Below are 72,089 nucleotides of genomic sequence, written 5' to 3'. Positions count from 1 at the left end.
CCTCTTCTTCCACATCGTCCACTTGGTCAACTTCGTCCACTTGGTCCACTTCGTCAACTTCATCCACTTCGTCCACTTTGTCCACTTCGTCAACTTCGTCCACTTCGTCATCTTCGTCAACTTCCTCCAATTCGTCAACTTTGTCCACTTCGTCCACTTTGTCAATTTCATCCACTTCTTCTTCCTCGTCTTGTTCGTGTTCGTCCACTTCGTCGACTTCGTCAACTTCGACTCCTTCGTCAACTTCGTCTCCTTCGTCCACTTCATCCACTTCCTCTTCTTCTTGTTCATCCTCTTCTGCCTCTTCATCCACTTAGTCCACTTCGTCCACACCATCTACTTGGTCAACTTCGTCGACTTCGTCCACTTCGTCAACTTCGTCTTCTTTTTCATCTTCTTCTTCTTCTTCTTCTTCTTCTTCTTCATCGTCTTCTTCTTCTTCTTCCTCTTCTTCCTCTTCTTCCTCTTTGTCCACTTCGTCGACTTTGTCCCCTTCGTCCTCTTTGTCCACTTCGTCTTCTTCTTCTTCTTCCTCTTCTTCCATTTCGTCAACTTCCTCCACTTCGTCCACTTGTTCTTCTTCTTCGGATTCTTCGTCTTCGTCCACTTCATCTACTTCCTCCACTTCGTCAACTTCGTCAATTTCGTCAACTTCGTCCTCTTCGTCAACTTTATCCACTCCGTCAACTTTGTTCACTTTGTCAACTTCGTCCACTTTGTGCATTTCGTCCACTTCATCCATTTCGTCCACTTCGTCCCCTTCATCCACTTTGTCCACTTCGTCCCCTTTGTCCACTTCGTCCACTTCGTCTTCTTATTCTTCTTCCTCTTCTTCCTCTTCGTCCACATCGTCCCCTTGGTCAACTTCGTTTGCTTCGTCCACTTCATCCACTTCCTCCACTTCCTCCACTTCGTCAACTTCGTCCACTTCATCCACTTCGTCCACTTCGTCTAGTTTGTCCAGTTCCTCCACTTCGTCCACAACTTCATCCACTTTGTCCACTTCGTCCACTTCGTCAACTTCGTCCACTTCGTCTTCTTCTTCTTCTTCTTCCTCTTCTTCAACTTCTTCCACTTAGTCTACTTCGTTTACTTCGTCCACTTCGTCAATTTCGTCCACTTCATCTTCTTCTTCTTGTTGTTCTTCTTCTTCTTCTTCTTCTTCTTTTCCTCTTCTTCTTCTTCTTCTTCTTGTTCTTCGTCCACTTCATCCACTTCGTCCCATTCGTCAGCTTCTTCCACTTCTTCTTCTTCTTTGTATTTTTCGTCTTCATCCACTTCGTCCACTTCCACTTCTTCTTCTTCTTTTTCTTCCACCTCGTTCACTTCTTCTACCTCGTCCAATACGTCAACTTCGTCCACTTCTTCAACTTTGTCCACTTCGTCCACTTCGTCTTCTTCTTCCACTTCGTCCACTTCGTCCTCTTTGTCCACTTCGTCCACTTCGTCTTCTTCTTCTTCTTCCTCTTCTTCCTCTTCTTCCATATCCTACACTTCGTCAACTTCGTCCACCACTTCATCCCCTTTGTCAACTTCGTCCCCTACGTCCACTTCCACTACTTCGTCCAGTTCGTCTTCTTCTTCTTCTTCTTCTTCTTCTTCTTCTTCCTCTTCTTCAACTTCTTCCACTTCATCCACTTCGTCTACTTCCTCCACTTCTTCTTCTTCTTCTTCTTCTTCTTCTTCTTCTTCTTCTTCTTCTTTTCTTCTTCTTCATCTTCTTCTTCTTCTTCTTCTTCTTTCTCCACTTCGTCCACTTCAGCCAATTCGTGAAGTTCTTCCACTTCTTTTTCTTCTACGTATTGTTCGTCTTCGTCCACTTTGTCCACTTCCTCTTCTTCTTCTTCTTTTTCTTCCACTTCGTCCACTACTTCTACTTCATCCGCTTCGTCAAGTTTGTCCACTTCCTCCACTTCCTCTACTTCGTCCACTTTGTCTACTTCGTCCAGTTCGTCTTCTTCTTCCACTTCGTCCTCATTGTCCACTTCGTGCACTTCGTCCACTTCGTCTTCTTCTTCTTCTTCCTCTTTTTCCACTTCGTCCAGTTCGTCAACTTCGTCCACCTCTTCATCCACTTCGTCCACTTCCTCGACTGCCACTACTTCATCCACTTCGTCTTCTTGTTGTTCTTCCTCTTCTTCCTCTTCTTCCACTTCGTCCACTTCGTCCACTTTGTTCATGTCGTCCACTTCGTCCACTTCGTATACTTCGTCCACTTCGTATACTTCGTCCAATTCGTCCACTTCGTCAACTTCGTCCACTTCGTCCACTTCGTCAACTTCGTCCACTTCGTCCACTTGGTCCACTTTGTCAACTTCGTCCACTTTGTCCACTTCGTCCATTTCGTCAACTTCATCAACTTCCTCCACTTCATGCATTTTGTCCACTTCGTCCCCTTCGTCCACTTCCTCCACTTCGTCCACTTCGTTGAATTTATCCACTTCCTCTTCTTCTTATTCTTCCTCTTCTGCCTCTTCTTCCACTTGGTCTACTTCGTCCCCTTCGTCCACTTTGTCCACACCGTCCACTTGGTCAACTTCGTCCACTTCATTCACTTCGTCCACTTCGTCAAGTTCGTCAACTTCGTCCACTTCGTCTTCTTCTTCTTCTTCTTCCTCTTCTTCCTCTTCTTCCTCTTCTTCAACTTCTTCCTCTTCGTCCACTTCGTCCCCTTCGTCCACTTTGTCTTCTTCTTCTTCTTCTTCTTCTTCTTCTTTTCTTCTTCTTCTTCTTCTTCTTCTTCTTTTCTTCTTCTTCTTCTTCTTCTTCCTCTTCTTCCTCTTCTTCCACTTCGTCGATTTCGTCCACTTCCTCTTCTTCTTGTTCTTCCTCTTCTGCCTCTTCTTCCACTTCGTCCACTTCGTCCACATAGTCAACTTCGTGCACTTCGTCGAACTCATCCAGTTCGTCCACTTCGTCCACTTCGTCCACTTCGTCCACTTCGTCCACTTCGTCCACTTCGTCCACTTTGTCCACTTTGTCCACTTCGTCCACTTCATCCACTTCATCCACTTCGTCCACTTTGTCAAGTTCGTCCAGTTCGTCCAGTTCATCCACTTCGTCCACTTCGTCAACTTCGTCCACTTCGTCCTCTTTGTCCACTTGGTCCACTTGGTCCACTTCTTCTTCTTTTTCTTGTTCGTCCTATTCTTTTTCTTCCACTTCGTCCACTTTGTCCACTACCTCAACCACTTCTTCCACTTCGTCCCCATCGTCCACTTGGTCGACTTCGTCCACTTCTTGTTCTTCCTCTTCTGCCTCTTCTTCCACTTTGTCCACAAAGTCCACTTCGTCTACTTCATCCACTTTGTCCACTTTATCAACTTCGTCCACTTCGTCTTCTTCTTTTTCTTCTTCTTCCACTTCGTCCACTTCGTCCACTTCGTCCACTTCGTCCACTTCGTCCACTTCATGAATTTCGTCCACTTCGTCTTCTTCTTACACTTCTTCCACTTCGTCTATTTCGTCCATTTCGTCTACTGCGTCCACCTCGTCCACTTCGTCCTCTTTGTCCACTTCGTCCACTTTGTCTTCTTCTTGTTCTTCCTCTTTTTCCTCTTCCTCCACGTCGTCCACTTCGTCCACTTCGTCCATTTAGTCCACTTGGTCTAGTTCGTCGAGTTCATCCTCTTCGTCCACTTCGTCCTCTTTGTCCACTTCGTCCATTTCGCCCACTTCGTCATCTTCTTCTTCTTCTTCCTCTTCTTCCTCTTCTTCCTCTTCTTCCACCTTGTCCACTTCGTCCACTTCATCCACTTCGTCCCTTTCGTCCACTTCCTCCACTTCCTCCACTTCGTCCACTTGCTCCACTTCCTCCACTTCGTCTTCTTCTTGTTCTTCCTCTTCTTCGACTTCGTCCACTTTGTCAAGTTCATCAACTTCGTCGCTTTGTCCACTTCGTCCAATTCATCCACTTCGTCCACTTCGTCCTCTTTGTCAACTTGGTCCACTTCGTCTTCTTCTTCTTCTTCCTCTTCTTCCTCTTCATCCACTTTGTCCACTTCGTCCACTTCGTCCACCACCTCATCGACTTCGTCCCCTTCGTCCACTTTCTCAGCTTGGTCCACTTCGTCGACTTCTTGTTCATCCTCTTCAGCCTCTTCTTCCACTTCGTCCACTTCGTCCTCTTCTTGTTCTTCCTCTTCTTCCACTTCGTCCACTTTGACCACTTCCTCAACTTCGTCTTCTTCTTCATCTTCTTCCTCTTCTTCTTCTTCTTTTTCTTCTTCTTCTTCTTCCTCTTCTTCTACTTCCACTTCGTCCACTTCGTCAACTTCGTCCACTTCGTCTTCTTCTTCTTCTTCTTCCTCTATTTCTACTTCTTCTTTTCTTCTTCTTCTTCATCTTCTTCTTCTTCTTCCTCTTCTTCCACTTCGTCCACTTCGTCAACTTCGTCCACTTCGTCTTCTTCTTCTTCTTCCTCTATTTCTTCTTCTTATTTTCTTCTTCTTCTTCTTCTTCTTCTTCTTCCTCTTCTTCCTCTTCCTCCACTTCGTCGATTTCGTCCACTTCGTCCCCTTCGTCCCCTTCGTCCACTTCGTCCATTTCGTCCACTTCCTCTTCTTCTTGTTCTTCCTCTTCGGTCTCTTCATCCACTTCGTCCACTTCGTCCAACTCGTCCACTTCGTCCACTTTGTCCACTTCGTCCACTTCGTCCACTTCATCCACTTCATCCACTTCTTCCACTTCGTCCACTTTGTCAACTTCGTCCACTTCGTCCTCTTTGTCCACCTTGTCCACTTGGTCCACTTCGTCTTCTTTTTCTTGTTTTTCCTCTTCTTCCTCTTCTTCCACTTCCTCCACTTCGTCCACCACCTCATCCACTTCGACCCCTTCGTCCACTTCCTCCACTTCATCCTCCACTTCGTCCACTTCGTCTACTTCCTCCACTTTGTCCACTTCGTCAACTTCGTGAACTTCGTCAACTTCGTCCACTTCGTCCACTTCGTCCACTTCGTCTTCTTCTTTTTCTTCTTCTTCCACTTCTTCCACTTCGTCCACTTCATGAATTTCGTCCACTTCGTCTTCTTCTTACACTTCTTCCACTTCGTGTGTTTCGTGCATTTCGTCTACTGCGTCCACTTCGTCCTCTTTGTCTACTTCGTGCACTTCGTCTTCTTCTTGTTCTTCCTCTTCTTCCTCTTCCTCCACGTCGTCCACTTGTCCACTTGGTCCACTTGGTCCACTTCATCCACTTCGTCCATTTTGTCTAGTTCGTCGAGTTCATCCACTTCGTCCACTTCGTCCTCTTTGTCCACTTGGTCCATTTCGTCCACTTCGTCATATTCTTCTTCTTCTTCCTCTTCTTCCACTTCTTCCTCTTCTTCCACTTTGTCTACTTCGTCCACTTCATCCACTTTGTCCCTTTCGTCCACTTTCTCCACTTCCTCCACTTCGTCCACTTGCTCCACTTCGTCCACTTCGTCTTCTTCTTGTTCTTCCTCTTCATCGACTTCGTCCACTTTGTCAACTTCGTCAACTTCGTCGCTTTGTCCACTTCGTCCACTTCGTCTAGTTCGTCCAGTTTATCCACTTCGTCAACTTCGTCCACTTCGTCCTCTTTGTCCACTTGGTCCACTTCGTCTTCTTCTTCTTTTTCCTCTTCTTCCTCTTCATCCACTTTGTCCACTTCGTCCACCATCTCATCCACTTCGTCCCCTTCGTCGATTTCCTCCATTTCCTCAACTTGGTCCACTTCGTTGACTTCTTGTTCATCCTCTTCTGCCTCTTCTTCCACTTCGTCCACTTCGTCCTCTTCTTGTTCTTCCTTTTTTGCCTCTTCTTCCACTTCGTCCACTTTGACCACTTCCTCAACTTCGTCCACTTCGTCCACTTCGTCTTCTTCTTCATCTTCTTCCTCTTCTTCTTCTTCTTCTTCTTCTTCCTCTTCTTCTACTTCTTCCACTTCGTCCACTTCGTCTTCTTCTTCTTCTTCTTCATCTTCTTCTTCCTCTTCTTCCACTTCGTCGTTTTCGTCCACTTCGTCCCCTTCGTCCACTTCGTCCACTTCATCCACTTCGTCCACTACGTCCACTTCCTCTTCTTCTTGTTCTTCCTCTTCTGCCTCTTCATCCACTTCGTCCAACTCGTCCACTTCGTCAACTTCGTCCACTTCGTCCACTTCGTCCACTTCATCCACTTCGTCCACTTCGTCTAGTTCGTCCAGTTCGTCTAGTTCATCCACTTCGTCCACTTTGTCAACATCGTCCACTTTGTCCTCTTTGTCCACTTGGTCCACTTGGTCCACTTCATCTTCTTTTTCTTGTTCTTTCTCTTCTTCCTCTTCTTCCCCTTCGTCCACCACCTCATCCACTTCGTCCCCTTCGTCCACTTCCTCCACTTCCTCCACTTCGTCCTCCACTTCGTCCACTTCTATTTCTTCCTCTTCTGCCTCTTGTTCCACTTCGTCCACTTCGTCTACTTCGTCCACTTTGTCTACTTCGTCAACTTCGTCAACTTCGTCCACTTCGTCTTCTTCTTTTTCTTCTTCTTCCACTTCATCCACTTCGTCCACTTCGTCCACTTCATGAATTTCGTCCACTTCGTCTTCTTCTTACACTTCTTCCACTTCGTCTATTTCGTCCATTTCGTCTACTGCGTCCACTTCGTCCTCTTTGTCTACTTCGTGCACTTCGACTTCTTCTTGTTCATCCTTTTCTTCCTCTACCTCCACGTCGTCCACTTGGTCCACTTCGTCCACTTTGTCCATTTAGTCAATTTTGTCTAGTTCGTCGAGTTCATCCACTTCGTCCTCTTTGTCCGCTTGGTCCATTTCGTCCACTTCGTCATCTTCTTCTTCTTCTTCCTCTTCTTCCTCTTCTTCCACTTTGTCCACTTCGTCCACTTCATCTACTTCTTCCCTTTCGTCCACTTCCTCCACTTCCTCCACTTCGTCCACTTGCTCCACTTCATCCATTTCGTCCACTTCGTCTTCTTCTTGTTCTGCCTCTTCTTCGACTTCGTCCACTTTGGCAACTTCGTCGCTTTGTCCACTTCGTCCACTTCGTCCACTTCGTCTAGTTCGTCCAGTTCATCCACTTCGTCCACTTCGTCCTCCTTGTCCACTTTGTCCACTTCGTCCACTTCGTCCTCTTTCTCCACTTTGTCCACTTCGTCCACTTCGTCCACCACCTCATCCACTTCGTCCCCTTCGTCCACTTCCTCCACTTCCTCAACTTGGTCCACTTCGTCGACTTCTTGTTCATCCTCTTCTGCCTCTTCTTCCACTTCATCCACTTCGTCCTCTTCTTGTTCTTCCTCTTCTGCCTCTTCTTCCACTTCGTCCACTTTGACCACATCCTCAACTTCGTCCACTTCGTCCACTTCGTCTTCTTCTCCATCTTCTTCCTCTTCTTCTTCTTCTTCTTCTTCTTCTTCCTCTTCTTCTACTTCTTCCACTTCGTCCACTTCGTCAACTTCGTCCACTTCGTCTTCTTCTTCTTCTTCTTCTTCTTCTTTTCTTCTTCTTCTTCTTCTTCTTCTTCTTCTTCTTTTCTTCTTCTTCTTCTTCTTCTTCTTCTTCTTTTCTTCTTCTTCTTCTTCTTCTTCTTCCTCTTCTTCTACTTCTTCCACTTCGTCCACTTCGTCTTCTTCTTCGTCTTCTTCTTCTTCTTCTTCTTTTCTTCTTCTTCTTCTTCTTCTTCTTCTTCTTCTTCCTCTTCTTCTTCCTCTTCTTCTTCCTCTTCTTCCACTTCGTCGATTTCGTCCACTTCGTCCCCTTCGTCCACTACCTCTTCTTCTTGTTCTTTCTCTTCTGCCTCTTCATCCACTTCGTCCACTTCGTCCAACTCGTCCACTTCGTCCACTTTGTCCACTTCGTCCACTTCAACCACTTCGTCTCCTTCGTCTAGTTCGTCCAGTTCATGCACTTCCTCCACTTTGTCAACTTCGTCCACTTCGTCCTCTTTGTCCACTTGGTCCACTTCGTCTTCTTTTTCTTGCTCTTCCTCTTCTTCCTCTTCTTCCACTTCGTCCACTTCGTCCACCACCTCATCCACTTCGTCCACTTCGTCCCCTTGGTCCACTTCCTCCACTTCCTCCACTTCGTCCTCCACTTCGTCCTCCACTTCGTCCACTTCTTGTTCTTCCTCTTCTGCCTCTTCTTCCACTTCGTCCACTTCGTCCACTTTGTCCACTTCGTCCACTTCGTCTTCTTCTTTTTCTTCTTCTTCCACTTCGTCCACTCCGTCCACTTCATGAATTTCGTCCACTTCGTCTTCTTTTTATACTTCTTCCACTTCGTCCATTTCGTCTACTGCGTCCACTTCGTCCTCTTTGTCCACTTCGTCCATTTCGTCTTCTTCTTGTTCTTCGCCCTCTTCCTCTTCGTCCACTAGGTCCACTTGGTCCACTTGATCCACTTCGTCCACTTCCTCCACTTCGTCCACCACTTCATCCACTTCGTCCCCTTCGTCCACTTCCTCCACTTCCTCCACTTCCTCCACTTTGTCCACTTCGTCCACTTCTTGTTCTACCTCTTCTGCCTCTTTTTCCACTTCGTCTACTTCCTCCACTTCGTCAACTTCGTCCACATCGTCAACTTCATCCTCTTTGTCCACTTGGTTCGCTTCGTCCACTTGGTCTTCTTCTTCTACTTCTTCCTCTTCTTCCTCTTCTTCCACTTTGTCCACTTCGTCCACCACCTCATCCACTTCATTCACTTCGTCCCCTTCGTCACTTCCTTCACTTCGTCTACTTCCTCCACTTCGTCCACTTCCTCCACTTCCTCAACTTCATCCACTTCTTCCACTTCGTCGAGTTCGTCTACTTTGTCCACTTCGTCCACTTCGTCAACTTCTTCCACTTCTTCTTCTTCGTCTTGTTTGTCTTCGTCCACTTCCTCTTCTTCTTCTTCTTCTTCTTGCACTTCGTCCACTTCGTCCACTTCGTCTTCTTCTTACACATCTTCCACTTCGTTCACTTCTTCCATTTCGTCTACTGCGTCCACTTCGTCCTCTTTGTCCACTTCGTCTATTTCGTCTTCTTCTTTATCTTCGTCTTCTTCCTCTTCGTCCATATCGTCCACTTGGTCCACTTGGTCCACTTCGTCTACTTCATCCACTTCGTCTAGTTCGTCCAGTTCATGCACTTTGTCCACTTGGTTGATGACAAATTTATGCACACCGAAAACGGCGCCACAAACTTGTTTAACAATCGGCAAGTGTGACCGAATCGTATCAAGTAATAAAACTAGGTAAGACCAAGTATCATTTTCCCAAAGGACTCATGATGACAAATTTATGAACACCGAAAACGGCGCCACAAACTTGTTTAACAATCGGCAAGTGTGACTTTATCGTATCAAGTAATAAAACTAGGTAAGACCAAGTATCGTTTTCCCAAAGGACTCACGGCCTAGTTAGTTATCTGATTTGTTGATTATTTAAGACTTGTGAACGAATGATTGTAGGTTTTAATGCAAAAGACAATAATTAAACATGTATGCATGAGTTTGATCAATGGCAAAAAGAGTAAAACAAACACGTAATGAATTATATGGATGAGTATGTTGTTGGGGTTATCAATTTCATCTTGTCCACTCTCATATATTTTAGGAATTCATCAATCTTTTCATCAATGTTAATGCCACTCTCTAAATTACCTTGTCAAGAAGGCCTATCCTTAATTACGAGTTCATACAATTCCTAGCATTCCTAGTAATTAATTCTGAAGTGCAGGAGCTTAAAGGCAACCAATATGCTATTGGGAGAAATTCCCATCTCCCCATACATTCCCATATCGACAAAATCAATAATCATAGCAATGAATGAGTTAAACAAAGCAAGCATTAAGCAAAGAGGGAAAACCCTAACTAATGATGAAAGAAAGCATGTATCTTGAAGTAAGATGTTAAAACATTAATTCCATATATGAGAGTTTCACAAGACTACATTGATTCCCCAACAACAATACAAGGTTTAGTTCACCATATTCATGGTGAAACTAGATGAACAATAATGAAAGAATGGAAGATAGAACCCTGAAAGATGAAGAGGTAGCCTGAGCATCCAAGATCTTCCTTCAAGGGGTGGGAAAGAGAGTGTTTGCTTCGTCTCAACCACAGATACAAACCCTAGGAACACCTAAAGCTTATATATTGTTCGTAATAATATAGAAAATTAGGCCCAAGCCCAAAATAGTGCCGCTCAGCGGTAAACTACCGCTCAGCGGTAAGTGCGTGAGTTGTTTTCCTCCCCTCAGCGGCTTTTTCACCCCTCAACGGAGCCAACGTGGGTTCCTGAGTGCCGCTCAGCGGTAAACTGCCGCTGAGCCATAGTTGTGGCTTCTCCTTTTGCACTTTTTGATGTCTTTTCTGATTCCATTTCTATCCTTCTTCACTTCTTTCACCAAATTCACCTTAAAACCTGCATAAAAAACTGAAATCAAGCATAAACCTGTCCAGCTCTCTTATTTCCAAAAATATAACCAAAAGCATGATTTCAAGCTAGTTTCTAAGTGTTAAAAGTTGCTTTTAGTATCAAATTTAAGCATGAAAATAACAGTTTTTCAACTATTATCACAATCCCAAACTTAGAACTTTGCTTGTCCTCACGCAAATAAGATGTAACTCAATCTTCTACCAATCAATATAATGGTTCACTCCATTCAAAATCCTCTTTTCAAGATAAGTAAAAACTTCAATCAAACTCATGACAAAGATTTAAATCAAGATGTGCACATGCTTTGGTGTTCACAAAGTCACTTACTATTCAATCAAATGCTATTTTTCATGAATGATCAATCAACTAAGCATGGATGTTCATATGCTCATGGAATATTTCCTCACTAGGTAAAGTGTTTCATTCAAACACAAGTGTATAAGAGGTAATCACTCATTCGCTCTACTATCACAATGTCACATGAATTGACTTTGCCTTTCATTTAACCACAATCAAATAAATTCACAAGCATGCATCATCACAAGGACTTTTCAATGGCTTATAATGTGGCTGGGCTAACAAGAAAATTGGTTTTTTCTAGATCACAAAACCCTTGAGTTAAGAGAATCATATAGACACAATCATTCTTATTTATTCCCAACTTTCTTTTGCATTGAGCTTTGCTTTTTCTTTTCTTTCTCTTTTTCTTTTGCTTTTCACATATTTACTTCTTAATTTTTAGCTCAATGCTTTCAATTTCCCTTTCCAATTTCCAACAACCCCAAACTTGAACATTTATCAATACCACAAAATATTTTCTACTTAACTCAAGGTAAAGCTTTTCAACAAGGGTTTTCAAATCATGTTCAAGGCTAAGGGTTCAAAGGATAGAACACATAGTGTTCTCTTTTAGTGGCTCATTTCATGCACTTTGGCTAATATAAGGGTTACCAACAAACGACCTTGATCATATAATGCAAACAAGCAATTGATTCAATCATAGAAAACCTGGGCAAAGTTATTCATGCTTCCAAAGTAATAGCACTCAATCACAAAAACTCTGGAGCTCAAAACCTCACATATAAGCTCATTCACATTTGACATACACATCCTGCCTAATATGACAATCACAATCACAATAACTTGCATTTGTTCACAAAGCTTGTGAACCACCTGTATAAGCATGTAATGTGCACATCTCAACATCAATCTATATAAAAGCATCATCAAGCATTACTTATCAAACATTCACAATCATAAGCAAACCATCATAACAGATAAAGTTTCCAATTGAGTACATCAAACCCTATTCTAAAACATAAATAATTAAATAATAAAACAAATCCTACTTTAGTGCTTTGAAAAAAAACTCAGCCCCATGATGCTCTCTCCCAACCCCAAACGTAGATGGCAAACTAGTGAGAAAGTGAGTGAATGGAAGATTTTCTCAAGAGGGGTGAGGGAAAAGTTGTAGAGATCCTTTGAAAGAGTATGTAGGAGTGTTTGTGCAGAGAAGAGTATGAAAAGAGAAACTAAGGCGTAGCTTAGGGTGTAAAAATACCCTAATGGGATCGGGTTCCGCTAAGGGGCAACCTAAGCCCAGTCTGCGACACTACCGCTCAGCGGTAGTTTGCCGCTCAACGGCACTTACGGGAAGTACTCTCCTTCTCCTTAGCTTAACCTAAATGCGTCCTAAACATACCCCTCACTGGCTCCCTACAATAAAATTCTCAGATCACTCATGCACAACCCTATTATGCAACTAAAACAGGATCAAAACAAACAATACAGATAAAATCAATCAACTGGGTTGCCTCCCAGGTAGCGCTTGTTTAACGTCACGAGCCTGACCCAAAATCCACCAACACCCATCAGTAGGTGCAAATCTTTCTTACCAACACCCATTAGTAGGTGTATACAAACATAGTATCCTTCAGTAGATACTCTTTCGCCTAACATCCATCAGTAGATGCAAACCCTGTAACAAACTTATAACAAAAACAAAAATACCCAAAAGTTTAAAATTACATCACCAAAACAAAAATTAAAAGTTCTTAAATCATTGGGTTGCCTCCCAGTAAGTGCTCTTTTAACGTCATTAGCTTGACCCAATAAAGTTCAAGTTCCTTCTTCAAGGTTGATGTTCGTATCCCACCAACTCCTCAACTGCTTCTGGTGTACTGTTTTGACTCTTCTAGAATATGGAGACTCTATCTCTATCATCTCCTTTTCTTTATAGCCTTCACAACCCACAACTTGTTTTTGAATCTCACAAGGGTACCAAGTTGTAGTTGTTCTTTCATCCAGTCATCAGGAACTTTTCTTCCTTTGCCAATCTTTGCTTTTTCATGTACCTGAAACAACAAACAATGTTTACCTTTAACCTTGAGCTTTTCATCTTCAGGGCTAGTCATGAGTACATCTTGAAATGCAGCTTTATGACTAGCTTCTTCTTCCTGCATCTGTCTCTCTTCTTTGAAGACATCTACAACAACCCTTTCTTCGGTCTTGGAGCACCACTATACCTTTGTTCACATCAATGATGGCTTTGGCCGTTTTCATAAACGGTCTTCCGAGAATAATGGGTATCTTTTTGGTCTCCATCTCCATCACCACAAAGTCTGCCAAGAACTGTAGTTTGCTTACACAAACTATAATATCCTCTGCTATTCCATAGGGTTTCTTCGAGGATCCATCTGCCATTACTAAGTTAACCTTTATAGGCTTCACATCCACATCACCAATCTGTTCAAGTAAAGAATAAGGTATCATGTTAACACTTGATCCTAAAAAATCAAGTAAAGCTTTTCTTATCCTTTTCTTCCCTATTGTGCATGGAATGAAAAATCCTCCAGGATCTTTTGCTTTTGGAGGGAATGGCTCCTTTTTAACAGTTGTATACTTCTTTGTATATTCATCTTTACGTCTTTTCTTTGTAAAGACTTCTTCCTCAGGTTTAGTATAAACTGCAATATGCTGTAATATCTCCTTCCAAGGTGCATCATTGTCCACCATATTGAAAAATTTTGTAAAATCAAATTGTTTCTCATGATTTATTGGAAAAGGAAACATATCCCTACTCTTTATCTCTCTTCTTTCTCCATTCTCTTTTCTCTCTTCTTTTTCTTTTTCTCTCTTTTCTCTCTTTTCTTTTTCGTCCTCTCCTTTTTCTTTCTCTTTGTCTAACTCAACTATTTCATCATTTGTACTCTCCACCACTTTACATTCTTCCCTGGGGTTAACCTCAGTATTAGCCCCACAATTTCTATTAGGCCTTTCTTCCACTTGCTTGGTAATCTGACCCATTTGAATCTCCAAATTCTTAATAGCAGCATCAGTACTCTTTTAAGAAGATTCAGTTTTCTGTATAAATTGATGAAGAATTTCTTCCATCCTTGTGGACCTTTCATTAAGTACAGAAATCTGTTGCCATAAAGTTGGTTGTTGTTGTTGCTTGTTAAATTGCCCAGTTTGCCCACTTTGTCCCTGACTAATGCTTGGGTGTGGTTTCCACCCTTGATTGAAATTCCCCTAACGGTACGAAAATTGATTGGCCATGAAGTTAACATCCTCCAAAGCTTCTGCTGGAAAGGCGCATTGATCATTAACATGGTCACCTCCACACAATTCACACAACTATGATTGAACTTGTACAACAGTCTTTAACTCTTTTGGCAATTGTGTGATAACAGTTGAAAAACTGTTATTTTCATGCTTAAAATTGATACTAAAAGAAACCTTTAGACTTAGAAACTAGCTTGAAATCAATGCTTTTATCTATATTTTCAGAAATAAGAGAGCTGGACAGGTTTATGCTTGATTTGAGTGTTTTTGTGCAGGTTTTAAGGTGAATTTAGTGAAAAGAGTGAAGAAGGAGAGAAGTGACATTAGAAAAGACAAGAAAGAGTGCAAAAAGAGAAGTCGAAGGCACCGCTCAGCGGTAATTTACCGCTGAGCGGCACTCAAGGAGTCACGTTGGAACCGCTGAGGGGCAGAATGGCCGCTGAGGGGAAGAAAGAAGACGCGCAACCACCGCTGAGCGGTAAATACCGCTGAGCGGCACTTTTTGGGCTTGGGCTTTTGTAATCTTTTGTAACTCTAGATTAGTATATAAGGGCTTGCACGTCCTAGGGTTAGGGATCTTTGGCAGAAACGAGGCAAACACTCTCTCTCTTCCACCCCTTTGAAGGAGGATCTTGGATGCTCAGGCTACCTCTTCACCTTTCTAGGGTTTTATCTTTCATTCTTTCATTATTGTTCATCTAGGTTCACCATGAAGATGGTGAACTAAACCTTGTATGTTTGTTGGGGAATCAATGTAATCTCTTGAAGCTCTCATATATGGAATTTATGCTTGCATCTTAATCTAAGACTTATGCTTTCTTTCATCATTAGTTAGGGTTTTTCCTCTTTGCTCAATGCTTGCATTGTTTAACTCATTCTATTGCATGATTATTGGTTTTGTCGATACGGACACGTACGGGGAAGTCTAGATCCGGGGAATTTCTCCCAATATTATACTGACAATATTATATTGGTTGTCGTTAAGCTCCTGCACTCATGAACTAATCATTAGGAATGCTAGGAATTGTATGAACTATTTGATTAGGGAGAAGCCATCTGGAATGGTACTTTAGAGAGTGGCATTAACAATGATGATTTGAATGTTGAATTCCTAAAATGTATGAGAGTGGATGAGATGAAATTGACCCCCAACAACATATTCATTCATATAATCCATTGAAAGTGTTTATCTTTTGTCTTTGCCATTGATCAATTCATGCATACATGTTTATTTTTCGTCTTGCATATTAAAATCTAAATATTTCGTTTGTAAGTCTTAGCTAATCAACAAATCACATAACTAAACTAGGCCGTGAGTCCTTTGGGAAGAACGATACTTGGTCTTACCAAGTTTATTACTTGAACGATTCGGTCATACTTGCCGATTGTGAAACAAGTTTGTGACATCATATTTTGGTGCTTACAAATTTGTCCATCAAGTTTTTGGCGCCGTTGCCGGGGACTCGTGGTTTAACTGGTTAATTTGTGTGATTATTGATTATCTTTGACTTTTTGAATTTCTGTTTTTATTTTTTCTGTTTTTATTTGATTTTATCTTTTAGGTTAGTTTAGATCTTATTTTATTTTATCTTTTTAGATTAGGTTAGATTTTATTTTTTTAGATTAGGTTTTATTTTATTTTATCTATCTGTTTCTATTTTCTAAATCTTTTTATCTTCTGAATTTATATCTTCTTCTATATCTTTTTGTGCTAACAAATCTTTTCTAGGGTTTTGTTTTCTTGTGTATGCAGGAAGCAATTCGGACTAGAAGCAAGAAAACAACAGAACCACTCTTTGAAGGGCTAGACGAGAGTAGAAGGAGGAGAAGAATCAGAACGTCCAGAGAACTTTTCCCTTCTCCAGAAACTCTCCTCCAATCATCACCACAAGGTTCTGTTCACAGCACAAGAAGTATGGAGAATAACAATGCTAGAAGAACTCTTGCAGATTACACCAATATTGCTGGACCTCAACACTTTAACAGCATAGCTAGACCTAGAGTCAATGCAGCCAACATGGAGGTCAAGCCAGCATTAATTCAACTGGTGAAGAGTCATCAATTTAATGGGTTATCTCACGAAAGCCCATATGAGCACCTTACAACTTTCAATGAGATCTGCAACACGGTCAAAATTAATGGGGTGCCAGACGAAGCTATCAAACTTAGCTTGTTTCCTTTCTCATTGGGGGGCAATGCTAAGCTTTGGTTAAACTCTTTTCCAGAAGAAAGTTTCACAGAGTGGGAAGCAGTGGTTACTAAATTTCTGAACAAGTACTTTCCACAATCTAAGGTGACCAAAGGCAAGCAAGAGATATCTTCTTTCAAGCAGGGCATGGAGGAGTCACTTGGACATGCATGGGACAGGTATAAAAGCTTGTTACGCAAAACTCCCACGCATGGTTTCGAAGATCAAGAAGTAGTCCTAACTTTCCTTGGAGGGCTTGGTTCACAAACCAAGATGATGCTGGATGCCTCAGCTGGAGGCAATATCAAATGGAAGACTCCAGAGGAAGCAACTGACATTATTGAAAATATGGCTACAAGTGACAATGAGCTACACAGTGAGAGAGGAGCCCCTACGCAACAAAGAGGGGTTCTGCAATTACAAACCCATGATGCCTTGCTAGCTCAGAACAAAATTCTAACTCAACAGCTGGAGACTCTAACTAAAACTCTTGCACAATTACCTAAAGAGTTGAAATCTGCTGCACAGGTACAAACCCAGTTGTGCGAACTATGTGGAGGTCATCATGTTAATGGTCAATGTGCTTTGCCAGTGGAAGCCGTGGAGGATGTTAATTTCATGGCTAATCAGTTTCCATACCGCCAAGGGAATTACAATCAAGGGTGGAAACCACATCCAAGCATTGGCCAAGGACAAACTGGGCAAGCAAATCAATATAACAAGCAGCAGCAGCAACCAACCTTGTGGCAACAGTTATCTGCGCTTAATGAAAGGCAAACAAGGTTGGAAGAAACTCTTAATCAATTTATACAGAAAACAGAATCTTCTCAAAAGAGCACTGAAGCTGCGATAAAGAATTGGGAGATTCAAATGGGTCAGATTATCAAGCGATTGGAAGAAAGACCCGACAGAAATTTTGGGGCTAATACTGAGGTTAACCCCAGAGAAGAGTGCAAGGTGGTAGAGAGTGTTGATGATGAGAAAGTTGAGTTAGATACAGAAGAAAGAAGAAAAATAGAGAGCAAAAGCACTTTTCCTTTCCATCAAGACTTCACAGAATTATTCAAAATGGTGGATAATGATGCACCTTGGGAACAGATTTTACAACAGATTACGGTTTACACTAAATCTAATGAAGAAATCTCTACAAAGAAAAGACGTAGAGATGATGAGGCAAAGGAGTGTATAACTGTTAAGCAAGAGTCATTCCCTCCTAAAGCACCAGATCCAGGTAGTTTTTCTATCCCTTGCACTATAGGGAAGAAACAGGTGAAGAAAGCTCTCCTTGATTTAGGTTCAAGTGTTAACTTGATACCTTATTCTTTACTGGAGCAAATTGGCAATGTTAAAGTGAAACCTGTAAAGGTTAATCTAGTAATGGCCGATGGATCTTCAAAGGAGCCATGTGGGATTGCTGAGGATATTATAGTTTGTGCTGGCAAACTTCAGTTTTTAGCAGACTTTGTGGTGATGAAGATGGAGACCGAGAAGATACCTATCATACTTGGAAGACCGTTTATGAAAACAGCCAGGGCCATCATTGATGTACATGAAGGTATAGTGGTGCTCCAAGACAGAGAGGAGAGAGTGGTGGTGGATGTCTTCAAAGATGAAACACAAGCAAAGGAGGAAGAGGCTAGTTATAAAGCTGCATTTCGAGATGCACCCATGACTAGAAGTCAAGATGAAAATCTTGAGGTATCAGGTAACCATTGTTTGTTGTTTCAGGTACCCAAGGATGAAGAAGAAACTGGAAAAGGAGAAGAGATTCCTAGGGACTGGAAGAAAAGAAAACTCCAACTTGGCACACCTGTGAGACTCAAGAACAAGTTGTGGGTTGTGAAGGGCTTCAAAGAAAAGGAGATGATAGAGATAGAGTCTCCACATTCCAGAAGAACCAAAACAGTCCAAAGGAAGCAGTTGAGAAGTTGGTGGAAAGACTACATCAACTATACAGAAGATGGAACATGAACTTTATTGGGTCAAGCTAATGACGTTAAAAGAGCGCTTGCTGGGAGGCAACCCAGTGATTGATAAACTTTTAAATTTTGATTTGGTTTAATTTGTGAACATTATTCTGTAAATATTTTGTGGAATTTAGCATCTACTGAAGGATGCTAGGTGGTTAAGTATCTACTGAAGGATACTAGGTTTGTAACACCTACTGATGGGTGCTGGTAAGTTTGAAACACCTACTGATGGGTGTTGGTGGATTTTGGGTCAGGCTCGTGACGTTAAACAAGCGCTACCTGGGAGGCAACCCAGTTGATTGATTGTTTTTGTTTGTTTATTTTTAGTTAGGATTTGCATAAGCATTTTTAACATTGAATTGCAGGGAATCTATGAGGGGTATGCTAGGAAGGCACGTAGGTCAAGAAAAGAAGGAGAAGGGCACATCACGAAAGTGCCGCTGAGCGGCAATTACCGCTGAGCGGTACTATCGCAGATGGGCTTAAGTTCCCCTTAGCGGAACCCGAGCCCATTGGGGTATTTTTAAACCCTAAGCTGCGCGTTTTTACATTCTTTCAAGCCCTTCTCTGCACAAACACTTCCACATATCTTCTCTTAGGTTTCACACATCTTTTTACTCTTCCCTCTTAGAAAAATTTCTCTTCCACTCACTTTTACACTAGTGTGCCATCAAAGTTTGGGGTTGGAAGAGAGCATTCTAGTTTGGAAGCATCCTCATATCATCTAGCATCTCCACCCAAGTAAGTAAAATGCATTTGGTTCATTCTAGGGTTCTTGAATTTGAATTGTCAAAGCATGAATAGTTAGGAATTTTGATTTCTATGCATGATTTGATGATATACTTGATATTTGAACCGATTAAACTGCTTGATTATGAACTGGAAAACTGAAAATTGCATTTGGGTGGAGTTAGGACAGTTTTAAAACGAGATCTGCAAAAATCTGCAGGTCACCGCTGAGCGGCATTTACCGCTGAGCGGCACTCTGCCAGATTTGGTTTTTCTGGTTTTGCGTGTGGTACTGGTGGCGCTGAGGGGAAATTCTGGCCCTCAGCGGTGGTTTAGCTTCGAAAGGAGTTGTGTTCTGTGTTTACTAATGATTAACATCATGTTCTGTGGTTTTGGTTTGTGTTTTGAATGCAGGAATGGCATCCTCTTCAGGAAAGAGATTGAAAACCATGGCAACCAAGAGAAAGGAAAAGGAACCAGAGCAGCCCCATAATGGCAGGTTCCTCTCTAGGAAACATGAGAAGCACTTTAGGGTGGTTCAGGACAGAAGACTTCTAATGGAGAGAAAGGTTGGAATGATACCTAACTTAGGTCCTCAATTTGGAGAGCAAGTGTTAGGGAATGATTGGGGAAAGCTAGCCACTTATCCAGCACCTGCCAACATAGCTGTGGTCAAGGAATTCTACACCAATGCAAAGAAGATTGGTGGTCATCCAGCTGAGCATTATTTGGGATATGTCAGAGGCCATGCTATCAGGTTTGATCCTGATTCTATCAACAACTTCCTGGATACTGTGTGGGCTGGTGAGCAATGTCAGTTTGCTCTTAGCATGGAGGAAGGTGCTGACTTTGAGGATGTTGAGAGAGTACTGTGTATACCTGGAGGACACTTCCAAAGGAATAGATCTGGCGCGGTGGTTAACATTAGGAGGACAGATTTGAATCCTCTTGCAAAGTATTGGATGGCATTTTCTCATGCCAACATCCAGCCATGTTCACATGTGTCAGATATTACTCTCAGCAGGGCACTATTCATCTACTGTGCTATCAGAAATTTGAATGTCAATATTGGGCAGGTGATAGCTGATGAGATCAGTATGTGTGCTAACACCTCAAACAACAAAGCACCACTGGGACATCCTTCTTTGATCACTCACCTTTGCAAACAAGCTAGGGTGGATACTTCTGTTCCACCATTTGAGAGGCCAAGAAAAGCTATAGATGAGGCCTATTACAGACAGTACTGTGGAGGTGAGGAGGCAGCTCAGCCAGTTCCACCACGCCAGGCTCGTAGAGGGCCAGCATAGAGCCGGACGTCTGCGGATACACATGAAGCAGAACCATTCAAAATGAGGGACATGTATATGTCTCTTATAGGTGCTCAGTTGCAGTCCATCCACAGAGGGCAGGTGGCCACGGCCGAGATGATAGTGGGGATGTATGATACCCCTCCAGCACACAGGTGGACTATGGACGAATTCCATAATGTGGTAGCTTGGCCAGAAGAACCATTGCATGGAGGAGCTGAAGCAGCTGAAGCTTCAGCTAGAGATATGGAAGAAGATGAAGATGAGGAGGAGGATGCGTTTGATGAAGATGAAGATGAGGAGGAAGAGGAAGATACAGAGGACAGCTCAGATTGATGAGGAGCTGAGATAGCATTTACTGATGAATGCTATCATATGATTATGCTTTTGCGGTTTAAGTTTTCTGAACTTATTTGTTTTTGTTTTTAGATTAGGGTTTGATGTACTCTATTGAACACCTGGTTTGTGTGATGGTTTGCTATTAACTGTGATTGTTTGATAAGTAATTGATAACAGTTGAAAAACTGTTATTTTCATGCTTAAAATTGATACTAAAAGCAACCTTTAGACTTAGAAACTAGCTTGAAATCAATGCTTTTATCTATATTTTCAGAAATAAGAGAGCTGGACAGGTTTATGCTTGATTTGAGTGTTTTTGTGCAGGTTTTAAGGTGAATTTAGTGAAAAGAGTGAAGAAGGAGAGAAGTGACATTAGAAAAGACAAGAAAGAGTGCAAAAAGAGAAGTCGAAGGCACCGCTCAGCGGAAATTACCGCTGAGCGGCACTCAAGGAGTCACGTTTGTACCGCTGAGGGGCAAAATGGCCGCTGAGGGGAAGAAAGAAGACGCGCAACCACCGCTGAGCGGTAAATACCGCTGAGCGGCACTTTTTGGGCTTGGGCTTTTGTAATCTTTTGTAACTCTAGATTAGTATATAAGGGCTTGCACGTCCTAGGGTTTAGTATCTTTGGCAGAAACGAAGCAAACACTCTCTCTTCCACCCCTTTGAAGGAGGATCTTGGATGCTCAGGCTACCTCTTCACCTTTCTAGGGTTTTATCTTTCATTCTTTCATTATTGTTCATCTAGGTTCACCATGAATATGGTGAACTAAACCTTGTATGTTTGTTGGGGAATCAATGTAATCTCTTGAAGCTCTCATATATGGAATTTATGCTTGCATCTTAATTTAAGACTTATGCTTTCTTTCATCATTAGTTAGGGTTTTTCCTCTTTGCTCAATGCATGCATTGTTTAACTCATTCTATTGCATGATTATTGGTTTTGTCGATACGGACACGTACGGGGAAGTCTAGATCCGGGGAATTTCTCCCAATATTATACTGACAATATTATATTGGTTGTCGTTAAGCTCCTGCACTCATGAACTAATCATTAGGAATGCTAGGAATTGTATGAACTATTTGATTAGGGAGAAGCCATCTAGAATGGTACTTTAGAGAGTGGCATTAACAATGATGATTTGAATGTTGAATTCCTAAAATGTATGAGAGTGGATGAGATGAAATTGACCCCCAACAACATATTCATTCATATAATCCATTGAAAGTGTTTATCTTTTGTCTTTGCCATTGATCAATTCATGCATACATGTTTAGTTTTCGTCTTGCATAATATAATCCAATTATTTCGTTTGTAAGTCTTAGCTAATCAACAAACCACACAACTAAACTAGGCCGTGAGTCCTTTGGGAAGAACGATACTTGGTCTTACCAAGTTTATTACTTGAACGATTCGGTCATACTTGCCGATTGTGAAACAAGTTTGTGACATCATATTTTGGTGCTTACAAATTTGTCCATCAAGTTTTTGGCGCCGTTGCCGGGGACTCGTGGTTTAACTGGTTAATTTGTGTGATTATTGATTATCTTTGACTTTAATTTTGAATTTCTGTTTTTATTTTTTCTGTTTTTATTTTATTTGATTTTATTTTTTTAGGTTAGATTTTATTTTTTTTATCTTTTAGGTTAGTTTAGATCTTATTTTATTTTATTTTATCTTTTTAGTTAGGTTAGATTTTATTTTATTTTATTTTATCTTTTTAGGTTAGATTTTATTTTATTAGATTAGGTTTTATTTTATTCTATCTTATTTGTTTTTATCTTCTAAATCTTTCTATCTTCTTAGTTTTTATCTTCTTCTATATCTTTTTGTGCTAACAAATCTTTTCTAGGGTTTTGTTTTCTTGTGTATGCAGGAAGCAATTCGGACTAGAAGCAAGAAAACAACAGAACCACTCTTTGAAGGGCTAGACGAGAGTAGAAGGAGGAGAAGAATCAGAACGTCCAGAGAACTTTTCCCTTCTCCAGAAACTCTCCTCCAATCATCACCACAAGGTTCTGTTCACAACACAAGAAGTATGGAGAATAACAATGCTAGAAGAACTCTTGCAGATTACACCAATATTGCTGGACCTCAACACTTTAACAGCATAGCTAGACCTAGAGTCAATGCAGCCAACATGGAGGTCAAGCCAGCATTAATTCAACTGGTGAAGAGTCATCAATTTAATGGGTTATCTCACGAAAGCCCATATGAGCACCTTACAACTTTCAATGAGATCTGCAACACGGTCAAAATTAATGGGGTGCCAGACGAAGCTATCAAACTTAGCTTGTTTCCTTTCTCATTGGGGGGCAATGCTAAGCTTTGGTTAAACTCTTTTCCAGAAGAAAGTTTCACAGAGTGGGAAGCAGTGGTTACTAAATTTCTGAACAAGTACTTTCCACAATCTAAGGTGACCAAAGGCAAGCAAGAGATATCTTCTTTCAAGCAGGGCATGGAGGAGTCACTTGGACATGCATGGGACAGGTATAAAAGCTTGTTACGCAAAACTCCCACGCATGGTTTCGAAGATCAAGAAGTAGTCCTAACTTTCCTTGGAGGGCTTGGTTCACAAACCAAGATGATGCTGGATGCCTCAGCTGGAGGCAATATCAAATGGAAGACTCCAGAGGAAGCAACTGACATTATTGAAAATATGGCTACAAGTGACAATGAGCTACACAGTGAGAGAGGAGCCCCTACGCAACAAAGAGGGGTTCTGCAATTACAAACCCATGATGCCTTGCTAGCTCAGAACAAAATTCTAACTCAACAGCTGGAGACTCTGACTAAAACTCTTGCACAATTACCTAAAGAGTTGAAATCTGCTGCACAGGTACAAACCCAGTTATGCGAACTATGTGGAGGTGACCATATCAATGGTCAATGTGCGTTGCCAGTGGAAGGCGTGGAGGATGTTAATTTCATGGCTAATCAGTTTCCATACCGCCAAGGGAATTACAATCAAGGGTGGAAACCACATCCAAGCATTGGCCAAGGACAAACTGGGCAAGCAAATCAATATAACAAGCAGCAGCAGCAACCAACCTTGTGGCAACAATTATCTGCGCTTAATGAAAGGCAAACAAGGTTGGAAGAAACTCTTAATCAATTTATACAGAAAACTGAATCTTCTCAAAAGAGCACTGAAGCTGCGATAAAGAATTGGGAGATTCAAATGGGTCAGATTATCAAGCGATTGGAAGAAAGACCCGACAGAAATTTTGGGGCTAATACTGAGGTTAACCCCAGAGAAGAGTGCAAGGTGGTAGAGAGTGTTGATGATGAGAAAGTTGAGTTAGATACAGAAGAAAGAAGAAAAATAGAGAGCAAAAGCATTTTTCCTTTTCCAATCCATCAAGACTTCACAGAATTATTCAAAATGGTGGATAATGATGCACCTTGGGAGCAGATTCTACAACAGATTACGGTTTACACTAAATCTAATGAAGAAATCTCTACAAAGAAAAGACGTAGAGATGATGAGGCAAAGGAGTGTATAACTGTTAAGCAAGAGTCATTCCCTCCTAAAGCACCAGATCCAGGTAGTTTTTCTATCCCTTGCACTATAGGGAAGAAACAGGTGAAGAAAGCTCTCCTTGATTTAGGTTCAAGTGTTAACTTGATACCTTATTCTTTACTGGAGCAAATTGGCAATGTTAAAGTGAAACCTGTAAAGGTTAATCTAGTAATGGCCGACGGATCTTCAAAGGAGCCATGTGGGATTGCTGAGGATATTATAGTTTGTGTTGGCAAACTTCAGTTTTTAGCAGACTTTGTGGTGATGAAAATGGAGACCGAGAAGATACCTATCATACTTGGAAGACCGTTTATGAAAACGGCCAGGGCTGTTATTGATGTACATGAAGGTATAGTGGTGCTCCAAGACAGAGAGGAGAGAGTGGTGGTGGATGTCTTCAAAGATGAAACACAAGCAAAGGAGGAAGAGGCTAGTTATAAAGCTGCATTTCGAGATGCACCCATGACTAGAAGTCAAGATGAAAATCTTGAGGTTTCAGGTAACCATTGTTTGTTGTTTCAGGTACCCAAGGATGAAGAAGAAACTGGAAAAGGAGAGGAGATTCCTAGGGACTGGAAGAAAAGAGAATTCCAACTTGGCACACCTGTGAGACTCAAGAACAAGTTGTGGGTTGTGAAGGGCTTCAAAGAAAAGGAGATGATAGAGATAGAGTCTCCACATTCTAGGAGAACCAAAACAGTCCAAAGGAAGCAGTTGAGAAGTTGGTGGAAAGACTACATCAACTATAAAGAAGATGGAACATGAACTTTATTGGGTCAAGCTAATGACGTTAAAAGAGCGCTTGCTGGGAGGCAACCCAGTGATTGAAGAACTTTTAATTTTGATTTGGTTTAATTTGTGAACATTATTCTGTAAATAATTTTGTGGAATTTAGCATCTACTGAAGGATGCTAGGTGGTTAAGTATCTACTGAAGGATACTAGGTTTGTAACACCTACTGATGGGTGTTGGTAAGAAATTTTGCACCTACTGATGGGTGCTGGTAAGTTTGAAACACCTACTGATGGGTGTTGGTGGATTTTGGGTCAGGCTCGTGACGTTAAACAAGCGCTACCTGGGAGGCAACCCAGTTGATTGTTTGTTTCTGTTTTGTTTATTTTTAGTTAGGGTTTGCATAAGCATTTTTAACATTGAATTGCAGGGAACCTATGAGGGACATGTAGGGAAGGCACGTAGGTCAAGAAAAGAAGGAGAAGGGCACATCACGAAAGTGCCGCTGAGCGGCAATTACCGCTGAGCGGTACTATCGCAGAGGGGCTTAAGTTCCCCTTAGCGGGACCCGAGCCCATTAGGGTATTCTTATACCCCAAGCTGCGTTTTAGGGTTTATTTGCTGGCTTCTCTCTGCACAAACACTTCCACACACATTCTCTTAGGTTTTCCACATCTCTTCACTCTTCCCTCTTTAGAAAATCTCTCTTTCACTCACTTTTTCACTAGTGTGCCATCAAAGTTTGGGGTTGGAAGAGAGCATTCTAGTTTGGAAGCATTCTCATATCATCTAGCATCTCCACCCAAGTAAGTAAAATGCATTTGGTTCATTCTAGGGTTCTTGAATTTGAATGTGATTGTCAAAACATGAATATTTAGGGGTTTTGATTTCTATGCATGATTTGATGATATATTTGATGTTTGAACCGATTAAACTGCATGATTATGAACTGGAATTATGAAAATTGCATTTGGGTGGAGTTAGGACAGTTTTAAAACGAGATTTGCAAAAATCTGCAGGTCACCGCTGAGCGGCATTTACCGCTGAGCGGCACTCTGCCAGATTTGGTTTTTTCTGGTTTTGCGTGAGGTACTGGTGGCGCTGAGGGGAAATTCTGGCCCTCAGCGGTGGTTTAGCTTCGAAAGGAGTTGTGTTCTGTGTTTTACTAATGATTAACGTCATGTTCCGTGGTTTTGGTTTGTGTTTTGAATGCAGGAATGGCATCCTCTTCTGGAAAGAGATTGAAAACCATGGCAACCAAGAGAAAGGAAAAGGAACCAGAGCAGCCCCATAATGGCAGGTTCCTTTCTAGGAAACATGAGAAGCACTTTAGGGTGGTTCAGGACAGGAGACTTCTAATGGAGAGAAAGGTTGGAATGATACCTAACTTTGCTCCTCAATTTGGAGAGCAAGTGTTAGGGAATGATTGGGGAAAGCTAGCCACTTATCCAGCACCTGCCAACATAGTTGTGGTCAAGGAATTCTACACCAATGCAAAGAAGATTGGTGATCATCCAGCTGGGAATTATTTGGGCTATGTCAGAGGCCATGCTATCAGGTTTGATCCTGATTCTATCAACAACTTCCTGGATACTGTGTGGGCTGGTGAGCAATGTCAGTTTGCTCTTAGCATGGAGGAAGGTGCTGACTTTGAGGATGTTGAGAGAGTACTGTGTATACCTGGAGGACACTTCCAAAGGAATAGATCTGGCGCAGTGGTTAATATTAGGAGGACGGATTTGACTCCTCTTGCAAAATATTGGATGGCATTTTCTCATGCCAACATTCAGCCATGTTCACATGTGTCAGATATTACTCTCAGCAGGGCACTATTCATCTACTGTGCTATCAGAAACTTGAATGTTAATATTGGGCAGGTAATAGCTGATGAAATCAGTGTATGTGCTAACACCTCAAACAACAAAGCACCACTAGGACATCCTTCTTTGATCACTCACCTTTGCAAGCAAGCTGGGGTGGACACTTCTGTTCCACCATTTGAGAGGCCAAGAAAAGCTATTGATGAGGCTTATTATAGACAGTACTGTGGAGGTGAGGATGCAGCTCAGCCAGTTCCACCACGCCAGGCTCGTAGAGGGCCAGCACAGAGCCGGACGTCTGTGGATACACATGAAGCAGAACCATTCCAGATGAGGGACATGTATATGTCTCTTATAGGTGCTCAGTTGCAGTCCATTCACAGAGGGCAGGTGGCCACTGCTGAGATGATAGTGGGGATGTATGATAATCCTCCAGCACACAGGTGGACTATGGATGAATTCCATAATGTGGTAGCTTGGCCAGAAGAACCATTGCATGGAGAAGCTGAAGCTTCAGCAAGAGATATGGAAGAAGATGAAGCTGAGGAGGAGGATGCATTTGATGAAGATGAAGATGAGGAGGAAGAGGAAGATACAGAGGACAGCTCAGACTGATGAGGAGCTGAGATAGCATTTACTGATGAATGCTATCAAATGATTATGCTTTTGTGGTTTAAGTTTTCTGAACTCATTTGTTTTTGTTTTTAGATTAGGGTTTGATGTACTCTTTTGAAAACCTGGTTTGTGTGATGGTTTGCTATTAACTGTGATTGTTTGATAAGTAATGCTTGATGATGCTTATTGATTGATTGATGTTGAAATGATGTGCACATTAAATGCTTATACAGGTGATTCACAAGCTTTGTGAACAAATGCACTATATCATGATTGTGATTGTGAAATTAAGCAGGATGTGTATGTCAAATGTGAATGAGCTTATATGTGAGGTTTTGAGCTCCAGAGTTGTTATTGTTGAATGCTATTACTTTGAAAGCATGAATGATTTTGCCCAGGTTTTATATGATTGAATCAATTGCTTGTTTTGCATCATATGATCAAGGCCGTGTTGTTGAAACCCTTTTTATTGGCCAAATACATAAAATTAGCCCACTAAAAGAGAACACTTTGTGTTCTATCCTTTGAACCCTTAGCCTTGAACATACACTTGAAACCTTTGATTGAAAATCTTTACCTTGAGTTAAGTAGAAGATCTTATGTGGTATTGTTAAATGTTCAAGTTTGGGGTTATTGGGAAAACATAAAAAGCATTGAGCTAAGAGCTAAAAAGTAAGAATATGCAAAGAAAAAGAAAAGAAAAGAAAAAGAAGTAAAGCTCAATGCAGTTGCAATTGTAAAAGGCAAGTTGGGAATGAATAAGATGATTGTGTTGTTATGATTCTCTTGACTCAAGGATTTTGTGATCCAGAAAAACCAATTTTCTTGTTAGCCCAGCCACATTATAAGCCAGTGAAAAGTCCTTTTGATGATGCATGCTTGTGAATGTTTTTGATTGTGGTAAAATGAAAGGCAAAGTTGATTCATGTGACATTGTGATAGTAGAGTGAATGAGCGAAACACTGTACCTCTTATACACTTGTGTGTTGAGTGAAACACTTTACCTAGTGAGGAAATATTCCATAAGCACATGAACATCCATGCTTAATTGATTGATCATTCATGAAAAATAGCATTTGTTGGAATTTAAATGACTTTGTGAACACTAAAGCATGTGCACATCTTGATTGAATCTTGGTCATAAGTTTGAGTGAAGTTGTTACTTATCTTGAGAAAAGGATTTTGAATGAGTGAACCATCATATGAATTGGTTAGAGATGGAGTTACATTTTGTTTGCTTGAGGACAAGCAAAGTTCTAAGTTTGGGGTTGTGATATCAGTTGGAAAACTGTTATTTTCATGCTTAAAATTGATACTAAAAGCAACCTTTAGACTTAGAAACTAGCTTGAAATCAATGCTTTTATCTATATTTTCAGAAATAAGAGAGCTGGACAGGTTTATGCTTGATTTGAGTGTTTTTGTGCAGGTTTTAAGGTGAATTTAGTGAAAAGAGTGAAGAAGGAGAGAAGTGACATTAGAAAAGACAAGAAAGAGTGCAAAAAGAGAAGTCGAAGGCACCGCTCAGCGGTAATTTACCGCTGAGCGGCACTCAAGGAGTCACGTTTGTACCGCTGAGGGGCAAAATGGCCGCTGAGGGGAAGAAAGAAGACGCGCAACCACCGCTGAGCGGTAAATACCGCTGAGCGGCACTTTTTGGGCTTGGGCTTTTGTAATCTTTTGTAACTCTAGATTAGTATATAAGGGCTTGCACGTCCTAGGGTTTAGTATCTTTGGCAGAAACGAGGCAAACACTCTCTCTTCCACCCCTTTGAAGGAGGATCTTGGATGCTCAGGCTACCTCTTCACCTTTCTAGGGTTTTATCTTTCATTCTTTCATTATTGTTCATCTAGGTTCACCATGAATATGGTGAACTAAACCTTGTATGTTTGTTGGGGAATCAATGTAATCTCTTGAAGCTCTCATATATGGAATTTATGCTTGCATCTTAATTTAAGACTTATGCTTTCTTTCATCATTAGTTAGGGTTTTTCCTCTTTGCTCAATGCATGCATTGTTTAACTCATTCTATTGCATGATTATTGGTTTTGTCGATACGGACACGTACGGGGAAGTCTAGATCCGGGGAATTTCTCCCAATATTATACTGACAATATTATATTGGTTGTCGTTAAGCTCCTGCACTCATGAACTAATCATTAGGAATGCTAGGAATTGTATGAACTATTTGATTAGGGAGAAGCCATCTAGAATGGTACTTTAGAGAGTGGCATTAACAATGATGATTTGAATGTTGAATTCCTAAAATGTATGAGAGTGGATGAGATGAAATTGACCCCCAACAACATATTCATTCATATAATCCATTGAAAGTGTTTATCTTTTGTCTTTGCCATTGATCAATTCATGCATACATGTTTAGTTTTCGTCTTGCATAATATAATCCAATTATTTCGTTTGTAAGTCTTAGCTAATCAACAAACCACACAACTAAACTAGGCCGTGAGTCCTTTGGGAAGAACGATACTTGGTCTTACCAAGTTTATTACTTGAACGATTCGGTCATACTTGCCGATTGTGAAACAAGTTTGTGACATCATATTTTGGTGCTTACAAATTTGTCCATCAGTAATGCTTGATGATGCTTATTGATTGATTGATGTTGAGATGATGTGCACATTAAATGCTTATACAGGTGATTCACAAGCTTTGTGAACAAATGCAGGATATCATGATTGTGATTGTGAGATTAAGCAGGATGTGTATGTCAAATGTGAATGAGCTTATATGTGAGGTTTTGAGCTCTAGAGTTTTTGTTATTGTTGAATGCTATTACTTTGAAAGCATGAATGATTTTGCCCAGGTTTTCTATGATTGAATCAATTGCTTGTTTTGCATCATATGATCAAGGCCGTTTGTTGGAACCCTTTTTATTGGCCAAATTCATAAAGTTAGCCCACTAAAAGAGAACACGTTGTGTTCTATCCTTTGAACCCTTAGCCTTGAACATACACTGAAACCTTTGATTGAAAAATCTTTACCTTGAGTTAAGTAGAAGATCTTGTGTGGTATTGGTAAATGTTCAAGTTTGGGGTTGTTGGGAAAACATGAAAAGCATTGAGCTAAGAGCTAAAAAGTAAGAATATGCAAAGAGAAAAGAAAAGAAAAGAAAAGAAAAAGCGAAGCTCAATGCAAATGCAAAGGCAAGTTGGGAAAATTAAGAATAATTGTGTTGTTATGATTCTCTTAACTCAAGGATTTTGTGATCCAGAAAAACCAATTTTCTTGTTAGCCCAGCCACATTATAAGCCAGTGAAAAGTCCTTTTGATGATGCATGCTTGTGATTGTTTTGATTGTGGTAAAATGAAAGGCAAAGTTGATTCATGGGACATTGTGATAGTGGAGTGAATGAGCGAGACACTATACCTCTTATACACTTGTGTGTTGAGTGAAACACTGTACCTAGTGAGGAAATATTCCATAAGCACATGAACATCCATGCTTAATTGATTGATCATTCATGAAAAATAGCATTTGTTGGAATTTAAATGACTTTGTGAACACTAAAGTATGTGCACATCTTGATTGAATCTTGGTCATAAGTTTGAGTGAAGTTGATACTTATCTTGAGAAAAGGATTTTGAATGAGTGAACCATCATATGAATTGGTTGGAGATGGAGTTACATTTTGTTTGCTTGAGGACAAGCAAAGTTTTAAGTTTGGGGTTGTGATAACAGTTGAAAAACTGTTATTTTCATGCTTAAAATTGATACTAAAAGCAACCTTTAGACTTAGAAACTAGCTTGAAATCAATGCTTTTATCTATATTTTCAGAAATAAGAGAGCTGAACAGGTTTATGCTTGATTTGAGTGTTTTTGTGCAGGTTTTAAGGTGAATTTAGTGAAAAGAGTGAAGAAGGAGAGAAGTGACATTAGAAAAGACAAGAAAGAGTGCAAAAAGAGAAGTCGAAGGCACCGCTCAGCGGTAATTTACCGCTGAGCGGCACTCAAGGAGTCACGTTGGAACCGCTGAGGGGCAGAATGGCCGCTGAGGGGAAGAAAGAAGACGCGCAACCACCGCTGAGCGGCACTTTTTGGGCTTGGGCTTTTGTAATCTTTTGTAACTCTAGATTAGTATATAAGGGCTTGCACGTCCTAGGGTTAGGGATCTTTGGCAGAAACGAGGCAAACACTCTCTCTCTTCCACCCCTTTGAAGGAGGATCTTGGATGCTCAGGCTACCTCTTCACCTTTCTAGGGTTTTATCTTTCATTCTTTCATTATTGTTCATCTAGGTTCACCATGAAGATGGTGAACTAAACCTTGTATGTTTGTTGGGGAATCAATGTAATCTCTTGAAGCTCTCATATATGGAATTTATGCTTGCATCTTAATCTAAGACTTATGCTTTCTTTCATCATTAGTTAGGGTTTTTCCTCTTTGCTCAATGCTTGCATTGTTTAACTCATTCTATTGCATGATTATTGGTTTTGTCGATACGGACACGTACGGGGAAGTCTAGATCCGGGGAATTTCTCCCAATATTATACTGACAATATTATATTGGTTGTCGTTAAGCTCCTGCACTCATGAACTAATCATTAGGAATGCTAGGAATTGTATGAACTATTTGATTAGGGAGAAGCCATCTAGAATGGTACTTTAGAGAGTGGCATTAACAATGATGATTTGAATGTTGAATTCCTAAAATGTATGAGAGTGGATGAGATGAAATTGACCCCCAACAAAATATTCATTCATATAATCCATTGAAAGTGTTTATCTTTTGTCTTTGCCATTGATCAATTCATGCATACATGTTTATTTTTCGTCTTGCATATTAAAATCTAAATATTTCGTTTGTAAGTCTTAGCTAATCAACAAATCACATAACTAAACTAGGCTGTGAGTCCTTTGGGAAGAACGATACTTGGTCTTACCAAGTTTATTACTTGAACGATTCGGTCATACTTGCCGATTGTGAAACAAGTTTGTGACATCATATTTTGGTGCTTACAAATTTGTCCATCATTGTGCAAGTGTTTTTGTAAGAGTCTCCAATTGTTGAGTTAGTATTTTATTTTGTGCTAGCAAGGCGTCATGGGATTACAGTTGTAGAACTTCTTTTTGTTGAATAGGAGCTCCTCTTTCATTGTTCAACTCATTATCACTAGTAGCCATGTTTTCAATTATTTCTGTAGCTTCCTCTGGAGTTTTCCATTTGATATTTCCTCCAGCTGTGGCGTCAAGCATCATCTTGGTTTGGGAACCAAGACCTGTAATGAAGGCCAAGACTACTTCCACTTCGTCAAAACCGTGTGTGGGAGTTTTTCTCAGTAAGCTTTTATATATGTCCCATGCATGACCTAGTGATTCCTCCATACCTTGCCTGAAAGATGAAATCTCTTGCTTTCCTTTATTTAACTTTGATTGTGGAAAGTATTTGTTTAGGAACTTTGTTACCACCGCTTCCCACTCTGTAAAGCTTCCTTCTGGAAAAGAGTTCAACCAAATCTTAGCGTTGCCTCCTAGTGAGAATGGAAACAGGCTAAGTTTGATTGCTTCGTCCGGCACCCCATTTATCTTTACTGTGTTGCAAATCTCGTTAAACGTAGTGAGGTGCTCATATGGACTTTCGTGAGACAACCCATTAAACTGGTTACTCTTAACCAATTGGATTAGTGCTGGTTTCACCTCCATATTAGCCGCATTGACTCTTGGTCTTGCTATGCTGTTGAAATGCTGAGGTCCAGCTACATTAGTATAATCAGCAAGAGTTCGTCTGTTATTATTATTCTCCATCTCCTCAATGCTATGGTCAGAACTTTGTGGTGATGGTTGTAACAGAGTTTCCGGAGAAGGAAAGAGTTCTCTATATGTACGGATTCTTCTCCTTCGTCTACTCTCGTCCAAACCTTCAAGAAGAGGTTCTGCAGTTTTCTTACTCCTAGTTCGGATTGCTTCCTGCATACACAAGAAAACAAATCCCTAAAAGAAAAAATTCTAAACTACTGAATTACAATTTAATTAACTCTAAATTGTCTGTGTGGAGAGTCTTGAATTGATTTGCATTCTTCCTGATGTCTCAAAATGTATCTCAAAATTTTTTCCTGCAATCAAGGATGAAAATAATTAACTCAGATAATTCAAATTAATTAAAATAAGAATTTCTGGTCAAATTAGGCTCAATTAGCAAAAACGGAAAAATACCGGACATTTAAGCATAATTTCCTGATTAATTCTAGCACAATAAACTAGGTGAAGTCAAGAAAATATTGACTCATCAAAATAGACCACACTTAGTCTTTTGCACTCCTGGGCAAAATCAACACGCGAATCACGGAATAGTTCAAAGAACATCAGGGAAGTGACACAACTCAACACACAGAAAACAAAGACTAACAAGGACAGAAACAGAATTACACAGTTCTCATGGAATCTGGACCAAGAAAGGAAGTAGACAGTATTCAACACAAAATCAAAGAGAAGCAGATACTCATATGATTAATCAGCTCAAGAGGTGAATCAAAAGCAACAGAACCTCACAAATGCACTATTAGTGTTTTTCTCAAGTGTCTAGGGTAAATAGTGTCAACTCAATGCACTCAAGAAAGCAAACAACAACAGACTTGGCAAACCTCTAATGTCAACACTCAAAAATATATGCATGTTCAAATCAAAAGGTCTTTTATGGATGTAATGGGGCCAAGGATAAAGGAAGATAAATATGGATGAGAAGCTACAAACCAAAAGAACTAGAGGAGCAATGGGGAACAAGTGTAAACACAGTCAAACCACACCCAAAACCTCTAATTCAATCCTCTTCTTGACTCCATTATTCACAAAAAAAATTATTTTTTTTTATTTTTTTCTCATTTTTCTCTATACTTTTTTTTCTCATTTTTCTCTATATTTTTTCATCCTGTCTCTTTTCTTTTCTCTCTTTGGCACACAACTTGTAAGAGACAAGATACACAACATATTTACAAAAACAAAACAAGAAGAGGAATCAACTAGCCAATTCATAATAATCCCCAAGGAGACCACACTTGTTCCCAAAACACTTCCAAAGCTCCAAAACTCCCTAAGGTTAAGGTAATCATGGTTTTTTTTTTTTTTACTTAGGGCTAGTGTATGAGCTTCAAAACAAAGAAATGGGGAAAGTATAGGCTCAAAAGTGGTTATCAAAAGATTTAGAACAAGGTAGGCTTATTTGGCTAGAGAGGCTCAAGAACATAACTGCCTTTATCACTTCCAAACATGCATATCAACAAAGAATTATCAAGAAGATTCAAGCCAAGGCATATGTGCAAGCAATCAAGAGACATATCACACACAAGAAAGACATAAATTGGCTCAAATCTCACACAGGTACTTCTGTCACAATTAATTCATTCTCAAACATCATAATCATCTTCCAAGCAGAGAAAAACAAGGGTTTCCAAACAATCAGAGTATCAATGAAGTAAAAGACAAATCTACAACCTAAACAAAGTCCAGAAAGCAAGAGAAACAAGTAAAATTGTACACAAGACACAACAAAAACTACCTAGAAAACAAGACCTAAACAAAGAAAATCCTCCCCTAATAGACCACACTTAAACTACACAATGTCCTCAGTGTGTCACAATCAGCAGATCAAACAATCAGAACAGTCATCAGATATCAACAAAGTGCAATAAAAGTGAGGAGGGAAGGAGAAAAGAAACTCCCTGAGTCAGATGGGAGGGTAGGTGGGGTGGACCAAAGACGTCTCCTCCACCACTGCATCCAACAAAGAAGGATTGCTGAGGAAAGGCTACACTCTATGCCCGTTCACCTTGAAGCTTTTAGTTGCAGATGGACCTTGGATCTCTACTGCATCATAAGGATAAACATTAGTCACAACAAAAGGTCCAGTCCACTTTGATCTCAACTTACCACCCATGAGGCCGAGTCTAGAGTTATACAACAAAACCTGTTGGCCAACCTCGAAGTCCTTTCTAACAATGGAACTATCATGGAACCTCTTGGTCCTTTCCTTGTAGAACTTTGAGTTCTCATAGGCCTCCAATCGGATCTCATCGAATTCATTCAGTTGCAACTTCCTTTCCTCTCCAGCTTGGTCATTGGAGAAGTTGCAAGTCTTCACAGCCCAATATGCCCGATGCTCAATCTCAACTAGTAAATGACATGCCTTTCCAAAGACAACTCGATAGGGAGACATCCCAATGGGTGCTTTGTAGGAAGTCCTGTGGGCCCAAAGAGCATCGTCCAACCTATTACTCCAATCTTTCCTGTTGGGCTGGACAATCTTCTCCAAAATCCTCTTAATCTCCCTGTTGGAGATCTCAGCCTGCCCATTTGTTTGGGGGTGGTAAGGTGTAGAAACTCTGTGCGTCACCCCATATTTCTTGAGCAAAGCTTGCATGGATCTGTTGCAAAAATGGGTTCCCTGATCACCAACAATTGCTCTAGGCACTCCAAACCTGCAAAAGAGGTGAGATTTAACAAAAACTACAATAACCCAAGCATCATTAGTCCTGGTGGCTCTAGCTTCCACCCATTTTGAAACATAATCCACAACAAGGAGAATATAAGAGAAACCAAAAGAAACAGGAAAAGGACCCATGAAATCTATACCCCAGACATCAAACACCTCACAGAACAACATGGGTTGTTGAGGCATCTGTTGTTTCCATGAAAATGATCCTCCTGCTCTCTGACATGGCTCGCAGGTGCTGCAAATCCTCTCAGCATCCTTAAAGATGGAGGGCCAATAGAAACCACAATCTAACACCCTGCGAGCCGTTCTTTGAATTCCCAAATGATCACCAGGTGAGGAAGCGTGACAAAACTGTAGGACCGAATCAATCTCATGGTCCAAAATGCATCTTCTTGTAACCTGATCACTACACAACTTCCACAGATATGGGTCATCCCATATGTAATACTTAGCATCGCTCTTAATTTTAGCAATTTGAGCACGCGATGCTAAGGGAGGAAAAACATAAGCAACCAAATAATTAACAATATTTTCAAACCAAGGGGTAGGGTAGGAAAGTGAAACCATCCATAAGCTTTCATCAAGAAAGTTATCCTGGATAGGCAAAACATTGGCTTCATCCTCAACTCTCTCAATCTTGTTGAGGTGGTCAGCAACCAGATTCTGTGCTCCACTCCTGTCTTGGATTTGTAGTTCAAACTCTTGGAGTAGAAGCATCCACCTAATCAATCTAGGCTTCGACTCAGCCTTCTTCAATAGAAACTTTAGAGCTGCATGGTCAGTGAAAACAGTGACAGGAGAACCAAGCAAATAAGATCTAAATTTATCAAGAGCGAACATAATGGCTAAGAGCTCTTTCTCAATGGTAGTGTAGTTTGCTTGGGCAACATCCAAAGTCCTGGAAGCGTAGTAGATCACTCGAGGCCACTTATCAATCTTTTGTGTCAAGACAACCCCCAATGCATAATTGGATGCATCCCACATAAGCTCAAAAGGGGTTGTCCAATCTGGTGCCTGGATGATCGGAGTGGTGGTCAAAGCTTCCGTCAGGCTGTCAAAAGCTTGTTTGCATCTGTCATCAAAATCAAACTCAATGTCTTTCTACAACAGTTTGGACAAGGGAAGCGCTTTCTTGCTGAAATCCTTGATGAAGCGCCTATAGAAACCTGCATGCCCAAGAAAAGATCGAACCTCTCGCACGCAAGAGGGGTAAGGCAATTGCGAAATCATAGATATTTTTGCAGGATCTACCTCTATTCCCTTCCTATAAATGATATGCCCTAACACTAAACCTTTTTCAACCATGAAATGACATTTATCAAAATTAAGAACAAGGTTAGTATCAATACATCTTTTCAAAACCTTTTCCAAACAGTCTAAACATGTATCAAATGAGGATCCATATACAGTAAAATCATCCATGAACACCTCTATGCAACTTTCCAGAAAATCGCTAAAAATCTAAGCATGCACCGTTGGAAGGTACCAGGGGCATTGCACAGGCCAAATGGCATCCTCTTATAGGCAAAAGTGCCAAAGGGGCAGGTGAACGTGGTTTTCTCTTGGTCCTTAGGAGCAATATTGATTTGAAAATAGCCAGAAAAACCATCAAGAAAACAATAATGAGATTTACCTGCCAGGCGCTCTAGCATCTGATCAATGAATGGGAGGGGAAAATGATCTTTCCTGGTTGCTTGGTTGAGCCTCCTATAGTCAATGCAGACTCTCCAGCTGTTCTGCACTATAGTTGGGATAAGCTCATCCCTCTCATTCTAATGGACAAACACCCGAGGAGATGACGATAGAAGCTGTGCTAGCACGATTCGGACTCCTCGAGGCTTCCTCCGACGAGTAATACGTAGCGGAATGATAAAGAAGCTCAAGATTGAGAGATGACTCGAAGGAAAACTACTAAACTATGAACAGACTCAAGAAAACCCTAGAAAAGGGGGAAAGCTCAAAATGAACCGATTAATCGGTTCAAACTCAAGATTGAACGGTGGAAAAGCTAGTTTGCTTAGTGGGAAGTGGATTAAACGGTAGAAAAGGGAAAAAAATCGGTGGAAAGTCTGGATCGAAGGTGAAACAAGGTTTTTAATCGGTGGAAAACGAAGGAACGGTGAAGATGAGGCGCGGATATGGAAGGAGATGTATATTCGTGAAGAGAAATGAAACTTACGAAGGATGAGACGTGGATCTGTGATGGTGATGCACTCAAGAAGAAACCCTAGCTGATGATGTTTCTTCGAAGTGGAAAACGAGAGAAATGTGGTGAAGTTCTACGGGAGAGGAATAAAAGTGAAGCGTGAAAGATGTCACGCGTGGCTGAATGAAGAGGTGGAGGAAAGGAATGCTGATGCGTGCACGGTGGTAGATGATGTGCGCCAGAGAAAGGGGGACGCGTGGCTAAGAGGTGTTGAAGCCACTATGCTGAAGCAGATTGGAATAATGGTGATGGTGTGTGATGAGAGAGAAGCACGGTGGAATGGAAAATGAAAGCGAGAGAGGTGCTTGGAAGGTGGCTAGAGGGAGTCTTTGGACTCTCTAGCCTATGACTTTCAAGAGAGAATAGTTTCCGATTCAGAAAACTCAATTCTCATTATTCTCAAAAGTGCCAATACAAGAGAGGAGCTGGGTATTTATAGTAACCCATGCTCCGTACAAGCTAAAATACATGCATAATAAAATGTAAAAACTACAAAAAAAGGACACTGATAAAACACATCAAGCAAGATTCCATCATACCCTCCCTCTTAAAAAAAGATTTGTCCTCAAATCTGACAATCGCCTTATGAAGAAGCTCTACACAATCTTTGGGATCATGGCCATCTTAGAGTGGCCTTATTCTTTTATATCCAATTTTTCTTCCTCCTGGATCAAACACATATCTGCAATAAACATCAAATATATTTTCAATTAATATCAATCCAGGAAAGAATTTTTCTATAAAAACAAGGAAATAAGGACTTCTAATATTTTTTTTTATCACATTTGGAAATTCTAGAAGTCCAAATTCACTTTTGTCTTGAGTTAATTGTTTTCTTAAAGATTACAATAACTCAAGATTTGAATTGTCATATTTTGAGAATGTTTTCATAAAATATATAATGACAATTGGTTAGAAAAAGAAGTCCATATTTGAAGAATAAATCATGATTGGAAAAAAAGTAACGATTTGGAAACCTTCCCTTTTAGGTTCCATATTCTTGCCTTTCTCTCTTTTCTTCTTTTCTCTCTTTTTTTTTCTTTCTTCTTCTTTTCTTTTCTCTTCTTCTCTTCTTAATTCCTCTCTTTTTCTCTCTTCTCTTTTCTCGTTTTCTTCTCTCTCTCTCTTCTCTTCTTCTTTCCTTTCTTCCTCTTCTTTTCTCTCAATCTCTCTTTCTCTTTTCTTATCCTTGATCTCTTTAAGTCTTGCCCCAAATTCTAATTCTCTACAAAGAAACCCATGATCATTTAAACTCTCAAGAAATAATTTTCCATCATCAATGCAATCCCTAATTAGTTCTAGGTTTCTTTTAATGCTTGAAGGCACAAACTTTCTTCTCATGCAAGCTTTTAAATCATGCCAATCACGTATGGAGGACTTTCTACCTTTCCTAACATGATATTGTCTTTCATCCCACCACTCACTTGCATGCTCTTCTAACTTAGAGAGATATATGCTAAGGACATAATATTCACTCTCTCCATAAAACCAAGGATTTATTTTATCAATTTCTTTTTCCCAAGTTAGGTATGTTAATGCACCTATGTCTTTACCAAAGAATGGAAGATTCCTAGCTTGTTTAAACATGTCATCAACATTATCTAACCTAGAAGACCTATATGAACTATAACAAGACATCTTTGTTTTTAAAAGTTTTCTTTGTGTGAAAGGTATACAAGATTCACACTTAGACAAGTCCCAGGTAAGAGAGGTGAGTCATGAAGACTGCTTAAGTACCAAGTCTTACCTTGCCAGAAATGTCTTAGGTTACTACTAGTTACCCTTTAAACAAAAATCACCTTTAAAATCAAAGAACACAACTCAAACAATCACAAACAATTAAGCACAATTAAAAAAACTAGACTCTCGGACTCTAATGTGATAAGGCTTAGAGTTTAATCCCTTTTAGCCTAAATCACCCCTAAACGTGAAACATAAAGCAAATCAATATTAAAGTCTACTCATAGCTTTGGCTAATCAAGACACACTGACCTGTCTAGCTATGCTAAAATTAAAGCAAGTAAAGTTGCCAAGAGTTTGAAAGAGCACCAAGGACTCTTCCAAAGCACTTGGACTTTATAAAAGGCCTTTTTACAAAACAAGCTAAAGCTAACAGTAGGCTAACACAAGCCCATTACAAACAAATTGAAGAAAACAATTACAAAAGAAAACAACTATGCTAGACTGCTACGGTCCTGGTCCACTTCATTCAGCTTTGTTGCTCAACTTTGTTGCTTCTTGACAACTTTTGGAATCAATGCTTTTGAATCTCCTGACCAGTATAATCCTACAATCCCAAATCACAAAGTTGCTATGAGTATTCACTTGGTTAAAACAGATTGCAAAAAAGGATATAGGGTAGTAATAACTTCCTTTTCTCTTGGCTGCACAAGCTTTCCAAGCTTTCCACTAAGATTTTGCTGCTGCTCAATTAATGGTCTCAACTTATACTGCACAAACAATTCCAACTAAATCAGCAGATTAAACAATTCTAATCCCAACGATTGCAGGCCATACAAAACAATTTAAGGATATCAAAAGCAGTTTGAGATAAAAGAAACTCCCTTCAATTCAGATGGCTGCTACTGGTTGCTCAAGCTATACTTCTACTCATTCTAAACTAATCTCAACTTCTATTGGACACCCTGCACTGGTTCATTTCTGCATACAAAATCAAACCCAAATCCAACAAATACAAATAGGAATAGACATTAACCAGATGCAATGGGTGTAATTCAAAGCTGAACTAAACTGATTTAAACAACCATTCAATTCTAATTTAAAATCTGATAAATCCAATGGGTAAAAAGAATGATGTGCTTAATTCAACCAGGAAGTCAGAATTGGAAATTAAGTGCTTTAGTCACTTCTTAAAAAAATGGAATGATGCTTTGGCAGTTAAAACAAGTTAATGCACAAGCCTAGTTACTCCAAGCAAATCAATTCATGCATAAATCTGTCCATGAAATCCTAACTAGGTGGCATGCAAGGGTATGCAATCAATCAATCTGACAAAAACTGAAAGCTGCATGTGATTAATACCAGGAAACTATTTTCTATATGCATTTGGAAAAATGATCTCAATAAAGAAAGAGTGATGGTGCTGATCAGGACTCAACAGATTTCAACAGTTGTAAGCAAACCATGAAATCAGTAATCACATTCAGACATATAATACCTCAATGATTTTAGCAAGCAGTTTATAACATAAAATGAATGCAAGAGCAGATTAAAATGAAAACAATCACAATTGCTCTAGTTTGATCATTCAAACTCCTTTTCCCTGCACAATGAACAATCACAAACAGTTAGATTAACAATGAATTCTCTATTTCAAAGTGACAAGGAATTAGGCTAAGTTAGCCTTACAAAGCTCACAACACTCAGGCTTCTCTTTAAAAACTTTACACACACAAATGAAGGTTTGGAAGGGAGATTCTCCCTTGGCAGTTCAAGGCTGGAGAATCTGTTAGACCACCACCACCTAAGATGCTACCAAGCACACAAACCTTCTTTCAAATTCCAGAAACCAAAGTGTAAAAGCTTCTCAATCAAGAATGGCTAGGCTAAGGTCAAAATCAGAAATCAGAACAGGATAGCACAGTAGAGAAACTGACTCAAGATCAACTCTAGATCAGATTATGAAAGCAAACAAAGCTCAAATTAAGAACAACAAAATAGAATGCACATGCATTGAAAGAAAACCAGGAAAGTCAATCAAGACAAACAAGAAACAAAGCAAAGAATAAGGTGAGCACACAAACAGAACCTAACAAGGGATCTAGAATTGATTAAGAAAGCAAATAAAAAAAATGCAGCAAGGAATTGCATAACTGGTTGGTGAACACAGGTTTCAGATGCAAAATTGAACTTGTCCAATAGCTATTTTTTAGCAATTTCAATTCTGGACACAATTGCACACTGAAATCCACTCGAACAAGTTTAATGATGCTTGTTTTGATCATTCAACGCCAGTTTAAACAATTTCATAGGCTTTTACTCAAATTCACATGTTCAGTTCCTTGTTTTTCTTTTCAGAATTTGCCTCTTTTGAACTGATTTACTCAACTCATGCCTTTATTTCGTTTTGGACCAAAACAGTGATTAACAAGCATTGAAACAACTTAGTTCTGCAGTTTAGAAAGTGTAAAAAAATAGTTGTCAATGACTCTAGGATTGAATATACAAAATTCCAACAATGATCTACTACTAAAATGAACAAAAACAAAGCAAAAGACTCAAGCAATGAAATATGCAGTTCGGCCTACTGCTTGCAAGTAATTTCTGCTGTGACTTTCACACTAACAACCAAGCTAATGCTGAGCATATCACTGCTTTTCTGGTTGGCACTTTGTTACTAGTCATCTCAGCATTCCAGCTCAATTTTAAAAGCGCAGAATAACTTCAATGTTCAGATTCAACAGCTTATTAAAACTAGAAGGTCTCAACAGAAAATTCAAATCAGATCTGCTGCTCATTTCAAGCATCCGAGCTCTCAGTATTAAATGTCATAGCTCATACGGTATGCACATTGAACATTCAATTAGATCACCACAAACACAACTCAAATAAGAAGTACAACTTGAAGTTATGAACAAGAAAAATCAACTAACATGACTATGACAAAACAAAATTGGAATTTCAAATGAAAAGACTCAAACAAATTGGATTCACCGAATAAAATGATAAAAACACTGACTCAAGGTAAAGACTCAAACACAGAACAAGCAACCTTATCAGAATTTGGAAACCTAAACACATGAACACAAACTTCATTGAATGAAGATGCACGAACAAAACTTAAACACAAGACAGTAAAGAAATTAACTAACAACGCGAAAATGAAAGAAATTAAACGCACAGCGTTAAACCAGAACATGAATCAAGTAGCGGAATGCAAGAACAAACTCAAGATCAAGACAGAATCAAAACACAAAACTAGAACAAAGACAAAGACGCGAATCAAACTGAAACAAGAATCGAAACAGAGATACTTACCTGCGTGAAGCACAGACGAAACCTAAGCTCTGATACCAACTAATGGACGAACACCCGAGGAGATGACAATAGAAGCTGTGCGAGCACGATTCGGACTCCTCGAGGCTTCCTTCGACGAGTAATACGCAGCGGAATGTTAACGAAGCTCAAGATTGAGAGCTGACTCGAAGGAAAACTACTAAACTATGAACAGACTCAAGAAAACCCTAGAAAAGGAGGAAAGCTCAAAATGAACCGATTAATCGGTTCAAACTCAAGATTGAACGGTGGAAAAGCTAGTTTGCTTAGTGGGAATTGGATTCAACGGTAGAAAAGGGAAAACAATCGGTGGAAAGTCTGGATTGAAGGTGAAACAAGGTTTTTAATCGGTGGAAAACGAAGGAACGGTGAAGATGAGGCGCGGATATGGAAGGAGATGTATATTCGTGAAGAGAAATGAAACTTACGAAGGATGAGACGTGGATCTATGATGGTGATCCACTCAAGAAGAAACCCTAGCTGATGATGTTTCTTCGAAGTGGAAAACGAGAGAAATGTGGTGAAGTTCTACGGGAAAGGAATAAAAGTGAAGCGTGAAAGATGTCATGCGTGGCTGAATGAAGAGGTGGAGGAAAGGAATGCTGATGCGTGCACGGTGGTAGATGGTGTGCGCTAGAGAAAGGGGGACGCGTGGCTAAGAGGTGTTGAAGCCACTATGCTGAAGCAGATTGGAATAATGATGATGGTGTGTGATGAGAGAGAAGCACGGTGGAATGGAAAATGAAAGCGAGAGAGGTGCTTGGAAGGTGGCTAGAGGGAGTCTTTGGACTCTCTAGCCTATGACTTTCAAGAGAGAATAGTTTCCGATTCAGAAAACTCAATTCTCATTATTCTCAAAAGTGCCAATACAAGAGAGGAGCTGGGTATTTATAGTAACCCATGCTCCTTACAAGCTAAAATACATGCACAATAAAATGTAAAAACTACAAAAAAGGACACTGATAAAACACATCAGGCAGGATTCCATCACATTCTTCACCATAGTGAGGCCAGTTTTCTTGGGCACAACATGGATGGGGCTCACCCACTAACTGTTTGAAATAGGGTAGATGATCCCAACTTGCAAAAGCTTGGTCACGTCCTTCTTGATGACGTCCATGATCACGGGGTTTTGCCTTCTTTGTGGCTGTCTCACTGGCTTTGCCCCATCTTCCAAAAGAATTCTATGCATGCATGTGGATGGGCTAATACCAGGTATGTCAGCCCAACTCCAACCAATGGCCTTGTTGTGCTTCTTAAGCACACCAAGCAACTTCTCCTCTTGAACAGAATCAAGGGAGGTAGAAATGATCACCGGTTTCTTCTCATCATCCTCCAAGTACACGTACTTGAGGTTATCTGGGAGCTGTTTCATCTCAAGAGTGGGTGCATGCAAGTCAGATTCAAGTGTACTTCCTGCAACGTGGTTAATGCATTATGAATCTAAAGAGTGTTCAGGTAAAGGCAAAACACTCATCTCATCACAACCCAAATCAATGTCCATCACATATATGTCAACAACATCATCAATATCATGCATAACATCAATATCCTGGACATCACAATCCTCATCAAAATCCACAACATTATCAACATCATTCTCAAATCCTGATTCGAATCCAGATTCAATGCATGAATGCAAAGAAGATAGAAAAGAATGCTTCTTCTCATGCACAAAATGAAAGTCGTCAACAACAAATTCATCAATAATGTCATCCAATGCATCGATCCTAAACAGAGAATGGTCCTCAGCTGGAAATTTCATTGCATCAATGATATTAAAATGAACAACAATATCAGCAAATTCCATAGACAAAGTTCCAGCATACACATCAATCTTAGTTCGGGCAGTTTTCAAGAATGGCCTGCCTAAGATAATGGGAGCGGATCCATGAGAGAATCCCTCCTCCATTTCCAAAACATAAAAGTCAGCAGGAAAAATCAATTCACCAACACTAACCAAGACATCCTCTATGAAACTTGTTGGGTGGGTAACACTCCTATTGGCCAACTGAATGACCACACCCGTGGTTTGCAAAGGACCAAGAGACAAAGATGCATATATAGAGAAAGGCATGACATTAACAGAAGCACCCAAATCAAGCATGGCATTCTCAAATTTATTGTTCCAATCACACAAGGAATGCAAAATATACCTGGGTCCTTGCACTTTTCAGGAATGTGCGGGACCGACTTACCAATAAGCATAGATACATTCCTTCCCATGCTAATCCTCTCATTTCCCTTCATCTTTCTCTTATGTGTGCACAACTCCTTCAAGAATTTGGCATACTTCGGTATCTGCTTGATGGCATCGAGTAGAGGTATGTTCACCTCTACCTTCCTGAAGGTCTCCAGAATTTCCCTATCCACCTCTTCCATCTTTGTGCTAGGAAGTGCCCGTGAAGGGAATAGAAGAGGGATAGGTCGGTCAACCAATGGAGAAGGTGCGGTAGCAGTGGTGGTGGAAAAGGGAGAAGATCCACCTGAAGAAGAACCACCAGCTGGAGAAGAAGATCCACCCACCTCAAATGCCCTGCGTGGACCGTCATGGTCGTCCTCTCTAGGACAAGTGGCAGGCACGAGTGTAGATGTAGAAGCGGGCTCTGAAAGCACAACAATCTGCTTCCCTGATCTGAGGGTTATGGCACTCACATTCCTTGGATTCTGCACAGGCTGGGATGGTAACTTATCAGAATTTTGAGAATGCGCCTGGTTTATCTGAGGAGCCATCTGACCCATCTGGTTAGTGAGACTCTGTATGAAAGCTCTAGTCTCCTGCTGAAATTGCATGTTATCTTTCTGAAACTGCAGGTTTTGCATAGTCATCTGTCTCACTAACTCTTCTAATGAAGGTTTAGACGAAGTGGAAGGGTGGGCAACTGGTTGGGCAGGTGCCTCTTACTGTTGCTGTTGTTGTTGCCTCTGGTGTTGTTGCATAGGTGGAGGCACATATCTGTTAGGTGCTCCAGCATTCTGGAAAGGTGGCGCCTATTGCTGATGCTGTGGCGCATTGTTCCATCTAAGATTTGGGTGATTCCTCCACCCTGGGTTATACCTATTGTTGGACTAGTCATGATTTTGCTGTTGTGGCTGCCTGTTGTTGTAGATGTTCGTAGCATAAGCCTGAAGCGCATCAGAGGCAGCAGGGTGCTGCAAAGAAGGACATGCATCTGTATAGTGGTCACTAGAAGGACAAATAGCACATAGTCATACAATAGATGCAGATGGAGCTGCAGATCTCTGGTTGGTAGTCAACTGTGTCACCAACTTTGCAAGAGAGTCAATCTTGCCCTCCAACTTGCTTTCAACAGCTGATAAAGACTAGGCAACAACATCATGTACACCCCTCACCACAATGGCATCATTCCTGGCGCTAAACTGTTGGGAGTTGGAGGCCATCTTCTCAATCAATTGCCTAGCCTCAGCAAGTGTGGTGTCTCCAAGAGCTCCACCACTAGCAGCATCAATCATACCCCGGTCCATGTTGTTCAAACCCTCATAGAAATACTGGATAAGGAGTTGTTCAGGTATCTGATCGTGGGGACAGCTAGCACAAAGTGTCTTGAATCTCTCCCAATACTCATACAAGCTCTCTCCACCAAGCTGCCTAATCCCAGTTATGTCTTTTCTGATAGCTGTGGTCCGGGATGCTGGGAAAAATTTCTCCAAGTACAGCCTCTTCAGATCATCCCAGCTAGTGACGGATCTAGGCGCCAAACCATACAACCAATCCTTAGCAACATTTTCCAATGAATGAGGGAATGCCTTCAAGAAGATGTGTTCTTCAGGAACATCATGTGGTTTCATAGTGGAACAGACAATGTGGAATTCCTTCAAATGCTTATGTGGACTCTCACCTGCAAGACCATGAAACTTGGGCAACAAATGGATCAGTCCAGTCTTGAGAAAAAATGGAATGTCCTCATCAGGATATTGGATGCACAAGCTTTTAATATCGAAATCAGGTGCAGCCATCTCCCTAGAAGTCCTCTCACGAGGTGGAGGTTGTGCCATATTGTTCTCAATGTGAAAAACAACAGAATCAGAATCAGAATCAAGTGTAGATGCAGTATGCACCAAGTACTCAGCAGTGGGATGCACAGTATCTAATGGACCAGACTCAAAAACAGACTCTAAAGACAAATTCCTAGAATGCCTAATTAACCTATGAAACGTGCTATCAATCTCAGGATCAAAGGGTGGTATGAATCCAGGATTTCCTCTAGTCATGCACTAAATCACAACACCCTGTAATCATGAAACAATAGCACAAAAATTTCAAACACACAAAACAACCTAAGCAAACAAAACACACATACTCAAACAACACATTAACACAACAAAAGACCTAAAACCGAACCGTTGGTCCCCGGCAGCGGCGCCAAAATTTTATGCGGCTGTCGCGGCCCATCAAATTTGATGTGCATTAAAGAATGCAGTATAGTGCTAGGAAGTGACTCCTAGGTCGTCTCTCAAGGACCAAATGTGGTTCAGGTAATAGGTCGAACACTTTGTGGAGGGTTGGTGAAGAGTTTATGAATGCAAGTGAACTAAATCAAAATAGGAACATAAACACGAATGTAAACACAGGATTAAAACAGTTGGTCACTTAAGCTAACATCATAACTAAAATATCACAACCAAGAAAAATAGAGAACATTAAAATGAAAAATGCTTAAACCAAATTAAAAGTGCAACATTGAGCTAAACAATTTAGTGCAAACTGAAAATGGCAGGCAATTGAAATGAATGCTTAAAGAAATAAAGAAAACTAAACCCCTTGGCACTATCCATTGGTCCCCGTGTGAAGCCCTGCGTGTTGTGTAACATCCCGGAAACTCACAGGGACCATCGACTGCCCCCACAGATCACCACGAGGCTTTCCAGTGTGCTTTGTCCTCACTCACACACTTTCTAGGAAAACTTCCCAAAAGGTCACCCATCTCGCACACTTTCTGGGAAAACTTCCCAGAAGGTCACCCATCCCAGAATTACTCCGAAAAGCAAATGCATTTTTGGTGATATGAGTAGCCAAATCAATCCCTTTAAGCTATCCTTCAACTGTATAGTCCCATACCTATACAGTCTCCAGATCCCTCTCATTCCGGTGTATGTTCGATTCGTCCATGTACCCCTTCCACCCGAAGCTGCCAGGAGCCGCTCCTTGTCTGTGCCCCCTGCACCATGCCTCTTGCACCGGCGTCACTCCCCGCCCTCGTCAGTGCCCGGGTGTCACATGCCCACCAGCTTCCGTCTGGTTCGTCCTCGAACCACACCATACTAGGAGAGGCTAGGCTCTGATACCAAACTGTGTAACACCCCGAATTTGGCGTTACAATTTATGTTCCATAAAATACATATATAATTTTTTTTTTTCTGGGATGGGTGACCTTCTGGGAAGTTTTCCCAGAAAGTGTGCGAGATGGGTGACCTTCTGGGAAGTTTTCCCAGAAAGTGTGCGAGTGAGGACAAAGCACACTGGAAAGCCTCGTGGTGATCTATGGGGGCAGTCGATGGTCCCTGTGAGTTGCCGGGATGTTACATGTTGTGCTTCCAAAAAAAACCAACAACCTGTGACACCTCTCTACCAATGTGCTACTTCCTTCAAAGCCAAATTGAATGTTTCGTGTGCGCTTTTCCTCCATCAATTGAAATCAGCATTTTTCATTTCCTAAAACCAAGTCAGCCATACTAATTTCTGGACTAAAGCTTCACTCCCTTCCATCACCGTGGCACCACATCCTTGCTCCAGCTCCCTCTTGAACTCTGTCCCACAAGCACGTACACGCTGCCAGCCAGAAGAATTAAAGGCCCTATAATATGCTTTGGACGTGACTTCTCCCTTCCACCGTGTGCTTCCTTTCAACTTCGTGCTTCACTTCTTCCAACGCAACACGCGTGTTAGAATCGTTGCAGCGGAATTGTTAGCGTGGAATAATAAACCAAGAGGATTTTTAATACGAACGTGTGCCTTTTAATTTCTACTCAATTAAACTTACCAAGCAAATAATAATGACAAATAAAGAGAGTAAGGTTGAGAGAAATTTGCACAGATGATTTTATCCTGGTTCGGATCTTACCAATCCTACGTCCAGTCGCTTATCTCAAACAAGATAAACCTTTTTCACTAACACAAAACAATTACAAATATTAATCACAAAGAAAAACAATTTGTAAGAGTTTAGAATTACCACCTCTCTTGAAACCACAAGAGATGAACTTACACTTCCTTTGAATCTTCACAAAGGATGACCACCTCCTTCGAATGATTCACGAAGGATGATTCTCTTCCAGTCACTTCCTCGGACACACCAAGGATGAACAAGCTATTCCTCTGTCACCGCAGTAGCACTTCAGGACTTTGCAGACAAGAGTTTCCTTAGCTTCAATAGAGTTCTCAAAGAGTTCAGAGATCTTTAGCACAAGGGAAGAGTTATTTTTGAGATAAAGAGTGAGCCATTTTATAGACTCAGCCTAATACCCTTCCATTCTTCGAAAACGGGCCATCTAACGCATTTAATCGATTAACATAAATATTAATCGATTAATAATGAGTACAACGGCTAGTTTTTCAAATCTGAAACCCCCAACGGCTAGTTTTTCAAATCTGAAACCCCCAACGGCTAGTGTTAATTGATTATTCTCAGGAATGATCGATTAACTAATCGATTATTATTAGCTTTAATCGATTATTACAGGGGCAATTGGGTTTTCAGTGTCAGCCTCGTTTTAATCGATTAAAACTGGGTTTAATCGATTAAAACAGCTTGTGGATGATTCTCAACAGTAAATAAATCAAATATAAATTACAAGAATCAACCCTAATACATATAAGAGCACTATTACATCAACTTTGATTATTATAAAAGCTTTATAAACTACAGAGATCTTCAATCTGCCTTTATGGATCTTGACTTGTGCAAATCTGTTCATCATCAAAACTTCATCTTTGATTTTTGCTAACATTCTCCCCCTTTTTGATGATGATCAAAAACTCCTTTGATTTAAAGCTTTTAGTAATAATCTGGATAAAACACAACTTATGGAAGAAAAAGTGCATTAGTGAATAAACACAAATAAGCAAATAAGCTTTAAACATTTTCTCCCCCTTTTTGATCATAATTAAAAAGTTGTGTTTGATGTTCTCCCCCTAAGATAATACTCCCCCTTAACAAAGGCATGTATGCATATGAGCTAAAAATATTTCAAATTTAAAGATTCATTCAAACATACACAATAGGATATTTAAAGCAAATAATTTTAGGATAAAGAACTTATAAAACATTGTTTAGATCTTCATCTTGAGGATTGTCATCATTCTTCGCTTCATTTGTTGTCTTCTACAAATCTTCATCATTTCCTGCATGTAATTCAACTGACTCAAGAGGTTTTGCCTCAAGGTCTACAATTTCATCAAAGACAACATGCACACATTCTTCTATTTCAAATGTTTTCCGATTGAAAACTATATATGCTTTGTATATTAGAAGATATCCAAAAAAAATAGTTTCATCGGCCTTGGAATAAAATTTTCTTAAATTTTGTTTTAAAGAAATTTTAAATATTAAACAATAGCTCCTTTGGGTTAGATTTAGAAAAAAGAAATCATTTTACAACCCAAACATATCTACCACTTGGAACACCATAATGCTTAATTTTACATTTATTTGAAGTATGACCATTTTTCATACAATAAAAGCATGATACAAAGTTTGTGTTTGTATAAGTTGTTCCTTTTTCTACCCATGTTCTACGGGTTCTATTATTATGTTTATTTTTAATTTTAGGAACATACTTATTTTTAACAACCTTATTTTCATTATTTTTACTACATTCTCCTAAGGTTGTGTGTTCTAGTAGTTTCTTAAAATTTTCACAAGAAGCACATTCATCACTACTAGTAAATTTACCCTTTTCAAAAAATAAAACTTTATTTTTCAAATCTTTATTTTCTTCAAAAATATTTTCAAAATTTAATTTTAAATTTTTATTTTCTTCAAGAATATTTTCAAAGTCTGATTTCAAATTTTTATTTTCTTCAGAAATATTTTCAAAATTTAATTTTAAATTTTTGAAATCCTTTTTCAATTTCTTATGAGCTTTATCTAATTTTTCAGATTCTACTATTAAAGCAGCATAAGTTTCATGCAATTCATCTTCACTAATTTGACTATAATTATCAGAATCGCTAGATGTACTTACTTGGCTTCCAGCGTCGTCGTTCACCACTAAACAGATATTTGCTTCTTCATCAGATTCGCTGAAATCGGAAATTGTTTCGTTGTCATCGTCCCATGCGATGGAGGCTTTCTTTTTCTTGAAGTTTTTCTTTTCCTTTAATTCTTTATTCTTTTTTGATTTGGGCAGTCCGCTTTTAAGTGCCCCCTTTCTCCGCAACCATAACATTTATAGTGTGAGGAAGATCCTTGATTTTCTTTCTTTTCGAATTTTAATCTTCCTTTGTCTTTTGATTTCATGAACCTGTTGAGCCTTTTTATCATGAGTCTCAAATTTTCTTCATCTTCTGAATCTTCATCTTCCATTTTGCTCTTGCTCTTTTCTACCTCAGATTTCAAGGCTAGACTCTTTTTCTTAGTTTTTGCTTTTGCTTCTTCTTCATCTAGTCTTCCGAGGTCAAGTTCATGCTCTTTCAACTTTCCAAATAATGCCGCCATAGTCATTGTGTTGAGATTTTGTGACTCCGAGATTGCAGTCACCTTTGGTTGCCATGACCTGTCTAAAGACTTCAAGATTTTAATGTTAAGTTCATCGGTATCAAATGACTTACCCAGTCCAATGAGATGATTGACAATGTTGGTGAAGCGTTTTTGAACGTCTGAAATTGTTTCTCCTTGCTTCATCCGGAACATTTCATACTCTTGGATTAAGGAGTTCTTTCTTGCCCTCTTTACATCATCTGTTCCTTCATGCGTCACTCTGAGTACGTCCCACATTTCTTGAGCAGTTTTGCAGACAGAGACCCTGTAGAACTCATCAACAGTCAATGCTGATGCAATGATATTCCGAGCTTTTACATCATTCTGAAATATTTTCTTTTCTTCAATGGTCCATTGACCACGGGGCTTTGGTTCCTGTGTATTGTTAGTAGGAACAGAAGAGCCAGACGCAATAACATCCCAAATTTCACAATCAATAGATTCAATAAATATTTGCATTCTTACCTTCCAGAATGCATAGTTCTCACCTGTGAATAGTGGGGGTCTATTGATTGATGCACCCTCTGCAAAGGTTTGATGTGATCCTGCCATTTGAATGACTATCAAAGCAAGCTCTGATACCAATTGTTAGAATCGCTGCAGCGGAATTGTTAGCGTGGAATAACAAACCAAGAGGATTTTTAATACGAACGTGTGCCTTTTAATTTCTACTCAATTAAAGGCCCTATTATATGCTTTGGACGTGACTTCTCCCTGCCACCGTGTGCTTCCTTTCAACTTCGTGCTTCACTTCTTCCAACGCAACACGCGTACACCATTCCACTTCTTCCAATCAACACTTGCCTCCATTTCATTCTCCATGTGAAAAGAAATCAGCTCACTCTCCGTGACAACCCTCGATCCAATCTCAAATCATCGTATGAAAGTGCTCTTATTCTACCACTAGAACCCGTGCCTCTCTTCTCAATCTCCGTGTGATTAAACATACTTCTTCCATCCCATCATCACCAACCCGTCAGCATGTTAGAATTAAAAAAACGAAAAGAAAATGAAAGTGTTGTAACCAAATGGAAGCAGCAATGAGAATTCAGCAAAGATGATAAAAATCATTCCATTTCTTCAATTCAAAAATAACGTTCAGCCCCCAAGAAAAAGTTCCGAAATACAATAGTCTCCCAAAACTCAAAAGACCGAGATCGTAAAAAATGTGTGAGGTTGCATTTAGTATCAAATTTAAGCATGAAAATAACAGTTTTTCAACTATTATCAGCTTCGTTCATTTAATTCAGTGTTTTCAAGTACCTTTGGATGTACTTAATTTCTAATTTTAATTTAGTTCATTTCTAAGCACAAAAACATTTTCAAAACCCCCCCACTACGTGTTTGACCTAAGACTCGAACCATATTTGGTCCTTGAGAGACGACCTAGGAGTCACTTCCTAGCACTATACTGCATTCTTTAATGCACATCAAATTTGATGGGCCGCGACAGCCCGCATCATAGAGGAAGTAGACGAACTGGACGAAGTGTACTAACTGGACGAATTTGACGAATTGGACAAATTAGACGAAGTGGACGAAGTGGAGGAAGTGGAAGTGGACGACGTTGACAAAGTGGACTAAGTGGACGAATTTAACGAATTGGACGAAGTTGACGAAGTGGAAGAAATGGACGAAATGGACGAATTGGATGAAGTGGAGGAAGTTGACAAAGTCAACGAAGTGGAGGAAATGAACGAAGTGGAGGAAGTGGACGAACTGGACGAAGTGGCGGAAGTGGAGGTAGTGTAGGAAGTCGACGATGTGGAAGAAGAAGTGGAAGAAGTGGACGAAGTTCACGAAGTTCAGGAAATGGACGAAGTGGACAGAGTGGACAAAGTGAAGTGGAAGAAGTGGAAGTAGTGGAAGAAGTGGACGAAGTAGACGAAGTGGACGAAGTTGACGAAGTGGACGAAGTTGACGAAGTTGACGAGGTCGAGGAAGTGGAGGAAGTGGAGGAAGTAGAGGAAGTGGAAGAAGTGGATGAAATGGAAGAAGTGGACGAAGTGGACGACGTTGACGAAGTGGACGAAGTTGAGGAAGTGGAGGTAGTGGTAGAAGTAGAGGAAGTAGAGGAAGTGGAGGAAGTGGACTAAGTGGACTAAGTGGACGAAGTTGACGAAGTGGAGAAAGTGGAGGTAGTGGAGGACGTGAAGGAAGTCGACGAAGTGAACGAAGTGGAGGAAGTGGACGAAGTGGATGAAGTCGACGAAGTTGACGAAATGAACGAAGTAGAGGAAGTGGAGGAAGTGGACGAAATGGAGGATGTAGAGGAAGTGGACAAAGTGGACGACGTTGGCGAATGTGACGAAGTTGACGAGGTGGAGGAAGTGGAGGAAGTAGAGGAAGTGGACGAAATGGACGATGTGGACGAAGTGGACTAAGTGGACGAATTTGACGAATTTGACGAATTGGACGAATTAGACGAAGTGGAGGAAGTGGAGGAAGTGGAAGTGGACGACGTTGACGAATGTGACGAAGTGGAGGAAGTAGAGGATGTAGAGGTAGTGGACGAAGTGGACGAAGTGGACGAATTGGACGAAGTGGAGGAAGTGGACGAAGTGGACGACGTGGACGAACTAGACGAAGTGGAGGAAGTGGAGGAACTGGAGGTAGTGGAGGAAGTGGAGGAAGTAGACGAAGTGGAAGAAGTGGACAAAGTTGACGAAGTTCACCAAGTGGACGAAGTTCATGAAGTGGACGAAGTGAATAGAGTGGACGAAATGGAAGAAGAAGTGGAAGAAGTGGACGAAGTTGACGAGGTGGAGGAAGTGGACGAATTTGATGAATTTAACGAATTGGGCTAAGTGGACGAAGTGGAGGAAGTAGGGGAAGTGGACGAAGTCAAGGAAGTGGAGGAAGTGGACGAATTGGATGAATTGGACGAAGTGGAGGAAGTGGATGAACTGGACGAAGTGGAAGAAGTGGAACAAGTGGACGAAGTTGACGAAGTTCAATAAGTGGACGAAGTGGATGAAGTGGACAAAGTGGACCAAGTGGACGAAATGGAAGAAGAAGTGGAAGAAGTGGACGAAGTGGAAGAAGTTGACGAGGTGGAGGAAGTGGAGAAAGTGCAGGAAGTGGAGGAAGTAGAGGAAGTGGACGATGTGGACGAAGTGCACTAACTGGACCAATTTAACGAATTTGACGAATTAGACGAAGTGGACGAAGTGGAGGAAGTGGAGGAAGTGAAAGTGGATGAAATTGACGAAGTGGACGACGTTGACGAAGTAGACGAAGTGGAAGAAGTGGACGAAGTGGAAGAAGAAGTGGAAGAAGTGGAAGAAGTGGACGAAGTTCACGAAGTTCAGGAAGTGGACGAAGTGGACAGAGTGGACCAAGTGGGCGAAATGGAAGAAGAAGTGGAAGAAGTGGAAGTAGTGGAAGAAGTGGACAAAGTTGAGGAAGTAGTCGAAGTGGACGAAGTTGACGAGGTGGAGGAAGTGGAGGAAGTGGAGGAAGTGGAGGAAGTGGAGGAAGTGGAAGAAGTGAACGAAATGGAAGAAGTGGACGACGTGCACGAAGTGGACGACGTTGACGAAGTTGAGGAAGTTGAGGTAGTGGAGGAAGTAGAGGAAGTAGAGGAAGTGGACGAAGTAAACGAAGTTGATGAAGTGGACTAAGTGGACGAAGTGGATGAAGTGGAGAAAGTGGACGAAGTGGAGGACGTGGAGGAAGTCGACGAAGTGAACGAAGTAGAGGAAGTGGACGAAGTTGATGAAGTTGACGAAGTGGACGAAGTGAACAAAAGAGAGGAAGTGGAGGAAGTGGACGAAATGGAGGATGTAGAGGAAGTAGACAAAGTGGACGACATTGACGAATGTGACGAAGTTGACGAGGTAGAGGAAGTGGAGGAAGTAGAGGAAGTGGACGAAGTGGACGATGTGGACGAAGTAGACTAAGTGGACGAATTTGACGAATTGGACGATTAGACGAAGTGGAGGAAGTGGAGGAAGTGGAAGTGGACGACGTTGACGAATGTAACGAAGTTAACGAAGTGGAGGAAGTGGAGGAAGTGGAAGTGGACGACGTTGACGAATGTGACAAAGTGGACGAAGTGAACGAATTGCACGAAGTGGACGAACTGGACTAAGTGGACGAGGTGGACAAATTTGACGAATTGGACGAAGTTGACGAAGTGGACGAAGTGGAAGAAGTGGACGAAGTTGACGAATTGGATGAAGTGGACGAAGTCAAGGAAGGGGACGAAGTGCACGAATTCGACGAAGTGGACGAAGTGGAGGAAGTGGACGAACTGGACGAAGTAGAGGAAGTGGAGGAAGTGGACGAACTTGATGAAGTGGAGCAAGTAGAGGAAGTGGAGGTAGTGGAGGAAGCGGAGGAAGTAGACGAAGTGGAACAAGTGGACGAAGTTGACGAAATTCACGAAGTGGACTAAGTTGAATAAGTTAATGAAGTGGAAAGAGTGGATGAAGTGGACGAAATGGAAGAAGAAGTGGAAGAAGTTGAAGTAGTGGAAGAAGTGGACGAAGTAGACGAAGTTGACGAAGTAGACGAAGTTGACGAGGTGGAGGAAGTGGAGGAAGTGGAGGAAGTAGAGGAAGTGGACGATGTGGACTAATTTGACGAATTGGACAAATTGGAGGAAGTGGAGGAAGTAGACGAAGTGGAGGAAGTGGAGGAAGTGGACGAGCTGGACGAAGTGGAGGAAGTGGAGGAAATGGAGGTAGTGGGGGAAGTGGACGAAGTGGAAGAAGTGGACGAAATGGACGAATTGGAATGAAGTGGACGAAGTGGAAGAAGTCAAGGAAGTGGAGGAAGTGAACAAATTGGACGAAGTGGAGGAAGTGGACGAGCTGGACGAAGTGAAAGTGGACAGAGTGTGCGAAGTGGACGAAATGGAAGAAGAAGTGGAAGAAGTGGAAGTGGTGGAAGAAGTGGACGAAGTAGACAAAGTTGACGAAGTGGACGAAGTTGACGAAGTTGATGAAGTGCACGAGGTGGAGGAAGTGGAGGAAGTGGAGGAAGTAGAGGAAGTGGAAGAAGTGGACGAAGTGGAATACGTTGGTTCCGCTGAGGGGTGAAAAGGCCGCTGAGGGGAAGAAACGAACTCGCGCACTTACCGCTAAGCGGTAGTTTACCGCTGAGTGATACTATAATGGGCTTGGGCCTAATTTTCTGTAGTTTTAGGAATAGTATATAAGCTTTAGGGTTTCCTAGGGTTTGTATCTTTGGCTGGGACGAAGCAAACACTCTCTTTTCCACCCCTTTGAAGGAAGATCTTGGATGCTGAGGCTACCTCTCTACCTTTCTAGGGTTTTATCTTTCATTCTTTCATCATTTTTCATCTAGATTCACCATGAATATGGTGAACTAAACCTTGTATTGTTGTTGGGGAATCAATGTAATCTTGTGAAACTCTCATATATGGAATTTGTGTTTAAAAATATTATTTGAGATACATGCTTTCTTACATTAATTGTTAGGGTTTTTCCTCTTTGCTCAAAGCATGCAGTGTTTAACTCATTCATTGTCATGATCATTGATTTTGTCCATATGGGAATGTACGGGGAAGTCTAGATCCGGGGAATTTCTCCCAATAGCATATTGGTTGCCTTTAAGCTCCTGCACTTCAGAACTAATTACTAGGAATGCTAGGAATTGTATGAACTCGTAATTAAGGATAGGCCTTCTTGACAAGGTAATTTAGAGAGTGGCATTAACATTGATGAAAAGATTGATGAATTCCTAAAGTATATGAGAGTGGATAAGATGAAATTGATAACCCCAACAACATACTCATCCATATAATTCATTCCGTGTTTGTTTTACTCTTTTTGCCATTGATCACATTCATACATACATATTTAATTACTGTATTTTGCTTTAAAAACCTACAATCAATCGTTCACAAGTCTTAAATAATCAACAAATCAGATAACTAACTAGGTCGTGAGTCCTTTGGGAAAACGATACTTGGTCTTACCTAGTTTTATTACTTCGTACGATTCGGTCACACTTGCCGATTGTTAAACAAGTTTGTGGCGCCGTTTTTCGGTGTTCATAAATTTGTCAACAAGTTTTGGCGCCGTTGCCGGGGACTCGTGGTTTAACTGGTTTATTTGTTTGATTATTGATTATCTTTGACTTGTTTTTGAATTTTTAATTTAAATTTCGAATTTTTATTTTCTATTTATATTTTTCTGTTTTTATTTTATTTTATTTTATTTTATTTTCTGTTTTTATTTTTCTGTTTTCTATTTTTATTTTTCTGTTTTTATTTAATCTTCTTATCTTTGATCTTATATCTTCTTTTATATCTTTTTGTGCTAACCAATTCTTTTAGGGATTTGTTTTCTTGTGTATGCAGGAAGCAATCCGAACTAGGAGCAAGAAAACTGCAGAACCTCTTCTTGAAGGTTTAGACGAGAGTAGACGGAGGAGAAGAATCCGTACATCTAGAGAACTCTTTCCTTCTCCGGAAACTCTGTTACAACCATCACCACAAAGTTCTGACCATAGCATTGAGGAGATGGAGAACAATAATAACAGACGAACTCTTACTGACTATACTAATGTAGCTGGACCTCAGCATTTCAACAGCATAGCAAGACCAAGAGTCAATGCGGCTAATATGGAGGTGAAACCAGCACTAATCCAATTGGTTAAGAGTAACCAGTTTAATGGGTTGTCTCACGAAAGCCCATATGAGCACCTCACTACATTTAATGAGATTTGCAACACAGTAAAGATAAATGGGGTGCCGGACGAAGCAATCAAACTTAGCTTGTTTCCATTCTCACTAGGAGGCAACGCTAAGATTTGGTTGAACTCTTTTTCATAAGGAAGCTTTACAAAGTGGGAAGAGGTGGTAACAAAGTTCTTAAACAAATACTTTCCACAATCAAAAGTAAATAAAGGAAAGCAAGAAATTACATCTTTCAAGCAAGGTATGGAGGAATCACTAGGACATGCATGGGACAGATATAAAAGCTTACTGAGAAAAACTCCCACACATGGTTTTGACGAAGGGGAAGTAGTCTTGGCTTTCCTTACAGGTGTTGGTTCCCAAACCAAGATGATGCTTGACGCCACAGCTAGAGGAAACATCAAATGGAAAACTCCAAAGGAAGCTACAGAAATCATTGATAATATGGCTACTAGTGATAATGATCTGAATAGTGAAAGAGGAGCTCCTAGTCAACAAAAAGGAGTTCTACAGCTGCAAACCCATGACGCCTTGTTAGCACAAAATAAGATACTAACTCAAGAACTGGAAGCTCTTACGAAAACACTTGCACAATTGCCGAAAGAGTTAAAGAGTGTTGCACAGGTTCAATCATAGTTGTGTGAATTTTGTGGAGGTGACCATATAAATGGTCAGTGTGCCTTTCCAGCAAAAGCATTAGAAGATGTAAACTTCATGGCCAATCAGTTTTCGTACCGTCAGGGGAACTTCAATCAAGGGTGGAAACCACACCCAAGCATTGGTCAAGGACAGAGTGGGCAGGCTAGACAAACTGGGCAATTCAACAAGCAACAGTAACAACCAACTTTATGGCAACAGATTTCTGCACTTAATGAAAGGTCCATAAGGATGGAAGAAACTCTTAATCAAATTATACAGAAAACTGAATCTTCTCAAAAGAGTACTGATGCTGCTATTAAGAATTTGGAGATTCAAATTGGTCAGATTACCAAGCAAGTGGAAGGAAGGCCTAATAGAAATTTTGGGGCTAATACTGAGGTCAACCCCAGGGAAGAATGTAGAGTGGTGGAGAGTACAACTAATGAAATAGTTGAGTTAGATAAAGAGAAGGAGAAGGGAGAGGAAGAAAAAGAAAAGAGAGAAAAGAGAGAAAAAGAAAAAGAAGAGAGAAAAGAGAAGAGAGAGAGAAAAGAGATAAAGAGTAATGATATGTTTCCTTTTCCAATAAATCATGAGAAACAATTTGATTTTACAGAATTATTAAATATGGTGGACAATGATGCACCTTGGAAGGAGATACTACAACAAATTGCAGTTTATACTAAACCTGAGGAAGAAATCTCTACAAAAAAAAGACGTAGAGATGAAGATACAAAGAAGTATATAACTGTAAAAAAGGAGTCATTCCCTCCAAAAGCCGAGGATCCAGGAGGATTTTCCATTCCATGCACAATAGGCAAGAAAAGAGTCAGAAAAGCTTTACTTGATTTAGGATCAAGTGTCAACTTGATACCTTATTCTTTACTTGAACAGATTGGTGATGTGGATGTGAAACCTATAAAGGTTAACTTAGTAATGGCAGATGGATCTTCGAAGACACCTTATGGAATAACAGAGGACATTATAGTTTGTGTAGGCAAACCAAAGTTCTTGGCAGACTTTGTGGTGATGGAGATGGAGACCGAAAAGATACCCATAATTCTCGGAAGACCGTTTATGAAAACGGCCAAAGCTATAATTGATGTGAACGAAGGTATAAGCATTCCAAGACCGAGAAGAAAGGGTTATTGTAGATGTTTTCAAAGAGGGGAGACAGATGCAGGAGGAAGAAGCTAGTCATAAAGCGGCATTTCAAGATGTACTCATGACTAGCCCCAAAGATGAAAAGCTCAAAGTTAAAGGTAAACATTGTTTGTTGTTTCAGGTACATGAAAAAGAGAAGATTGGCAGAGGAAGAAAAGTTCTTGATGATGGGATGAAAGAACAACTCAAACATGGTACACATGTGAGATTCAAAAACAAGTTGTGGGTTGTGAAGGGCTATATAGAAAAGGGGATAATAGAGATAGAGTCTCCATTTTCTAGAAGAGTTAAAACAGTACACCGGAAGCAGTTGAGGAGTTGGTGGGGTACGGATATTAATCTCAAAGAAGGAACTTGAACTTTATTAGGTCAAGCTAATGACGTTAAAAGAGTGCTTGCTGGGAGGCAACCAGTGATTTTAGAACTTTTTAATTTTTGGTGATGTAATTTTGAACTTTTGGATATTTTTGTTATAAGTTTGTTACAGGGTTTACATCTACTGATGGATGTTAGGCCGAAGGGTATCTACTGAAGGATACTATGTCTGTATACACCTACTGATGGGTGTTGGTAAGGAAAATTTGCACCTACTGAAGGGTGCTGGAGGATTTTGGGTCAGGCTCGTGATGTTAAACAAGCGCTACCTGGGAGGCAACCCAGTTGATTGATTTTTCTGTATAATTTTTGTTTTGATCCTGTTTTAGTTGCATAATAGGGTTGTGTATGAGTGATTTGAGAATTTTATTGCAGGGAGCCAGTGAGGGGTATGTTTAGGACGCATCTAGGTCAAGCTAAGAAGGAGAGCACTTCCCGTAAGTGCCGCTGAGCGGCAAACTACCGCTAAGCGGTAGTGTCGCAAAAGGGGCTTTGGTTGCCCCTCAGTAGGACCCAAGCCCATTAGGGTTATTTTTGTACCCTAAGTTGTGTCTTGGACTCTCTTTTAGATTCTTCTCTGTACACACACTCCTGCATACTTTTCCAAAGTTTTCTACAACTTTTCCCTCAACCCTTTTGAAAAAATTTCTTTTCCACTCACTTTCTTAATTGTTGTTCATCTAAGTTTGGGGTTGGGAGAGAGCATCATTGATGGGGCTGAGTTTTTCAAAGCACTAAAGCAGGATTTGTTTTATTTATTTGTTTTTAGTTTAGGGTTTGATGTACTGAATTGGAAACTTTATCTGTTATGATGGTTTTCTGATAATTGTGAATGTTTGATAAGTAATGCTTGAATGATGCTGTGATATGGATTGATTTTGAGATATGTACATTACATGCTTATACAGGTGGTTCACAAGCTTCGTGAACAAATGCAAGTTATTGTGATTGTGATTGTGATATTGAGCAGGATGTGTATGTCAAATGTGAATGAGCTTATATGTGAGGTTTTGAGCTCCAGAGTTTTTGTGATTTGTTAGCAAAATGATGAAGATGAAGTTTTGATGATGTCCAAATCAAGTCAAGAAGAAATCAAGATTCAAGATGTTATGAAGACTTGTATTGCTATGGAAAGCTTTTGTAATAATTGTAGTTTAGTGTCAAGGACTTAGATTAGAAAAAGAAAAGTGTTTTGTAAAATTACTGTAGCACATTACTGTAGCAAATGACTGTAGCAATGTACTGTAGCAAAACACTGTAGCTAATCGATTAACAAGGGCTGTTAATCGATTAGCGCTAATCGATTAGCATGGGCTGTTAATCGATTAGCAAAGTGACCGTTTGAAAAACTAGCCGTTTTTGAGCCGTTGGACTATTTGTTGTTTTGTCTTTTAGTGACTAATCGATTAGCAACTTAAGATAATCGATTAACACAGTCAGAAAGGCTGAAAACAAAAAATGGAAGAGCCTTTGGATGAGTCTATAAATAGACTCTCATTTCCTCTCAAGGTGAACAACATCTAAAAACTGAAACTCTTCCCTTGTGCTCAAATACTCAGAAACTCTTGAGAATTGTGTGCTCTTGCTCAGCTAAGGAAACTCTGTCTGTAGAGTTGGTGAAATACTGCTACGGTGATAGAGGAATAGCTGGTTCATCCTTGGTGTATCTAAGGAAGTGTTCGGAAGAGGAAGTCATCCTTCGTGAAGTATTCGGAGGAAGTGTTTCATCCTTTGTGAAGATTCAAAGGAGGTGTTGTCTCATCTCTTGTGGCATCAAGAGAGGTGTTTTCTAAACTTTTACAAATTGTATCTGTGTGATTGTAGTTTGTAATTGTTTTGTGATTAGTGAATTGTTTATCTTGTTTTGAGATAAGCGACTGGACGTAGGATTGGTAAGATCCGAACCAGGATAAAATCATCTGTGCAAATTTCTCTCAACCTTACTCTATTTTATTGTTATTATTAATTGCTAAGTAAGTTTAATTGAGTAGACATTTTTAAGGCACACGTTTTTAGTAAGAACCAATTCACCCCCCCTCTTGGTTTGTTATTCCACGCTAACCACTCCGCTGCAGCCGCTCTGACAATTGGTATCAGAGCTTACTTTGATAGTCATTCAAATGGCAGGATCACATCAAACCTTAGCAGAGGGTGCTTCTATCAATAGACCACCACTATTCACAGGTGAAAATTATGCATTTTGGAAGGTTAGAATGCAAATTTTTATTGAATCTATTGATATAGATATTTGGGATGCTGTTGCATTTGGTCCTTTTGTTCCAACTAACAATATCCAGGAACCAAAGACCCGTGACCAATGGACTACTGAAGATAAGAAAAAATTTGGTAATGATGTAAAAGCTCGTAATATTATTTCATCTGCTTTAACCGTTGATGAGTTTTACAGGATTTCTGTTTGTAAAACTGCACAAGAAATGTGGGAAGTACTTAGAGTAACCCACGAACGCAAATCAAGGAATAGTTAAAAGGACATCAGGGAAGTGACACAAACTCAGCACAAAGAAAACAAAGACTCACAAGGAAACAAACAGAATTACACATTCCTCAAGAAATCTGGACAAAGAAAAGAGGTAGACAATATCCAACTCAGAATCAAAGAAAGCAGATACACATGAAATTATCCAACCAATTCAAATCATGACAAAATGATCAATCAGCTCAAGAGGTGAATCAAAAGTAACAAAACCTCACAGATGCACTATCAGTGTTTCTCTCAAGTGTCTGAGGTAAGAAATGTCAACTCAATGCACTCAAGAAAGCAAGCAACAACAGACTTGGCAAGTCTCTAATATCAACACTCAAAACATATGCATGTTCAAATCAAAAGGTCTTTTATGGATGCAATGGGGCCAAGGACAAGGAAGGATAATTATGGATGAGAAGCTACAAACCAAAAGAAATAGAGGAGCAATGGGGAACAAGTGTAAACACAGTCAAATCACACCCAAAACCTCTAATTCAATCCTCTTCTTGACTCCATTACTCACAATCTTTTTATTTTTCTCATTTTTCTATTTTTTTTTTTTTTAGCACAATAAGGTAAGTGAAATCAAGAAAATATTGACTCATCAAAGTAGACCACACTTAGTCTTTTGTACTCCTGGGCAAAATCAAGACGCAAATCAAGGAATAGTTCAAAGGACATCAGGGAAGTGACACAAACTCAGCACAAAGAAAACAAAGACTCACAAGGAAACAAACAGAATTACACATTCCTCAAGAAATCTGGACAAAGAAAAGAGGTAGACAATATCCAACTCAGAATAAAAGAAAGCAGATACACATGAAATTATCCAACCAATTCAAATCATGACAAAATGATCAATCAGCTCAAGAGGTGAATCAAAAGTAACAAAACCTCACAGATGCACTATCAGTGTTTCTCTCAAGTGTCTGAGGTAAGAAATGTCAACTCAATGCACTCAAGAAAGCAAGCAACAACAGACTTGGCAAGTCTCTAATATCAACACTCAAAACATATGCATGTTCAAATCAAAAGGTCTTTTATGGATGCAATGGGGGCAAGGACAAGGAAGGATAATTATGGATGAGAAGCTACAAACCAAAAGAAATAGAGGAGCAATGGGGAACAAGTGTAAACACAGTCAAATCACACCCAAAACCTCTAATTCAATTCTCTTCTTGACTCCATTACTCACAATCTTTTTATTTTTCTCATTTTTCTACTTTTATTTTTATTTTTATTTTTTTTCTAGCACAATAAGGTAAGTGAAATCAAGAAAATATTGACTCATCAAAGTAGACCACACTTAGTCTTTTGTACTCCTGGGCAAAATCAAGACGCAAATCAAGGAATAGTTCAAAGGACATCAGGGAAGTGACACAAACTCAGCACAAAGAAAACAAAGACTCACAAGGAAACAAACAGAATTACACATTCCTCAAGAAATCTGGACAAAGAAAAGAGGTAGACAATATCCAACTCAGAATCAAAGAAAGCAGATACTCATGAAATTACCCAAGCAATTCAAATCATGACAAAATGATCAATCAACTCAAGAGGTGAATCAAAAGTAACAAAACCTCACAGATGCACTATCAGTGTTTCTCTCAAGTGTCTGAGGTAAGAAATGTCAACTCAATGTACTCAAGAAAGCAAGCAACAACAGACTTGGCAAGTCTCTAATATCAACACTCAAAACATATGCATGTTCAAATCAAAAGGTCTTTTATGGATGCAATGGGGCCAAGGACAAGGAAGGATAATTATGGATGAGAAGCTACAAACCAAAAGAAATAGAGGAGCAATGGGGAACAAGTGTAAACACAGTCAAATCACACCCAAAACCTCTAATTCAATCCTCTTCTTGACTCCATTACTCACAATCTTTTTATTTTTCTCATTTTTCTATTTTTTTTTTTTTTTAGCACAATAAGGTAAGTGAAATCAAGAAAATATTGACTCATCAAAGTAGACCACACTTAGTCTTTTGTACTCTTGGGCAAAATCAAGACGCAAATCAAGGAATAGTTCAAAGGACATCAGGGAAGTGACACAAACTCAGCACAAAGAAAACAAAGACTCACAAGGAAACAAATAGAATTACACATTCCTCAAGAAATCTGGACAAAGAAAAGAGGTAGACAATATCCAACTCAGAATCAAAGAAAGCAGATACTCATGAAATTATCCAAGCAATTCAAATCATGACAAAATGATCAATCAGCTCAAGAGGTGAATCAAAAGTAACAAAACCTCACAGATGCACTATCTGTGTTTCTCTCAAGTGTCTGAGGTAAGAAATGTCAACTCAATGCACTCAAGAAAGCAAGCAACAACAGACTTGGCAAGTCTCTAATATCAACACTCAAAGCATATGGATGTTCAAATCAAAAGGTCTTTTATGGATGCAATGGGGCCAAGGACAAGGGAGGATATTTATGGATGAGAAGCTACAAACCAAAAGAAATAGAGGAGCAATGGGGAACAAGTGTAAACACAGTCAAATCACACCCAAAACCTCTAATTCAATCCTCTTCTTGACTCCATTACTCACAATCTTTTTATTTTTCTCATTTTTCTATTTTTATTTTTTTTATCTAGCACAATAAGCTAAGTGAAATCAAGAAAATATTGACTCATCAAAATAGACCACACTTAGTCTTTTGCACTCCTGGGCAAAATCAAGACGCAAATCAAGGAATAGTTCAAAGGACATCAGGGAAGTGACACAAACTCAGCACAAAGAAAACAAAGACTCACAAGGAAACAAACAGAATTACACATTCCTCAAGAAATCTGGACAAAGAAAAGAGGTAGACAATATCCAACTCAGAATCAAAGAAAGCAGATACTCATGAAATTACCCAAGCAATTCAAATCATGACAAAATGATCAATCAACTCAAGAGGTGAATCAAAAGTAACAAAACCTCACAGATGCACTATCAGTGTTTCTCTCAAGTGTCTGAGGTAAGAAATGTCAACTCAATGTACTCAAGAAAGCAAGCAACAACAGACTTGGCAAGTCTCTAATATCAACACTCAAAACATATGCATGTTCAAATCAAAAGGTCTTTTATGGATGCAATGGGGCCAAGGACAAGGAAGGATAATTATGGATGAGAAGCTACAAACCAAAAGAAATAGAGGAGCAATGGGGAACAAGTGTAAACACAGTCAAATCACACCCAAAACCTCTAATTCAATCCTCTTCTTGACTCCATTACTCACAATCTTTTTATTTTTCTCATTTTTCTATTTTTTTTTTTTTTTTAGCACAATAAGGTAAGTGAAATCAAGAAAATATTGACTCATCAAAGTAGACCACACTTAGTCTTTTGTACTCTTGGGCAAAATCAAGACGCAAATCAAGGAATAGTTCAAAGGACATCAGGGAAGTGACACAAACTCAGCACAAAGAAAACAAAGACTCACAAGGAAACAAATAGAATTACACATTCCTCAAGAAATCTGGACAAAGAAAAGAGGTAGACAATATCCAACTCAGAATCAAAGAAAGCAGATACTCATGAAATTATCCAAGCAATTCAAATCATGACAAAATGATCAATCAGCTCAAGAGGTGAATCAAAAGTAACAAAACCTCACAGATGCACTATCTGTGTTTCTCTCAAGTGTCTGAGGTAAGAAATGTCAACTCAATGCACTCAAGAAAGCAAGCAACAACAGACTTGGCAAGTCTCTAATATCAACACTCAAAGCATATGGATGTTCAAATCAAAAGGTCTTTTATGGATGCAATGGGGCCAAGGACAAGGGAGGATATTTATGGATGAGAAGCTACAAACCAAAAGAAATAGAGGAGCAATGGGGAACAAGTGTAAACACAGTCAAATCACACCCAAAACCTCTAATTCAATCCTCTTCTTGACTCCATTACTCACAATCTTTTTATTTTTCTCATTTTTCTATTTTTATTTTTTTTATCTAGCACAATAAGCTAAGTGAAATCAAGAAAATATTGACTCATCAAAATAGACCACACTTAGTCTTTTGCACTCCTGGGCAAAATCAAGACGCAAATCAAGGAATAGTTCAAAGGACATCAGGGAAGTGACACAAACTCAGCACAAAGAAAACAAAGACTCACAAGGAAACAAACAAAATTACACATTCCTCAAGAAATCTGGACAAAGAAAAGAGGTAGACAATATCCAACTCAGAATCAAAGAAAGCAGATACTCATGAAATTATCCAAGCAATTCAAATCATGACAAAATGATCAATCAACTCAAGAGGTGAATCAAAAGTAACAAAACCTCACAGATGCACTATCAGTGTTTCTCTCAAGTGTCTGAGGTAAGAAATGTCAACTCAATGCACTCAAGAAAGCAAGCAACAACAGACTTGGCAAGTCTCTAATATCAACACTCAAAACATATGCATGTTCAAATCAAAAGGTCTTTTATGGATGTAATGGGGCCAAGGACAAGGGAGGATAATTATGGATGAGAAGCTACAAACCAAAAGAAATAGAGGAGCAATGGGGAACAAATGTAAACACAGTCAAATCACACCCCAAACCTCTAATCCAATCCTCTTCTTGACACCATTATTCACAATCTTTTTATTTTTCTCATTTTTATTTTTTTTTTTATTTTTTTTTCTCATCCTGTCTCTTTTCTTTTCTCTCTTTAGCACACATCTTTAAGAGACAAAATATAAATCATATTTCCAAAAACAAAACAAGAAGAGGAACCAACAAGCCAATTCATCTGAATCCCCAGGGAGACCACACTTGTTCCCAAAACACTTCCAAAGCTCCCAAATTCCCTAAGGTTAAGGTAATCATGGTTTTTCACTTAGGGCTAGTGTCTGAGCTTCAAACAAAGAAATGTGGAAAGTATAGGCTCAAAAGGAAGATTAGAACAAGGTAAGCTTATTTGGCCAGAGAGGTTCAAGAACAAAATTGCCTTTATCACTTCCAAACATGCATATCAATCAAGAACTATCAATAAGAGTCAAGCCAAGGCATATGTGCAAGCAATCCAGAGACATATCACACAAGAAAGAACATAAAGTGGCTCAAATCTCACACAGGGCATTTGTGTCATAATCAATTCAACCTCTAAAACATCATAATCATCTTCCCAAGCAAAGAAAAGCAAGGATTTCAAGTCAAGTATGAATCAAGTGAAGGTCAAGTCTACAAACTAAATAAAGTCCAGAAAGCAAGAGAACATACAAACTATACACAAGACACGATAAAAGTAACCTAGAAAAGAAAAAACTTTAACCAAGAAAACAAAAACTAACAAAGAAAAATAAAAATCTCCCCCAATAGACCACACTTAAACTACACAGTGTCCTCAATGTGTCATAAGTATAAGATCAGAAATCAAAACAGTGAACAGATCATGGACAAGTGCAATAAAAGTAGGGAAAGGGGGAGAAGGGAAAAAGAAAACTCCCCTGGTCATGGTGGCAGTTGCTAATCTTGGACTTGTAGGGAGATGTCTTCCACCATTGGATCCAATAAGGAAGTTTTGAGGAAGTATTTCTTCATCCTCCAGATTTGATCTAGCAGGGAAATGTCTTCCATAGCTGGATCTAAGAAGCAAGGATTGTTGATGAGCGGGTTCAGCCGGTGCCTATTGATCTTCAAACTGTTGTGTACACTGGCACCTTTGTCTTCCACCATGGGCGTTTGTTGGTTAAATTCATGTGTACCTCCTGTAACATGGTTAGTGCAATGTGGCTCCAAAGAAATGACGTGCAGAGGTATAACACCCAATCCTAATGTAACAGGCTGAACCTCAAATATACTCTTAGAACATGAATCACTTTCAAATTTAGAAACAATATCAACAATAGGCTCAGATTCATGTTCAGTGCATGGATAAGAAGTATTCAAATAGGATGGAAAAAGTTGTTTCTCATCATGCAAAGAGTGGAAATAAAAAGCATTTTCATCAACAATATAATCATGAACATACCCCTCAACAGCATAATCATCAACGTAATCAAATTGAGGTATGTTTACCTCCACTTCCCTGAAGATTGGTAAAGTGGTGGAATATGAAAGTGGTCTACCTGGCTCACAATTGCTGCTTATACTTGCCTGGTCCTCCAAATCGTCATCAGGATCTATCTCCTCAATCGCAAGAGTAGGGACATCTGAAGGTGGGAGAGTAGGTGGCATAATGAGCGCAAGACTCTGGTTCCCATCTCCTAAGTCAATGAAACTAACATCATCTAGAATCTAAACAGTCTGAAATGGTAACTCTGAATCTTGAGATTGTTCCTCAGTGAGTTGAGTGGCCATCTGCCCTATCTGATCAGTCAAACTCTGAATGACAACTTGTGTTTCCTGCTGAAACTCCATGTTCTCTTGCTTGAACTAAAGGTTTTGCATGGTCATCTGCTCCAATAACTCCTTCAATGTAAGCTCGGAAGTAGAAGGCTGAGGAGCTATTTGGGCAAGAGCATCATATTGCTGACTCTGGTATTGCTGGACTGATGGAAGCATACAAGTACTCTGGAATGGTGGTTCTTAATAAGGATGTTGTTGTGGGGTATCCTACCATCCCAAGTTAGTGTCATTCCATCCAGGATTATTGTTGTAACCATACTGAGCAGGGAAGAATTCATCCAAGAACAATCGCTTAAGATCTTCCCAAGAAGTGATACACCCTGAAGGAAGACTATAAAGTCAATCTCTTGCTGCTCCTTGTAATTATTGCGGAAATGCCTTTAAGAACATATCGTCATCCTGGACATGTGGAGGTTTCATTGAAGAGCACATGATATGGATGTCCTCCAAATGTTGATGTGGGAATTCACCTGCAAAACCATGAAACTTAGGCAACAAATGTATCAGTCCAGTGTTAAGAACGTAGTGAACATCATCCTCAGTAGGTGGAACCGACTCCCAAAGAGAACTCTCAAAAGTTGGAGGATGAGCCATATTGTTCTCAGCATAAAAATCAGCAGAATATGAATTACAATCAGAGTAACATGCAGAAGGAGAATCATAATCAGAGGCACAAGCAGAAGAAGCAGTATTCACATAATCAAAATAGGTAGACATGGTGAAAGAAGGAAAGGTAGAAAGGAAATCCTAAAAATTATGAAACAAACAAAACACAACACAATTAAACAAGCGACACGCACACACAATAACGAACACACAAAACAGAATATCACACTCACAACACAAAACCAAACACAACACACACTAACACAACAAAAGACCTAAAATCGAACCGTTGGTCCTCGGCAACGGCGCCAAAATTTGATGCGGGCTGTCGCGGCCCATCAAATTTGATGTGCATTAAAGAATGCAGTATAGTGCTAGGAAGTGACTCCTAGGTCGTCTCTCAAGGACCAAATATGGTTCGAGTCTTAGGTCAAACACGTAGTGGGGGGTTTTGAAAATGTTTTTGTGCTTAGAAATGAACTAAATTAAAATTAGAAATTAAATACATCCAAATGTACTTGAAAACACTGAATTAAATGAACGAAGCATAAAGACCGAATGGTCCTACAGATACCGAACGTTTATACATTAAGATCGAACTGTCTCTAAAGCAAGTGCGGAAATTGGAAATGCAGAAAAATAAAGAAACCGAACGGAATAGATAACAAAGTGAACGAAAATAGTAACTGAATTATACTAAAGCAAGGTGTCGGAATTAATTAAAATGCAACGAATAATAAAGAAAAACTTAAACTCTTGGCTAATAAGGAAATGCGCATTAATGTTGTGAGATGCAACGCGCCAACAGAAACAGCATGCAGCTGGAATCAAACATTCAATGCAAAAAGGCGGGAGTAAAATAAAAATGCAACAAGTAAACCAAGCATTTAAATGCAATTCACAGCGGAAATAGCACTAAGAAGAAACATTAACAGTAAAGGGAACAAGTCAGCTGCTTTGCATTCTAATGTATAAAGTAATAAAACCAATGAAAGTGACAAAGGTTGGAAGCGTGACCACTTTTCTCCATAACAACAAAATGAACCACCGAGAGTTGTTACAATCAATAATTGCTTTCTCTTCTTTAAAAGGCCAAATGTTAAAAGGCCAAATGACACTGTGTATGCCCTTTTTCTTTCTCACTGGCCGTCACACCCTTGCTAAATAAAATCAGCCATATACCTCCTAAAGAAAGAAAAGAAAAACAAATTCCCTAGTGCTCTCCTTTTTGGTCGTGAGAGTGTGCTCTCTTTTCAACAATAAATAAAAACTCTTTTCAATGGCAAACAGTCAAGAAATATGCAGAACTTCAAAGCAAATGGAAAGAGAAATGAATCACCACCATTGTGCTTCTCTTCTCCCCAGGAAAAATGAATGTGATAAAAGATGTCTTTGTGTATGGCAGCTGGCGCACGCCCCTTCACACATCCAGCACCCTTTTTTATCTAATTGAAGTGTACTTTCAGCATGCAAAGAGTAAATATCACTTCCAAAATCAATCAAATGCTTTCCTCTGCTACCCGTAGCCCTCCATTCTCAATGTTTGTGGTTTTCTCTCAAAGCTGGCTGGACCGTGAAGTGGATGTTGGGCCGTGTATTCTTGTTGCCACTTCTCATCCCCCCAAAATGATCATCAGTCGTTACCCTCTCTCTTTTTTTCAATGTTCGTGGGCTCTCTTTCATTCAATAACCATTCTCTTCTCTTTTCGGTTGCAGCTGGACGACGCTTCAATCAGCATACATGTACCTTTCTTTTCGTAACCCTTTTTCTTCAAGCCAAAATCCCTGCTGGATATGTGATGAATGAAGCCAAGACTGTGCTATCCGCTGCTGTGCTGGACCAAGAATTGTGTGCTGCACCTCCTTCAAAAATGTTGGGCCGTGGAATGTTTCTAATTGAAGCCAACTTGATGCTGCCTCCCTCCACGCCAAGTGGACCTTCTTGCTGTACGTGTGACGACTCCTGGATGCTGCTGCCCGTGCACTCTTTCATCCAAGCTGGACAGCGTGGAGTCATTTCCATGTGCACCCCTCCACTTTGCTGGATGTTGAAGCTGCTTACTGGACCAACGCTGGATGTGTTGCTGGAAGCGTGAATGAAGATAGTTGGGCATGCTGCCCCTTCTTCGTGAACCTCCTTCTTCTCCCAAGCACCACGTCTTCATCCCAACGTTCCAACTCATCCGTTTGCATCCCCTTAATTGAAATTCACACCTCCTCAATCATTTTAACTTAAATTATAATTGATGTGGCATTTTCTTT

General features: G+C 40.1%; 1 protein-coding gene across 1 annotated transcript; it reads right to left on the bottom strand.

The window, feature by feature from the left end:
• Positions 1 to 34,926: 34,926 nt before the first annotated feature.
• Positions 34,927 to 45,664, bottom strand: LOC128194405 (uncharacterized). The gene is made up of 5 exons (XM_052869992.1): positions 45,050 to 45,664; positions 44,324 to 44,948; positions 43,917 to 44,251; positions 40,145 to 40,269; positions 34,927 to 36,685 (listed from the first exon to the last, which is right to left on the bottom strand). The coding sequence occupies exons 1-5, from the start codon at positions 45,662 to 45,664 to the stop codon at positions 34,927 to 34,929; spliced, it is 3,459 nt and encodes a 1,152-aa protein (XP_052725952.1).
• Positions 45,665 to 72,089: the final 26,425 nt, after the last annotated feature.

Source organism: Vigna angularis, chromosome 10, assembly GCF_016808095.1.
Source record: "Vigna angularis cultivar LongXiaoDou No.4 chromosome 10, ASM1680809v1, whole genome shotgun sequence".
In the NCBI taxonomy this organism is placed as follows: Eukaryota; Viridiplantae; Streptophyta; class Magnoliopsida; order Fabales; family Fabaceae; genus Vigna; species Vigna angularis.
This window is presented reverse-complemented; position numbering and strand designations above follow the sequence as displayed.

Coding starts and splice junctions, on each gene's coding strand:
- LOC128194405 (XM_052869992.1), bottom strand. CDS start 45,664: ATGACTATGCAAAACCTGCAGTTTCAGAAAGATAACATGCAATTTCAG. Junction 40,270..43,916: donor ACGTGACCAAGCTTTTGCAA/GTTGGGATCATC, acceptor TTGTTTGTGCAG/TATAAGTTGAGACCATTAAT. Junction 36,686..40,144: donor TTGCAATCTGTTTTAACCAA/GTGAATACTCAT, acceptor TTTTGATGACAG/ATGCAAACAAGCTTTTGACA.